The sequence below is a fragment of the Micrasema longulum genome, unplaced genomic scaffold (genome assembly GCF_059751315.1).
Source record: "Micrasema longulum isolate JH-2025_06_02 unplaced genomic scaffold, ASM5975131v1 h1tg002862l, whole genome shotgun sequence".
In the NCBI taxonomy this organism is placed as follows: Eukaryota; Metazoa; Arthropoda; class Insecta; order Trichoptera; family Brachycentridae; genus Micrasema; species Micrasema longulum.
Genome location: NW_028279984.1, coordinates 4,512 through 67,419, shown reverse-complemented (window position 1 = coordinate 67,419; position 62,908 = coordinate 4,512). Strand labels below are relative to the sequence as shown.

Below are 62,908 nucleotides of genomic sequence, written 5' to 3'. Positions count from 1 at the left end.
TTCAAAGAATAGGCTCCATGCATATGTGAGAAAATATAAAAGTAATTCATGATTCTGGAAGAAAATTAAAAGTTTTTTATTAATTTCTTCTTCGTTTTTTTTATGACCTTTTCACCTCTCAACTAGAGTGTTCTGGCCAGTGAGGAGTTTTTTTTTTTTTTTTACATATTTACACATGTTTTAGTAATATAATATATACATAAAATAATATGACATATTTACAGCTTAACTCCATTTATGACTAGATATTTACATAGAATTTTAAATACATATTCATTGGGTGGGGACAGGAGAGTTAGAAAGGAAATATCAATATCAGAGAGGTCGGATAGGAAATCAGGATAACAATCATTTATGGGGCATCCAAAAAAAACATGGTTTAAATCTTCCTCTGATAAGCTTGATAGCTGACATTTGACTGACTGACAAGTGAGGCGTTTTATATCTTCTGCCGCCACCGTGCAGGATTCCCCATTGTGTGAGGAGCCACACTTGTAACAGCGCACAAAGGATCTACAGACAGTCTTCGTATGTCCGTACTTTCAGCATTTAAAACACTGAATAGTCGGAAACACGTAGAGTTCTACGGAGAGGGACACATTGAAGATGGAAATGTGGGAAGGTAGAGATTATGAGTCGAAGGTCAAAACCTCCATGCGGGAGGGTTTTCATTAGACTACGTCACCATTACTCGATCTGTAATTCAGTCGTCGAGCCTTGATTACTTTTCCGAATCCATGAGATACCTCGGCATTTTCCACAATGTCCTGTGGTAACACCTTGTTTAGTTACTAGGAAAGTCGGAATGAAAACGTTATAATTATCTTTTTTAGCTATTTCTGAAATTACAAACGCATTGGCTTCGTTTGCCGTCTTAAACTCCACAGAAATACGGTTACGACCGACGGACTTGATTCAGTTCGAGGCAGTCCGAATATTGTTTCTATGAAGAAATAAACCAAAGTCAATATAGTACAAGTTGGTTCGGGTGACGCCGTCTACTTGTACTTTTATTACACGTACGATAATTGGAGCGCGATCCATTCCATTGTACATGCGGGATTGGACTTTGGTGGATGTGGTGGTGGGCGATAAAGTGTTTGCGACCTGTGAGTACCTGGGTTTGCAGGGGCAGAGGGTCGGGGGCTAGGTGTTTTGTGTAGGAGGGGGCGGTCTGACTCAGAACTCGATTTTCTCTACGAATTTATCAGATTGAGATTTTCTGATTTTGGCTTTATAGTTACAAATTCTGCGGGATCTGGGGAACAGTGTCCATTGTACCGCACGACGAGTTTGATTGAGATCCATCCGGTGGATCCGGAGGTTTCTCTTTATCGTTCATTTAAAAACAAAAGAAAAGTACGAAATAAGGTATAAAAACCAAAAATAAATTTTGGCTACACATATGAAAAAATAATTGTTACCTTGATTGTTGTTTCGAGACAGAGAACGAAAACAAACACAAACTACTGAAAACACTCAATAATAGATAAAATAATATGTACACTGCTGTTTTTTTAACCAAATTAATGAGTTATTTTGACTTTTTAATGAAAAAACACAATAATTATTATCTAAGACAAACAAAAACGTCCGCCACCACTGTTAGTCATAGACAATGCGTTTTAAATATTGATTTCTGGCAAACGGTTTTTGAACGCTTCGTGATTGGTTGTCGTGTTTATGACGTCATTTATCTTGTTCGACAACGCTGTCATTTATTCCCGCCTAATTTTCGTTAGTATTTGAATCTAACGAAATTATGGAAGATAATTTTATTAAAGGACAATCGGATAATATTCCTCATGTAAATGAATCCATGCTCATGTTGTTTTTTGCCGAAAATACGAACTTTTTTAGTGCCGAAGTAAGGGGAGCGAAAATTGACAGGTGAGTTTCAAAAATGTTTTATTATAATATATTATTTTCTCTTGTTGTAAGTAAAACTGTCACCTTTCTTTGATATTAAGTTTTTAGCTCGTTAAAGTCATATTTAATATACAGCAGTGATACAACTTATCACCCGAAATGGCATAAATATACTTAGATACTAATTTTGCCATACATAACCTCCTTTGTTCTGTTATCAGTATTTTAAAGAACTATGTTTTTAGTTTTCAATAAACACTTTTGAAATAGAGTACTAACTGTTTTATTACTGATAATTTATTGTCTTTAAAACTATAACTAAGCACGGTAAGTAAAAAATTGTAAATCCACTATTCATTTGCTGGTCTTCCAGAGCCGAATATGCAGACAAAGCTATTGGATATGTCCATACAAGCAAGTAATCTAATTGAACGGTATATTGATCGCTACAAGCTTTACTGTCTTCCTGAAGACTCTGCTTACAGTTGTTTCTGACGATCCAAATTGCATTTGATTTATCCAATCTGATTTTTTAAAAAGTTATTAAAATATAAAGGCGCGAGTCACACACTTTTTTTCACAGAAGTGTTAAAATATATGTCATGTCATCTGGTAAGCCAAAACAAAGTCGATAATTTATTCATTTTTGTACAAAAATCTCGGTTTTTCTCGGTAATCGGGGCCCAGGTAACATGCATTCATTCTCCATTATTGGATCCATTGACATTCGGATCGTTTTCTTCGCAGTCTCAATCCTGGGGATCGGTTTGCAGCAAAGTCCCGCATCTCATCCTCTATTATGTTATGCAGGAGACCCCCACGGCACATAATGTGGCCGATCCATCGGGCTTACTTCTCTGAGATGGTTTTGATTGGGTGCTTCCCTTCTTCGATTCTGCTGAGAACCTCGTCATTAGCGATGCGGTCTCTCCAGGAAATCCTTAATATTCTTCTGTAGCACCACATCTTAAAGGCCTCTAGTCTTTTGTTATCTCTTTCGGCAAGACACCATATCTCACAGCCGTACATCAATATGCTCCATACATACGTCTTGGCAAGCTGCCAGCGAGTTTTAGCTTTATATTTTTGGACTTGAAACGCAAGCCTCGCTCGATGTATGCGGCAGTAGAGTTCTCTTTTTGTTCTACCATCCCAGGTGATCCTGCTTCCAAGGTACACAAATTAAGATCGTAAATCTTATGAATAGTCTTTCGTCATCCATTCATTCTATTGATTTCAACCGCATGTACTCCGCTATCATCCTTCCTCTATGTTTCACTTCCATGCATAAGTGTCGGGGCTAAAATTTATTTTAGAATGAATATGTTTCTTTTTTGAGTAAACTGGGTGTTTTGGATTTGTTCCGACGTTTCGGCTACCATTGCAGGAGCCATCTTCAGGGTAAACTGTGTAAATGAAGATGGCTCCTGCAATGGGCCGTCCAATCCTGTAGCCGACGTCGGAACAAATCCAACACACACTTCACCCAAAAAATAAACATATTGATTAACAATGACCGTGAAAACCTTCGCATCTATTTTAGAATGGTTAATAAAACGCAAGTAATTATGTAACAACATATTTATTCAGTTTTAAAAGTCTCTTAAAAACTAAACATCACAAATGTATTAAAATAACCTTAAAAATAATAACAGACGGGATAATCACAGCACAGTAAATACATCTGTGGATTATTTACAATGAACAGATTCTTGAAAAAGAGAAGAAAATAATAGATGCTCCTGCAAAACAGCAGCAAGTACTGAAAATAGAACATTGTGATCACAAAACAATTTGATGTTGCAAGTGCTTTTAGTTATTTTATGTTTTTCTACTATTTTTCGACAGAATCTACAAACGGCTAAGTATTCCAACCTAGAACTTTCTTACGGTGGTTTTGTCAAAGGAAACCAATCTCTTTAGCCGACGAAACAATGAATAGATGCAGTTTTAACAATATTTTGAATATGTCCAAATGTTTGTAGACAAGACTGGATCTCACATCCTTTTCGGAGAAGGGGATTAATTTGTTTTATATAAAGAGCATAAATTTAATATAATACATACAAAACATATATTACATATAAACATACAAAATGCAAAAGATAACAAAAAAAAAAAATTGTATAACCATACAAGCGAGTAATCAAATTTTTTAAAGCCGTGATATAGACCGAAAGTACCGCTGTGCCAAATCCATCAATTCTATCATTTCTTTTATAAAAATAATTATTGTGAACGCGTCTCTCTTTAAAAAATACCGTTCGATTTATTAGTCAGCAACAAGGACCCGAATTGCGCCTTTCGCAAGGGTTGTTGAAGCTATGTAATAAAAGTCCGTCCGCTCAGGCAATCGGGAGCCTATTGTTCTTGCCGAGAAGGTACCCTCAAGAACCGGCCACATGTCAATATTTGTGAAGCTCAGGACACTTTTAAAAAACGCAAATAATAATAGTTTAAAATCCATGAAATCCAAATCACTTTATTTCCATGAACAACATATTTATATTTTACAATTGTTATGAAAATTATAACGGCAACCAGGACACCGTTTCCCCGTAAAAGTAGGCAGAGAGGATGGAACGCCACGTCACTCTATCTCTGCATATAGATTTCGCGCTTCCTCTACCTTCACACATATTCTCGTGCACGCTCGCCGATTATTCCGATTGTTATCATAAGTTAAGATAAGACTAGGTTAATTTTATATTTAAGTTTAGTAGAATAAGTTAGATTTTAAGAACATCATTTGGCGGGAAAGAAGGAATTTGGCGGGAAAGAAAGACCACCCCAACCGAAGCGTGCGCCCGCCAATCAGAGCGACGAGACCAACCGGTAAGGGGGGACGTCTAAAAGATGATAAAAACCGTGACGCCCGCTTCTCTGACTCTCTTCTACGGGATCTCTCTCTCCTCCGGACCCGCTTCCCGAGGACTCACTCTCTTCGCCGAACTGTATCTCCGGACTCTCTTCTCCTGCCTCAGTTGTCTTCGAGGGTCACGGGCGGGTGCCTTGCCATCCCCGTGGCCCAGTCAGCAGCCCAGGAGAGAAGCCACCGCGCTGGCTAACCAGCCCTGACGCCGCAGCCCCAACGCTGCCGCCTACAACGCAACCCACGCGCTCACGTCGCCGCACCACGGTGACATAGCCCACGCGCCTACGCCGCTGCCCTCATGACGAACCGCCGACGTCGTGCGTCCCTCCACACACCCGACGTCACTTCTCATGCCCCGCCATGGGACAAGAAGCCACGCCGCCGCTCATGACGAGCCGTCCTCGCGGCACACCTCACCGCAGCTGGACGCCGCCGTCCCAGCTACCCCTGTCGCCGCAGCCAGATGCTGCCTCCCCCTACGATGCACCACGCCGCCGCCCCCATCGCGTCCTGTGCCCACGCCGCACGCCAAGGACCCACGCCGCCTTCGCGTCACCACGCCGCGCGCCGCTTCAGGGCGTAAGGTTAATTTTAAGTTTATTGTTTAAGTAGGTTAAGGCTAATTCTAAGGTAGGTTAGGTACTGTTTATAATTTATTTTGAATACATTTTATTTCCGCACTTATCTTTATTCTCCTCTTACCCCTCCACATTGATATAATTAAATTGAATGCAACTTAATCTAATTGTTATTCTGTACGAATAACTGGCGCCCGACAAAACCAAACATCTCTCACTCTCTTACTTAATGATGTTTTTTTTAACTCTAATTTTTATTTAATTTTATATATTTTTAATTTTAATTACTTTTTCGAGGTTGTCAACCGTTTTTATCAGATCAAGTATTATTTTTATATGACCTGCCGAAGTGACTTTAGACTCGAGTCATGCAATCAGATCAATTAAATAAACTTTGGTAATTTGCTATCCTCAAAATGCCAATTATAATTATAAAAGGCATATAATTAATAATAAGGATTTTTGAGGGCATTTAGAGAAAGAATGTGAAAAAAAATTCTCGCTGGTTATGCAGCACAGTCGTGATTACGATGGCATTCTTACTTTAAAACTCATACATTTGTGGGGAGCATCGAACTCTGGTCAACGACACGCCACAGCACGTGTAAGTGAAATCGATACACGCAACACTAGCCTCGATCCAGGCGGGTAGCACTGACCTGAGTGCCGATAACGCAAATTCGATTGTTCGTCAGTCCATCGCCCTGGAGGACATTACCTTCCCTCCGTCGTAGTGGGAGGCCAGGGAACAAAGGAATCCAGCCTATAAAAGGAGCACCCGTTTCATGAACCACTACAAATCTCTTCAGTACTCTCTTACGGACATTACTATGTCTGGTTGCAATCTTGCTATAAAATGGCACGATAAACAGAGGCAAAGAGGACTGGAAAACAAAGACCCCAAAATTAAAACCGTCATGCGTGATAAATTATAATTAGCATATGGGTTTAGTTTAGTTTAGGGATTGATCCAATATGCTTATCACATTCAATAATGCGTGCGAAAAACCATAAAATGGTATAAAAAAAAAAAGCATTTTGGACAGTCGATGTGAAGGTTTTAAATGTGCATGGAATGTACGCAAAAAGTATTGCAAATTTTGAATTTCCGCAGGTTACTTATATTCATTTTTTTTGTGGCGTTATGTTAGCACTCGTGTCTCTAACTTATACCGACAAGTTCGGCCACTTTGAATGTTCAGTTAATTTTTGACAGCCGCTTTGCTCGCACGTGTTTTGGTATGTCTTCTATTTTTGCCTATTCCAAAAAATGGATCAAAGAATCTGTATCAAATTTTGTGTGAAAAACGAAATTGAGCGCGCGGACACATTCCGACTGTTGACTGCGGCATATGGTGAAGCTACCTTGGCCCGAAGCAACGTTTATCGGTGGTACAAAATGTTCTCAGAGGGCCGAGAAGATGTGAACAACGAAGAGCGTGCCCGACGCCCGAGCACGTCAACAACAGACGAAAAAATTGAAGTGAAGATAATAGTATTGGCCAATCGTTGGATCACCATTAGAGAAGTTGCTGAGGTCCTAAACATATCGATTGGCTCGTGCCATTCGATTTTTACCAACGATTTGGGCATGAGACGGGTCGCCGCGAAATTCGTACCAAAATTACTTAATTTTTACCAAAAACAGCATCGCAAAAATTTTTGGCCAAAAACAACACACTAATAACGCCGCAGCCACCGTACTCCCAAGATCTGGCCCCTCGTGACTTTTTCTTGTTCCCTAAACTGCAACAAGAGGATCTAAAAATATAAAAAAAAAAAAAATATATATATAAAAAAAAAATATATAAAATATAAGACTGGAAAAAAAATCAAAAGCAATGTCCCAGAACTGCCTTATGTACAAGGGAATAAAACTATTTGAAGAAATGACAGAAAGCATAAAAAATGAAATTAATGTAAATATATTTAAAATTAAATGTAAAAAGTATATATGTGAAAAATATTAGGTAGTAAATAGTGTAAATAGTGAATATAATTAATGAAAATGTACATATGAAACAGTTAATATTATAAATTAGGATACTAAGTGTATATTAGTGATAAATAATGTTAGAATAAGTATAGATGTAAATATTGTGTTGTAAATATATATTAGACTATGTAAATACATAGAACTAAATAAATAATAAAAAAAAAAATTAAAAAAAACTGAAGAGGCCCATGAAAGGACAACGCTACGATTGAGGAGATAATTTTTCTGTCATTTGTCTATGGAAAAACTTTTTATCTAAGCTCGAAAGAGCTGTCAGAGCAGCAGTTGACAGAAATGTCAAATACGAACGGTGCGCATTCGCATTGAATGAAAAAATACATCAAATGCAAATAGTCGACATATGTCGATAACTTATATAGCGCCATTTTCATAATATAATACCTCAAGGGCGCTTTACAAAATGATTATATAAATTTAATTTAAACTTTTTAATTTAAGAAAAATAATGTACTTTGTCACCTCATGCTAAGGATTTATTCAAATTCAAAGGTTTTAAGTTTTATCCGAAACATCACTTCACTCTTACAGTTTTGCACCTCTGCTGGGAGAGCATTCCATGCTGTAGGGTCTGCGACCACAAATTGAAACTGCGCGTTCGCCGAATTTATAATAACTTTTCCTTTCGACATAGATGTAGCTGATTTAAGCGTAAGACGTCTGTCAGCTAGTTCATCTGTAATGCAGAATTCCCTTAGATATTCCGGAGCAGAGTTGTGCCGTGACTTATACATAAGCCAACAGAGTTTGTATTCCACCCTCTGTGGAATAATTAAAATTCCCGAAATAGTGGACCTCATCTCTCCTTAAACATGGAAACAAGAGTTTTACAGTTTACGGACGATCTTTGCCCGAGAAAAGGCTTTGCGCTTTCTTCATAGACTAGGTAACTTCGTTTCTTTCATTTACTAGGGCTGCAAAAACTATTAAAAACGGCATCCGGGCCAAGCCAGGTTTTTCAGAATTTTAACACGCAGGGCTAAAAAGGTTACATCAGCGATGAGTGTGGAATCCAGCCGGTGTCTACAAACATTTAGGTATACTAAAATATTGTTGAAATGTATAAAATTAAATACTGTATTATAATAATATCATATTGATAGTTAACAGGGAAAAAGCACAAGAATTTTTTTTACAATTTTAAAATATCAAGTCTATGAAACACTGTCGAGTAAAAAAAAATTTTTTTTGGTAGTTATTAGTAGCATAAAAAGTATTTTTGAATTGATAATTTTTAATTCCTGCAAAAACGGTCCATTGCATCGGCCATGCCTTTAATATGTCACGATTCTGTTAAATTTTTAATTTTGTTATTGGATTCGTTCCGACATTTCAACTACTTTTGCAGGAGCCATCTTCACAGTTTACATCAACACAGTCTACCATTGCAGGAGCCACAATCAGAGCCATCATCAGTGACTGAAAAAACCAACACACCTATTAAATAGAACATCGTCGTGAAGCTTGATGTCAAAACGAGGAACTTCAGCCCTACGGGAAATTGGATACAAAAAATGTTTTCTTACGCGGGGTAAAAATTAGAGCATTAAATTATAACGAAAAGTTTCTTGAAAATGTACAGAAAAAATAATAAAAAATATTTTGATAAAAACGCACTACTTTAAATGACGTCACTGATTCATGTGAATCAACCTATGATCTGAGAGCTATGGAAGATTTCCGGTCTGCTTGTCGCTTCTGGACCAATGGGAAGAACTGAATGAGAAAGAAGCGGAAATGAACCTCTGACGTCACACGTGGAGTTATTTCAGAAATACAAAACTTTAAAAAATCGTAGCGCCGATAATACGATATGTAAAAATTAAAAAAAAAAAAAAATTTACTTAGTTTAACAGTCTATTAACAAATAAAAAAATTGAAAAAAACCACTGAACTTCCTCATTGTCATGGCCGAACATGTCGCGTTTTGTTTGAGACATATTTTTTAACAATTCGATTTTAAAAGTTATGTATGAAAACATTTCTCCACAATATCCATATTGATTTCGAAAATGCGATTAATTTTTTTTAATTTCTCATATATATTTTTATTGGATTTAACTCTCTGGGGAGCTATTTATATCAACATATAACAACAGAGATGAAGAACATTTTAGAGAAGGTAATATAGAAGTCTAGGCATCTACAGGGCTTATGACCCTGTCATCGGCTGGTTTAAGTGGCCACTTTACACACTGTGTAACATTCACCATTCTGCCCATATTTGAACATCTATATTCCTTAAATTCTTTCGTCTGTTGATATTTGTGAAGTTAAAGAGCTGAAACTTTATTTATGCGGGTGAGATTCATCTAATTGAATTATTTCACCTACATACTAGAGAATGTCTGAAAAATTTAAACCAGCCACTTAAACCAGCCAATGACAGGTCATAAGTCCTGTAGATGCCTAGACTTTTATATTACCTTCTCTAAAATGTTCTTCATCTCTGTTGTAATATGTTAATCTATATATATAAATGTAAAAATCAGTAAATGCAGGTACGTGTAAGATACAAATATGTGTTTTTTGTAGGCAGCTAAAAAATGCTGATTATCAAGTTACCTATAATCTTTAAAATATAACTCGATAAAAATGACAGCTGCCAAACTAATGTCACTAGTGATGGGAAATTACTGATCACTGATCATGTATCAGTTTTTTCATGCAAACATGAAACTCTGTTTCTGAAAATTAATATAAAAACAAGCCTATTATAGTATGTTTAAGACAATTTTTCACCAAAAAATAAGACCTTTATACTTTTTTTATGAACAATTATATTTTTATTCGATCGATTTACATTGATCAATTTGTCCCATCTCTAACATTTTTGCAAAATGATGTAACCTTGTAAGAACGTCGTTAATAATTAGGTTTGGTTAACTCTTTTTTTAGTTTTAAAACTGATTTTATATAATTATGTTGATTTATATGTCAAGCATTGTATTAAAAAAATAAATTAACATGCCAGATTCTTGATTTTTTGTGTGTCAATATATATCACAACTTAGATGTCACTACAAAGTTATATCATCACTTTTGCTGACAACTGTTATTCTAATCAAGCTTTATATTAAGGACTAGTTGTGATATTTACCCCACAGTAGGAGCCCATTGCGGGTGAAGTGAATCAACTGACAAAATGCTCAAACTTTTGTATTCAAAGTTTCAACTCCGGGAGCTTATACAATTTTTTTTTTACTGATCTGTTTTGATAATTCAAGTTTTTGAATTATACTGATCAGAATAGTAATATAAGCAATAATTTTACTTCACCTTCAAAATATCTGTTGGATGACTTCACCAGCAATGGGCGCTAATATTGTCAATTGGAGTTGGCTGCTATTGCAATCTACCGACGTTTCAAAATCTGTTTGTTTGAGCCATTTCACAGGAAGTTAACAAACTACCTGTCGACAGATTTAAGATCTAGTACGAACGATCACAATCCATTTTGGGGGGATCAATGCGTCTCGTGTCCTCACCGCTAGAGCGTCATGTCGGAGGCCTTGCCGCCTGAGTTGTGGACCATCTGCAGTTCGGGCGCAGTGATGTTCCACTCGTACCACACGGAGCGAGAGTTGCAGCAGCGCCAGAAGTTGGCTTCGATCTCGTCTCCGGGCTTAATGTCTATCGGATTCTGGGAAACAGAAAACAAACCAGGTATTTTTATATTCGATAATGCTAACATCCTCAAAAATATAAATTATTCAATACACAAAAACGCTGTACTAAAAAAAACATTACTCTGCAAACGGTTCTGTCGACCAACCTTACTTGGCAGTTTGGTGAGAGCGCTAGTATAGGATGGACAATGTTGTCAGGTGTAGAAATAATTGCTTGAGGAATGTTTTTATTTATTTAATTTTCTCAGCAAAAATATTTAACAGTGACAATTTTAATGTGAATATTAAATAAGCAAGGTCAATTCATAATCAAATTCAAGAAATATTTTAATCTGTTTTTTTAAAAATTTGATTATGCCACGTCTTTCTCGCTTTCTGCATCCATCAATATTAACATTGTAAATCCTTTTAGCCGTTCTCTCACCATCCATTCGTTCCACATGTCTAAAACTACTACTTTTTTTTTTTTAATTCCCGTTCACTATTATAGTGTTATTATATAGCAGAATGCAAGGCTGAGTTAAGCATTATCGACAAAATTAAGAAAGGTCTTTTGCGATGGTTCGGTCATGTGGAGCGAATGAATGATGAAAGAACGGCTAAAAAGATTTATGATGCGAATGTGTCTGGTTGTAGAAGTCGAGGAAGGCCGAGAAAGACATGGCATGATCAAGTACAACAAATTCTTGAAAGTGGTCATGTGAAAAGTCGGAATAATCGACGTGCGTGCATGAGAAGATGTATGAATGTGAAGGAAGCAAAGGAAGTGTGCCAGGACAGAGTGGTGTGGCGTTCTATCCTCTCTGCCTACCCCTCTGGGGAAATGGCGTGATGGTTAGTTAGTTAGTTAGTTAGTTATATACCAAAGTAGTTTATTAATAAATATTAATTGAATTACAAAGACAAGTTGTACGATCAAACAATGTACTGCTATTAAAAAAAGTACATTGTATGTACTAGATAAAGTTTAAACATTAAAAAAATAATATAATAAAAGTGTTAAAACCTGACAAAACAACAATATGAAGTTATAAAAACTAACCAAATAGAAAAATATTATTTTTTTAATAAAACACACAGAAATACAACGTAAAACTTGCTTTAAAAAATATAAAAATAGTTACATACCTAATTTAATAGAAACTGAACAATCTTTTTTTAAAAATGAAATAAAACAAAAAATGGTAAAGGCAGATATAAATATTTTTTCGAAAAAAGTCACTAAAAAGGGTTATTTAAAATAACTATCCTGGTAGCACTCAGTTAAATAATCAAATAATAAAGCTGTCATGGCGACAGCTCGTTTTATCGAATTTTCAAAGGCCCTTTCTGCAACTTTTCTGCTTCACAATATTTTAAAACTGCGTAAGCAATTGTTCTAACATCGCGGCATATTATTTATCGAGTAATAGGAAGTAAATATAGAAATCGCGGACAATGTTTCACCCCGAACAACTGCTTGCAACTAAGTTGCAAGGTGCGGGGAGCGGCAGGGTGGGGGTTGTAGGAGATTTTAGTTATAAAATTAGTCAACTGCCACGTAAGGCTGGTCGACCTCCAACACTTTGTTACATTAACCTTTTCAGCCTGCATGTTCATTAAAATATTCACGTATTTTAAATTTGTTTTACTTTTGTTCAAAATTCAAAAGCGATAAGTTTATTTTTTTATTATAAGAAGTATGTCTATTTTTTTTGCATACACATTACACAAAAAAGTTTGTTTTTAACTTGACAGCTGGCTTCTAGCTGGTATGTTTACTTTGGAACGAAATCAATCCTGTCATCATTATAAATTAATATGTAAGACAAGTTTGAAACATATTTCAGTAAAATCAAATTCAAAGAATCAAATTCAATGTTGCCAATGAAATAAACAAAATTATTAAAGGAATAGTTCCGAGATATTTTCAAAATAAACTAAAAAATAATCAGTTCTTTCATAACTATGCAACAAGAGGATCTAAAAATATAAGACTGGAAAAGAAATCAAAAGCAATGTCCCAGAACTGCCTTATGTACAAGGTAATACAACTATTTGAGGAAATGCCAGAAAGCATAAAAAATTAAATTAATGTAAATATATTTAAAATTAAATGTAAAAAGTATATATGTGAAAAATATTAGGTAGTATATAGTGTAAATAGTGAATATAATTAATGAAAATGTACATATGAAACAGTTAATATTATAAATTAGGATATTAAGTGTATAATAGTGATAAATAATGTTAGAATAAGTATAGATGTAAATATTGTGTTGTAAATATATATTAGACTATGTTAATCATAGAACTAAATAAATAAAATATAATTAATTTGATTGAATAAACATACATTGTAAGATAACACATCTCAAATCAATTTTATCGGTTGATTATCAATTTGAGACCCAATGTTTAAAAAAAAAACATGTTAAATAATTTCTGAAGTTCAAAACGGAAAAAAAACCATAAAAATAACAAAAACATTTCTTGGTAAAAACAGTTTTTTTTTTATATCCACGGGAATTAATTTGGGTCTGAAATACAGGTATTTAAAAACAATACACATTTATATAAATATATATTGTGAACATACGAGGAAGCCTTTTTGTTAGCAATTTTGAGATTTTTTCATAAAGTTTTAATGCTGGATGTTATCTTTTACTATTAAAAAAAAACACCACTTTTTCTTCACTCAAAGTTTTTTTACAAAATTACTATATCATCGGTTTTTGGCAAAAGTTCGTTTACCAGTTGAGATATTGCACTTTTAAAGTTAAAAGCTCATCCCAAATCAACAATTCGATAAAACTGGAAGCTGAATATTATAAAATAAAGATTATTTGATGCCATTTATGAAGACATGTTTTTCGATATATCGATCAAATAATTATATATGGATCAAGTTAGTGTATCAACATCTGCTATGGGAAATATTGTCAGAATAAAAACACTTCTAAACTAAACACAATACATTGCTAATCCTTTGTCTATGTATAGCAAAAGAAACGTAAAATCAAAACTGTACTAAATAGCAAAACTATTAGTTTGTGATTACGTGAAAACTTCAATCTGGATTTGCTAACAAACGAGACTTGGCCGGTTTTCTTTGTATGCTCACGGCACACACTGTTTAATAACTTATTTTCTATAATTTGGATAAATAATCATATAATTTAGACCTGTTTTATCAAAACATGACATCATTATTTAAATAAATAAGAGAATAGATATTATAGAATAGGTATTGTGTTCTAGGTAGACTCATGTGACATCACAGCCACACAAGGGTAAAACACAAGCAGCAGAACGTTGAGGGAAATATTATGAATAAAGTTATCGCTAGATTTTTAGTACATATTTTACATATTTTTTTTTTGCACCACAACAGGCAAGGAGGCCTAATTACAGTGGTGAATTACATCACAGAGCACCCAGGCTTGAGAAAAATCACATTTTAATTTTTGTGTTCTCACTGGGAATCGAACCCGGAACCTTCCGTGCGTGAGTCAAGCGTCTTGACCACTACACCACGGAGGCCGCCAAGTACATGATGCGTGTCTCTCGGCGTGATTACCCATCACAGCTCTAGAGGGTTAAATCCGGTGATTGTCCGCAATAATTGTGCAGCTCACCTTGATGGGTATGAAGACGGGGAACCAGGAGATCATGCCGGGCGAGTGGGTGGCGGGCACGATGCTGAGCGTGTGCTGGGCGTACAGCACGCAGCTGAAGTAGCCGCAGAAGCCGTGCATTGTGCACGAGCGCCGCGCGAGGAACCTGCGCTGCTCCCAGCGCCGCCGGTCCGCCTGCTCGCCTACCGGGTGCGGGTGGTGGAACGTGAACAGGGGCTGGAACAATACACAAAACGCCTGAGTGTCGGCTGCAACTCGGCTGAATACCCGCTACAACTTGGCCAAATGCCGGCAACAATCTGTCTCAATTCTCACTACAACTTGGCTGAATCCTGCCACAAATTGGCTAAATGTCCGCTACAACTCGGTTGAATGTCCGCTACAGTTTGCCTGATTGCCTACTATAATTTGGATTGGCTAAATGCCAGTGGCGAATGGTGATTCTATTTACGGGTAAGCTATAAAAAAATATAAATTTACATAATATGATGCGAGTGATATAAACTAGAAATTGCTATTTTTCGGTGGTACTTTGTGATACAAAAACTCTCACCTATGAAATGAACTCAAACGACGTAACTTCGGGATATATCAAATATTTTAGCTATATTATTCATAAATTTAATACTTAACTTATTTAAAAGTTTATGAAAAAAAGCACAATGAATTCAGTCAGGTGTTCTCATTACGATTGAAATGTCAACTGGCCAATTTCTTCTAGAAATTAATAATGCCAAAAACGGCCGCGTTGAGCGCCACATGTGTTGCGAGTCATATATCAAAAGTATCTTCTCAAAGAAAAATAGTCCTTGAGAAAAAAATATTGAAATACTGTTTTCCAAATCGATAATCTTCAAAGAATTTGTGTAATCTGCATGTAAACTCTAGAAGAAAAATCCCATAAAGCTAGGGTTTCCTAGGACAGCGGTGCCCGTATCTTAACGGCCGTAGTGAACGGTGATGCTGTGGACAGCCGTCGTAGTGGTGCCTAGAGAGTGGTTTTAGTTTTTAACGGTGTTATCAACACCATTTTTATAGGAAACCACTCTCTAGTCACCGTTACGACGGCTGTCAACCGCATTAATGTTCACTACGGCCGTTAAAATACGGGCACCGCTGTCCTAGGAAACTCGAGCTTTACTGGGTTAATGATGTTCAAAATATAGTACACTTATTTGTATGAAGAAATAGGCTGGAGTTAGCTCTTTGGCTCTTTGCTGGCGCTGGGCGCGCTTTATTAATATTTTTATTTATATTTGGAGAAAAATACAAATAGTGTCAATGATTTATAAGAAAGAGTAATTATTTGTTTGTTTTTCTGTAAATAAAGTTACCGTACAACATCATTATGGATAGTCATCAAATATAATGTTAAGCTGCGCATAATTGCTTCTATACACGGTTCACCCCTGATAGATGTCCGCTGCAACTTATCTAAATTTTCACTAAAACTTGTGTGAATGTTGCCAAAATTTGCCACTACAACTTAAATTAAAATATTAACAGCTTCCCATTCCAAATCTGGCGATAGTTTTATGATGGGTGGGGCTGTTACCTGCGGCTCGGCGATGTCGTACTTGTTCTGCAGGTACACGACCCACAGGGTCTCCATGTGGTGCTGCGCGGGGCGGGAGGTCGCGGCGTCGCGCTCGCTGTCCCTCACGTGCCCCCACAGGCGGCCCGACATGACGGGGCACACGTAGGACGTGTAGGAGGACGGGATGCTCAGCCCGTCGGGCCGCAGCAGGTGCCGCGCCCCGTCCAGGCACTCGGGAGACAGCTCGTTGTCGCCAAACGAACCTAAACACGGCTTTGTGAGTATATGCGTGTTCGGCACCAGTTAAATTTGCATGATTGCGATTCAATTTACAGAGGGACAAATAAACAAAATTTTGATTTTAGAGTTCAAGAACTTTTTAAAGTGCCTAAATAATCATAATAATTCAAAATTCGCAAACCATCTGAATCAATACAGTAAAACATTAAAATTAGACAACTTTTTTTTTAAATACAGGGAGTATTCTTGATACTCCCGTGAGATCTTCATTTTGTGAATGCGAAATTACATATCGAGCCATAATCGGCAGAACAACGTAAGCGACAAATAGTGAATTGTGCAGGAGAAGGTTTTTTTAATTTTTGTTCCATATATATTTTTTTTAATAATTCGGTAAATAGGATTTATAATGGTTGGTTACTGGGCGTTACTGCCAATACTGAAATGACTGCCAAATTGTTTAAATACCTTCCGCTTTTAAGATAGTGGCGGTAACGCTGTTTTGCTTATAACTCTGACAGTGGTGCGAGCTAGCGTAACCGCCTTCATTAATAATAATAATAATAATAATAATAATATTTGGCTGATTTATATAGCGCCATTTTTGTAAAAAATCACCTCAAGGGCGCTTTACAATTGTATATCTAAACTTACATTCTAACTAAACTTAAATGATACATTATATTTCCAGATTAAAAATTGAGGGTATGATAGTTTAAAGAAGTGGGATTTTAGTTGGGATCTGAACTGACTGGGACTGTCGATGATTTGTAAGTTTGAAGGCAATTGGTTCCAGGCAGAGGGGCCGGCGGCGGCAAAAGCGCGATCTCCAAATCTAGTGTTTGGGGAGCGCCGGATTTCAACAAGTTTTCCTCTTCCTGAATCAAATGCTGACCTAAGAGTAGATTTTCTTTGACGTGTATTTTCCCTAATACAAAGGTCCGATAGGTATTTTGGAGCCATTTCATGAAGGGATTTGAATACTGTCCAGCACAGCTTGTATTTTATTCTCTCTGGGCTTTTTAACCAGTGCAAATCTCGAAGATGTTGTGAGATGTGAGAATATTTTTTTACTCCCGTAATAAGCCTTGCTGCTGCATTGAAAACAGATTGAAGTTTATTAGTTTGATATTTTGGGAGATTCATTCATTGCAGTTTTTGTCAAGTAAAGTAAGTTGTATATTAGTTTTGTGACTTTATTGTGTTGTCTTTGTATCCTTGTTATGTCTGTCTTATTATTGGTTCCCAGAAAGCGGTACGCTTCAGGTACGCCAACCTAGAGACAATCCATCATTATCATTCCTATATTGGCACCTAAAGGTTCATAGGGCACTCCAATGGCGGTGTATCAATGATGCCGAATTGTAGAATGATAGTGATGACTCATTTCATTCAGATTAAGATTGGGAGAAGTTATAATTACCGAGTAATTCGGATACGATGATGTCGGCGAGCTGCGGAGGCTTGAATTCTCTCATGTCACTGGCTACCACGGTTACTGTAGAGCCCCACACTTCTCTCTGTTGGGCGAACAGCGCCAGTAGAGCAGTCGGATTCTTCTCCACAGCATAAACCTGGTAACCGGAAATATTTATAGTTTTCATATACCAATATGAGGCAGATACAAAAATGTACAATTTTTTCCATGAGGAACTTCAGCCCTACGGGAAATTGGATACAATAAATGTTTTCTTGCGCGCGGTAAAAATTAGAGCATAAAATTGCACAGCAAAGTTAACTGAAAATGTACAAAAAAAAACATTTTGATAAAAAGTAACTATTTTGAACAACGTTACTGGTTCATATGAATCAACCTATTTCTGTAAAAATAAATAAGAAAATTATGGAATTTTTCCCAGTTTGCTTGCAGTGAATGTGATAATACGATATATAAAAATTAAAAAAAAAATTTATGCATAGTTAACATTAACAAATAAAACTAAAAAAAAACCACTGAACTTCCTAATTATAATACTGAATTTTTTTGAATTTCATGCTCAAAATTTTAAGGAATGGTTGTTATTGCAGCAATAAAAATTAAATAATACCTTTAATTCGACATTGGTGATGACGCTGGCATTGATAACGGCTCTAACTAGTGGGCCCCTCCCGGCCCCGAGAACCATCACAACAGCCTGGTGTCGACAGCCGCAACTGCCGTCCGAATTCGCCTGCGGACAGTCGACAGCCGGATCATCTTTAGCCGGGTCTTTGGCGTCACCGTCGCCATTGCACAACCTAGCGTCCCTGTCCTCCTCTCCTACGACGTCGACCCTCATCTGCGCGTTCTGTTGGGAGGCCGTCGTGCCGTCGACGTTGATCTGGACACTGCTGACGCCGCTGCTGGCGAGGTTGGTGAGGGCCTCCCTGTTGTCTCTCTTCTGCGGCCTCAGCCGGGCCCGGCAGGTGGGAGGGGAGGCGTATCGGTCCGACAGTGCCGCGACTATCGCGTTTTGGTATGTGTTGTACTTTACGGGGTCCTTCTCGAACACGTTGTACGTGTGCGAGTCCAAATTGTCGGAGAGCGGTTGCAAGGGTGTCTGGAGATAGTCTTCCCAGCTGAAATTTAAACAAAACACCAAAATAAATATATATGTTATATTGTAAAAGGCACTTGTGGCGTATAATAAATAAATAAAATGTAAGACTAAATAATCCGCAACACTAGCCATGGGCCCACAACATTGCGGTTCTCTATTTTTATCAATGATATTAAAAAGTTGTAGTCAATTCGCATTTTTTATTATTCGCGGATGACTTGAAGCTATTTTTGAAAGTTAAAACTTTGGATGATTTTCGTACTCTCCAGGCTGATATAATAAACGTATCTGAATGGGGAAGACGAAATTAATTTTTATTCAATATTTCAAAATGCTCAGTTATGTCTTTCACCAGGGCCCACAAAACCCTTTTTTTCCGCTATAGAATAAAAGACCAGAATTTTATGCGGACTTCGAAGGTTAAAGATCTAGGCATCACTTTTGTGAGTTCCCTGACATTTCATGATCAGATCGAAACAGTTTGTAGTAGTTCGTTGAAGATGTTAGGATTCGTCTTGCGTTATGCGCAAATTAAAAAAAACATTAATAAATTAAAAATAATTTTGAACTAACATTAAAATTAGACAACTTTAATAATCTTGAAAATTAAAAAAGCGATAAATAATAACAAAAAAATAGCAATATTTCCTTTTGTCCACGGCTGCGGCTCTTTAATTTTAGAAGCACAAGTGATCAAATTTAAACCCCCCCCCCCATCCTCCAATAGTAACCCACCGAAGATTCAGTTTCGGTTTCGCTCAAAAATAGGCTGAAACTTCGGCTCAGCCGATACCTGTGGTCGGGATGTGTTGGATTACGTTCGGACCAACTGATTTCGTGATTTGTTGACTATAGTAAGAAGTTCTAAGATTTTTCATGTTAATATTTTTGTTCCTATAGCGTACGTTGACGATGTTAGGATTCGTCTTTTTTGCTTAAACTGCCAGGGTTTTTGGTAATACACGAGTACTGAAAATTCTTTATAACCCCTTGGTGCGAAGTAGACTCGAGAGTGGCTCGATGATTTGGGGACCGCGTGAGTTGAAGTGCTCTCTTTTATGGTGGAGAGGGTTCAGAAGAAATTTATTCGGTTTCTCTACATGGGTGAGTGCGGATATTATCCATGGCCTTATCCCACTGAGTTCCTCCAGGGTATGCTCAGTTACAGCAGTTTGAAGACCAGAATGAATGTGTATTTAAGAACGCACTTATTTCGATTGTGGCGCGGTATTATTGACAACCCCGAAATTATGCGGAGCATTAGCTTATATGTTCCGAATGTCCTTAGACAGCGTCAGCATAGACTGTTTCACATTTCAAGATACAGGAACAACCAGCCAATGGTTATGCCTGTTGGAAGGGCTGTCTCTATGTTGAACAATATTACTTTGGACATTGACATATTTCATGTCTCTAAGGGAGTTTTTCGTTACAAGATTCTCTTACTTTTTTAACATATTATTCTCTGGATATTATGTATACTCACGTGTTATTTTTATATATACCTAATTTTATGTTTTTATTTGCATTATTTCTTTATGTATGAATTAAGATATTCCATTTTGTAATGCACATTTATATTAATAAATAAATAGAAAATGAAAAAATCGAAAACTGAGTTAACTGATAACAAACAATTTTTCAAAAGAGAAATCAAATCTGGCTAAAGAAAATTACTATAGAAAAAAAAAAAAAATTGAATGTGGAGTCAAAATTCAATTAAAATCGCGATTTATGAAATGAAACATTTTAAAAGAGCAACTCGTTTTTTGACAGTAAAAACATTGTTCTTTGTATGAAACCGATAGAAAGGCTCAGGGGCTTTAAAACGGTTTCGGGTACGTAGAAGGAAGCACTTCCACTGTTGATTTTAGAGAAGTTAAAGAGGTGAAACTTTTATTGTTGCGAAGAGAATCATCTGATTAAATTATTTCACATACATTAAATACGTGTTATCTTAATGATTTATCACAAACTTCTATAAGAGAAGGTTTTTAAAGCTAAATTGTATTTGGGTGTTTTATGTTAGTGACGTGTATAATTTACCCCTTGGCGAATGACGTGAGCACATCTTGTACGCTAGTCGTGCGACAATTCCAGAAGTGGGCCAAGTACTGCAGGTAGTGGCTGTAGTCCGCGTGCCGCAAGGCCCCTGTCACCACTAGGTGGACATCGCGCTCCATGAGGCTCCGCAGGAAAAGCTGGTGCGCCTTGCTCAGGATAGGGAACCTGCCAACACAAACCCACTATTAGAAAGATACTGAATGATTGTTACGAGTGCCCCCTGCACGAGATCTATCAATTAAATCTCTACACCAATTTACGGGGTCATAACACTGTGCGGCATCCATTTTAAAGCCTCTCATAATTCCACAGAAATTATTATTGAGGATAATATTCCGGCGCCCTCCGACATACCAGTCAGAACAGTTGTTCCAATACATGAAGGTGTTGGATATGAGACAACTGTACCTAAAAGAAGCACTTACACACTTCTGGTCGAACAATAAGGAGAGGTCTCAGCAAAATGTCCGTACGAGATTTTCCCAGAGCATGAGTTATGTCATACCCAAAACCCGTATTACTTTTGCTCAGAGACATCTCTCGTTTATCGCACTGAGTGTTCAATATTTTGGAAGAGCGTATTAAGCTCTCAAGGACAAAAACTATTTTCAAGAAAAGAGTTAAGGACTGGATTTTCCTTAGTGGGAGGGATTTGAGTAGAAAACTCCTTGATGATTTTCCGAATGTTTGAGTTTACTGTTTACCATATTGATGTGTCATATACATGTTTTTTTTATAAATTATTTTTTATATTTCTGATCCTATATTTGTGGTGATATACTCGTGCGTCTGTGTCAACTAATTGCTCGTCCCATCTCAACACGGGACTTTTAGTTACATGGAGTAGGGAATTATGTCTCAAATAATGTACAATAAACTTATGTATGTAAATAAATAACTGGGAGCTCCGTCATCCCCAAAGCCACCCTGATCCTGAGAAAAGTTTCTTTCCAGCAGAAGGCTTAAGACTTGAATAAATTGCCAAGCCCAGATGTGCATTTCATTTCGGTCACCCAGTTCAGAGCCGTTTGGATACTTTTTGAAGGAAGAAAAATGCAGACAAAAATAAGTACAAGAGATATGCATCCGCTTTACAATTTTTTTTTAATAATATTAGTATTTAACCACTTACTGACTTTTTATGTCTGCCGGTTTTGAAACGTACCCGTCTCTTCGTCAGAACACTCACTACACCAGCATGCAAATCCTAAAATACACTTACACCTTTACCATCATTGTAGTATACATAGTATTTACGAAAAAATACATTAATTACACCCAGAGTTAAAGGGGGTGAAAACACCACCATGTCCGAACATGTGTTAAAATTGGGTAAATAATTACAGAATATGTGGGAGTCGGAAGGGGAGGGGCTAAGAGGTTGAACGTTACACGATTGGTGAATTTTTTAATCAAAAAGTGGGCTATGTTGAAAAGATATTTGATTATTAATGAGCATTTTACATCCAAATAATAAAAAAGGACATAAATCAAACAACACGAAGGTGTTTCACATTAAAAAAGCTTAAAAAAATTATATTCCCATTAGTAAATAATCAAATATCTTTTCAATATAGCACACTGGCGATAAGATCAATCCAATCTGAACGGATCATGCTTGTCTCGCTCACCCCTTCCTGTTAGTGATGAACACGCTGGTTGGCAGCAGCAGGCACTTGACGGGCTCGCCCAGCCAGCGCTCCAGCACGCCCTGCTCCGGGAGGTCCGCGGGCAGGCGCAGCGCCACGCCCACGCGGCGCTCCCAGCCCAGCAGGCGGCTCAGGTCGCGCCACCAGCCCCAGGGGCCGGCCTCGCCCTCGGCCCCCGCGCGCCCCCAGGCGGCCGGGCGCGGGTCCACCATGGGCAGCTGCACCCAGGTCAGCGCGTTGCTCGGGCTGCAAGCGGCGCAAATCAATTCGGGGCCTCAGAATAAGGATGATATAGTAAAAATTCTTACTTATAAACCTCGCACAAAGTTATACTCGATATAGAGCTGCGATTATTTATTTATTATAATATCTTTTTTATTTTAGAGGCTTGTCAGCAGATGAGAAAGAGGGGATATATTAGAAGGCTATGAAAATACATCATAGCACCCCCAACAAATGAGAATAATTTTTTAAAATCTTTCTCGGATATTTATTATTGTCAATCAAACAATCAATAATCAAACTTGCGACACCAGTTTCACAGTTGGCCGTCCAACCAACTGCGCCACGGCGCCTGTTCCACGCTTATCGGGTCCGTGATTAAACGCTGGAATAAATCCACGATCTGCCATCTGACACATTTTCAGTAGTAAACGGAGTTTTAGTTACATTTATCTTGAGTTTCAACAATTTGGATAACACGCTATCTTTTCAGAGATTTTAAAGCAAAATACTGAATTACATCCGGATTCATTTTATTTAGCAGATGTTTTAATAATGATCCTTGTTACATTTTGCAGTATTTATGCATAAAATATAATATTTTGCTTATTTATTTATACATATTCTTCTTTATGTAACACTGATTGAAAACATTGTTAATATCTTTTTTGTAATTTATTTATGTTATTTTAAAAATACTATTGATTAAAATAAAATAAACTATTGTTAGACGTCACTCCCCATTATGTACACAAGAATTGTTTATTTCTTTTACGTAATGGGAAACGTTAATGTAAATATGTGTATTTGATTATTGTAAAAAAATTGTATTTAGTTGTAATATATTATTTTAATTTGTTTATTAATAAATAAAAAAAATATAAAGATACATATTAAGAAAAAAAAGAACATATCCCTAACTTTATGAGGCCAAGAGCCCTGTGTTGAGTTGGGATACGAATACGGATAAGAATACTAAAAAAAACATTTATTTTTTTTAAAGGAAAAAGAGAAGTTCTTATTTTTTTTTTATTTATACATCAAAGGTTCAAAGAACCTTTTACAAAAAAGTAATAATTTACAGAAATAATCACAGCAGTGCACAATAATCACGTAGTACATAGTATGAAATAATAGAATAATTAAAACTAAACAATTTAGTAAACATATAATACAAAAAGTTAAAAAGAAACATAACATTTCTAAATAAATATAGCAATAACCATGAGAAAATCTTACATACTAAATATGAATATAACACAGCAAAGTTGAGAATAACTAGATATAAAAAATTAATACAACATTAGTACTTAAAAAATAAAAGTTATTTCAGCAATAAAACAAAAATAAAAAAAGTTAAATTACATGTTTTGTTTTTTGTTTGTTGTTGTATGTTGATGTTTTTACACGATAATATTTCATGGTCCCTGGACTGGTATCTGAAGCGTAAGACTTATCATCTTACCTTCATGTAGCAAAATGATCAAGATACGCTGCGATTGATGTAGCAATGCAGTGCTCTGTGCACCATCAGGTGCGGAAAGGGAATGATGATGATGAAAGGCAATAGAAAAAACGCGTTGCAAAAACTCACTTTGTTGTGTACAAGTTGTGGATGATCCGCGCTAAATTGTTATTATTTGGGCCCCTCAGAGTCACCATCACAGCTGATAGTCCGAGACATCTAGAATGGTTCAACTCTTCTACTAGACAGTCCTCGTGCTGCTGCCTGATGCTGGGAATCGGGCAATCCACGTCCAGGTACGGGGACATCTTTCCGACCACCTTCACGTTCCAGTCCATGGGGCATAACAGCATGTCTGTCCTAGAAAACATGGTCTGCGCCGCCTTCCCGGCCTTAAACCCGCGCCTTAGGCGCGGATGAACAACGGGCATACACGTGAAGTGATACTTTAAATTCGCGGCCGTGTCTAGGCCCTCTCGCAAATCCCTCACATGGCTGTAGTCCAAACCGCAAGAAAAATGCGCCGGCATCTTGTCTGCGGATAAGAAGTCACGAAAATGAAAAGGATTTACAATTCTAGGTTCCTACGATGAGAAAGACAGTGAGCGAAGAAAGAACGTTAAAGGAAGAAAACGCGGCAACCGGCACCGAAGAAGCGAGGATTTTTCTCTTTTTCAACAAACCAAACATGTATCTTTCGGGATTTACCACTTAAATCTATGGAAAACTGGAAAATAATGTGGCCAATGTAAATATTTTTTTTTTAAATTTCAATTGATGAACGCGCTTTTATATATTATTTTTTAATTTCACATATTATTATGCTAATAAAACAACATAATTTTTCAAATATTTAAGTTACCAAAAATACAAATTTTATTTTTAAAACATATTTCTTAATCTCTTATTATTATTAATATGGATAACTTTTATAGCGTCAAACAACATAGCTCAATAAGCGTTTTAGAAGAAAAAAAATTCATTCATCACTTATGTCAAACAATTTACTTTATAATCATATATAACGGAATTATTTTAATGATTTATAGAACAAGTGTGTTTGAAGTCTCTTCCAAAACATTACCTAGGCTTACTCCATGCCATACGGTCTGTAGGAATTATGAATATTTTTATGTTTCCTCGGTAATAAAAGATAAATATCAGCTTTTTTATCTGTAAGTTTGTATAAAAAACATTAATCTGTAATAAACTACCCACATAATATTATTGTAATAAAAGATGACGAAGTAGTTATCGTATTTATAATATATTTGTTGAATATATTATCATATTCACCAATTTCTGATTGTGAGATATTTACAACTGGTTGAAATTCCCCCCAAAATTAAAATATTTGGGCGTTTCGTAAAAACACAAATATATATTTTTCTAAAAAAAAGGAAATATTATTGATCAGTGCTGCCATGAACAATACACACGTGTTTTCTGGATTTAAAAATGTGTCTATGCCGAGTTCTGTCAAACTAAAATCATTATCAAACGTCAAATTCGCACGTTTCTGGTATTAAAAAAAATAATATTTTTCAATTTATATACATTTTTTTGTAGAAATAACACTATTTAAAACTCATTTCACAAAATGGTCAGAAAACTCAAGTTTCACGAGCAAAAGCTTTTGAAGAAAGTTGACTTTATATCATGGAAGGTTGATAATAATATACATGAAGTAAAAATTATGAGAAAATTTTGCATACAGAAACGCGAGGATTATACAAAGTAGGTCAATTAGCGTTATATTCTGTATTTGTTTACAAATATTGTGTACAAAAAATAGTTTTACTGCCTAAAAAGCACCAATAAAATAATAAATAAGTTTATTTTCATTTATTTATTATAAGTTTATTTTCATTTATTTATTATAAGTTTATTTTCATTTATTTATTATTTTACAATATATGTATTGTTTTTTTACATTAAATATAATTTTTCCTCACTAGGGTGCCCTGTGCCGAGGGAAACATTTAATATAACTTTGAAATATGCCTATTTAAACATAAAAATCATAATTTATTATAGAAACAAAAGAGGAGTTATACTTTAATCCACAAATTTGGAATATCCAGTCACCGGTTTCATCGCTTTCGCGACATCTTCGATACTGGTAGCTTTACTGAGAAATTCAATGGGAAACCTGTTCTGAGGAGGACTGTACAGTGTTAAATACTTTTTTTTATACATATTTCACTTGTCATTTATTAAATTTTATTTGGGATTTTTACAGCTATTACATAAACAAAATAAGTAGAAAAATCTTAACAATGCTAAAGCCAATTAAAAAAATGATGCCATTTTGTGCTTTCATAATTCGTTTAAGATGTGCAGCTGCAGCAGATCCCCATCCACACAGTATTTAGAATTTCTTCATTATAATTATTAACATATAAACAAAGAATATTTTACAATACAATGATATTTGTTCATAAAATTATAAACTCTAATAAAAAAACAGAGTTTTGGAAAAAAGTTGATCGGAACCAGCATGAACACGATCACAATACTAGAGAAAAGAACAAAATTAGACTTCCATTTAGGAAAAAGGCAAAGTCACAAAATTCAATTTTATTTAAAGCAATTAAAAAGTATTACGAAATGGAAAAAAATATTTATGAAGAAAAAAACATATCAAAATTTAAAATAATGGTCAAGACATATGTGATAAACAATTTATAAATTAAATATATTTTCAATGTTATTATTAGAACACACATAACAATATGTATGATATGTGTGCCCTACTTTAAGATTTAAATAAAAAAAATAAAAAAATAAAAAATAATTAAAGCTCTGAATAGTTTTTAGAAGGGCGGATTACATTTTGTTTTATTACTCTTTTAGGTACAATAAATTATCGAGAGAGATTCGCGAGTTGGCTAGGAAAATTAAGGATATCGACGCAAAGCACCCTTTTAGGACACAGTGCAGTGCACAGCTATTGGAAAAACTCTATGTCATGGGAGTTATATCGACTCGGTGGGATTTGAGCCTCGCTGATGGAGTGACAGCAACATCATTCTGCAGAAGAAGACTGCCCGTAATTATGTACAAAAGTAATGATGGCCAATAGAATTTATTTATTTTATTTCACAAACATAAAGGCAAATCTGCCTTTTACAAAAATTTGTAATATTAACATATTTGGCTTAGATTTAAAAAAAAAAACATAAATTTCCTTTTACCCAAGGTTATTAAAAAAATAAAACCTAAAAATCATTCAACATATTCACTAGAAAGTTTAAACAATTTAAGAAGAAATGTAAAAATCAAGTTAAATAATAAAACATTTTAAAGTAATATAACAAGAAAATCGTAAAGTACTTTTTATACAGCTGGGCAAAGTCAAAAAAAAAATGTACATATGACGAAATGTATAAATAAATAAATATTCACCATTCACCATCTTTAAAAAAGTTCAAAAGGTTTGTTCTATAAGAACAATACCCTACACTAAATATATCCGGTACGTGGGAATAACTATTGCCGAGTTCATGAAGTCTGTTCAATACGGCATTACAAGTATACACTGTCCGTGAATTTTTGCTACAAAATGGTGGCACCTGTCTAGTCATTCTTCCAGGCAATTTTTAAAATATATCTTTTTTGGGTGATCCCGTGTAAGTTGGATTCTTTACAATGTTTCGGCTACCATTGCAGGAGCCATCTTCAGGGTAAACTGTAAAACTTTTAATAGAAAAAATATGTGTCGCAGTCGGCAGTGGGTACATTCCATGTTATTTTTGTAGTGTGTAGTGCCGGAAACCATGTTAAGGCTTTAAAATATATAAAAAAAAATATTTAAAAAAAAACCACCTACAAGACCCAAAAAGCGACTTCTTCTTACTGGGTCTATTTTATCCCACATCCCCGTTATTTTTTTGATCATCGGGCTTTATGAGTGAATAATTAAATAAATTTAAGCAATAGTTCTATTTTGAATATGTTCCCTCTCCTTAAATCTACACATCAACCTCCAGTTTTAACCCCCTCTCTTCTCCCTTAGCCACACCCATTCCACCCTTCTCTTCTTCTTCTTTTCCACATCCGCTCCTAAGTGGAGCATGTGGACATTACCAGTTGCCTCCAGGAGACCCTATCGCCAGCCAACACTCTCGCTTCTTCCCATGTCAATCCAGCGTCCCTTATTTCGGCGAATTAAGTCTAAAGATCATCATTGACGTTCTTCCAGGACGGCGTGATCCCGTAGGTTTAAAGAAGAGGCAACTTGGGTTAAGGTTCTCCTGAGCTATAAAATCGAACCACCTTTTACCTAATATTCTTCTCAAGCACTTACTCTCAAAACTCAGAAGTTTGGTGTTTTGAGCTTTGGTAAGGTGCCAAGATTCGCACCCATATAGGAGAACTGGCATTATACAAGAGTTGAATAATCGGAATTTAGTTTTGACCGAGTGTAGACTAGAGTTCCAGACAACACGCATCATGTTAAAAGTCGCTCCAGCAATTCCTAGGCGGGTTGCGAGCTCTTTATGCATGCTTCCATCCTCAGTTATGTGTACTCCCAAGTATTTAAAGCTGTCAACTTTCTCAATCCTCTGTCCATTATTATAGAGAGGCTGATCAGGGTCAGGACAGGATTTGTTGCACATAATCTGAGTCTTTTTTGTATTAATATTAAGACCCATACGAGTTGAGTTTTCCTGCAGTGTCAACAATTTCCTGAAAATCACCAACAGACCTTTCAAAAGGGAAAATTCTTTCATTCCACCCTTACTGTGTCAGTTTTATATATATTATGTTAGTCTGTAATTAACCCTGAAGAATGCATAGTGTTTTGCCGAAACTAGTCTGTCATTAAATTATTAAAAAATGACGTGCTACATATAAAAAAACAAAGTTATTTTATTGGAATATATTAAATAAAAAATAAGTGGTTAAAAATCTAGTGTTTTTATTTTAATTTTTAAATAGGTTATTTATCATCTGTTGAAATTATATTTGTAAATACTCGTTTTTATGTTTCAGATAAAATGTCTGAGTCGGTGAAGGGTGCTACAAAGCTGATCCAGCAAGGGCATGTTCGAGTAGGGCCTGAGCTAGTGAAGGACCCCGCGTTTCTGGTCACCCGGTCGCTGGAGGACTTTGTCACTTGGGTGGACACCTCAGCCGTCAAGAGACACATCATGGAGTACAATGATGCCGTGAGTTGTGCTAAATATTAATGATTTTTATCTTTAACTTAGTTCAGAACTGAGAGAGTGACATAAACAGCTGTGTATTGCTGTTTGTGGTCATAAGTCAACTATTGGTATAGCACTTTTTTGTTTTGCAAAATATTGGTTTTTTATTTGCAAGTTAATGGGTAAATAGGTACGAAGGTTTTCACGGTCACTGTTATCAATTTGTTTGTTTTTTTGGGTGATACCGTGTGTGTTGGATTTGTTCCGATGTTTCGGCTACCATTGCAGGAGCCATCTTCAGGGTAAACTGAGTGTTTTGTAGAAAAAAGTATGTGTTTAAGTACTAGTAATTTGTACCGTGTCGCAGTCGGCAGTAGGAACATTTCTATTCATTTTTGTAGTATGTAGTGCTGAGAACCATGTTGAGTTTAATTTCAGCCCGTCGTGTTTGTTTATGTTATTTTGGTGTCTGTGTATTTCAATTGCCTCTTTTATTATTCGTGCACTGTAATTACTGGGTTTATTCAAAAATTTTGGTTTCTCTGTTTATAAACTAAATTATCAAGAATGTGATAAGGTGTATGTAGGACAAACAGGGCGCACAGCAAAGAAAAGGATTGACAAACACAAAAGAGTGTGTAAACTTGGGCATCCTGACAAATCTGCAATAGCAGAACACTTTATAGACACCGGACATTTTTTCGCCTTTGAACCGAAAATTTTGCATAAACCCAACAAAAACATCGGAACAAATCCAACACACCGCGGTATCACCCAAAAAAGAAACAAATTGAAGTTAATGGGTCATTAACTTTGTGGCTTGACATTCCTAATGGAGTCAAACTGATTGAGATATACAGAGCGGTTTTATGAATGGAAGAGGAAGTATGGATCAAATATTTGCTTTTGAAACGGTGTATGGTTTGTTTGTTTATTTGCTAGTTTATGTAATTGTTTTATGTGCTTGTCATTAACCTTGTGTTTTTTTTCATTTTTTGCAGAGAGATGATTTCGACATAATGTAAAGATCTGAAGTTTGCCGAGTACAATATAATTGAATGCCTTAACATATTAATAAATATACTTTTTAAGAATTGTTTGTTATTTTTTATTTTCAACAATATTTTGAGTTTGTCTAAATTTTTGTAGACAAGGACTGGATTCAACTCCTTGGGGAGCTGTCATATTAACATATTACAACAGAGATGAAGAAAATTTTAGAGAAAGTAATAAAGAAGTCTAGGCATCTACTGGGCTTATGACTATGAAATTATGTAGAACTGTTGGTTTTCCAAATAAAATAAATTAATAAAAGGGTTTAAAAATATAAACATTTATTAAAAATTAAGATGCATTTTATGGAGCAATATATTAAATATTTTTCTTTGGAGCTTTTTATACATATTTTGTACAATCTTTGATTTTTAATGAGATACATATTTTAATTTACCTACAGTAAAAAAAGTTCACAATTATTTCCATTGCTATAATATTTTTTTTGTCAGAAACATTTTTTAAAATAAATTTTGTTTTTCAAATATAATGGTACATAAATATATAGCACTTTTTATAGTGTACAAGAAGGTAAAATGACGTTTTATAAAAAAATAAAATATATAAAGACTGTTGACTTAATGCATTCTGTCAGATATAGTTGCAAGATGTTGATTTCAAATTGTATGCTATGTCTAGAATAAAGATTACTCTTTTAAAGCTTTGAAAAAAATTAAAATAAAAGAAAATTGTGTCAGAAATAATGCGTTGAAATAATTAAAAAGCTTTAAAGGCGATTATCCCGGAACTTGTTTTAATGACTTAATGCATTCTGTCAGTATAGCCTCAATATGTTGTATTGGATTCTATAGAAAATGCTGACTTAGTTCATCGGTCGTCGCACTCTAATTTCAGGTGAAATTATTTAGCATGTGTGTGTGTGTCATCGATCAATGGTAATTCTGGAGGTAAATATGCAGCATTAGCTGGTATGTATTTAGAGAATTCCGCAAGTTTGATTTATCTGTAAGCAATTTATATTTAAAAATATTGCCAAATAAACTATTTTCGTGATGTTACATCGTGAAATGCTTTTTCATTAACAGCCAATAATGGAATAAATTGTGCAACCAACTTTATATAATGTTTAAGAATGTCGTCATTAATAATTCAATGAGTGAATTCATTAAAGTATTTTCATCTCTAAGAATAAATCGATGTTCCCTATGTATACAATCGAATCAATCTGGTTAGCGGCTGGAGAAGGCACAAAATCTTCCAGGGCAGGCTCTGTCTGCCTTGTCGTACCCCTGGCTACGGCCCTGTACCATTCTCTCTGTTTTTTTTTCTTAATCTGTCAACAAAATCTATAATAAACTACAGTTTAAAACCAATAATTTATATACATTTAGAATATTTGACCCGTGTTTCCAATAACAATTACTATCACTTATATAAATATATTATTATTTTACATAAATTATGAGAGAAATCTTAAGTAAATTGGTAACAAAATTCTATAAGCTAACATACATAAAAAAATAAAGGAGGGAGGCAAATGGTCTAAACTATTCCAACTGAATTGGGTAACTAAAAATGTATAAAGTAATATAAGTTAAATTAGACAATGTTTGATTATGTCCAAATGCTTGAAGACTGGCTGGATTTCATCCCTAGGGAGTTGTTCATATTTAAATTTATTTCAACAGAGAGGGAAAAAGTTTTCGAGAAGGGAATATGGAAGTCTAGGCATTTACAGGGCTTATGACCTGTCATTGGCTGGTTTAAGTGGCCACTTTACACACTGTGTAACATTCACCATTCTGCCCATGTTTGAACATCCACATTTCCTCAACTCTTCCATCTGTTGACTTTTGTGAAGTAAAAGAACTTCCATATTCCCTTCTCAAAAACTTTTTCCCTCTCTGTTGAAATAAATTTGAATAAGTTAAATTAGTTTTAGATTGGGTAATATAATGCCTTGATGGATGTTCATTGTAATTTTAAAACAATAATAGATGACGGAGAATCTTTTAAATATGGAAATCTACGCATTTACAGGAGTTAATACCTCATTAATCGTCATTGGTTAGTTTGCTTCATTATTTTACACACTGTTTGATCAATACCCCCTCTACAGAGGCCTGGGCACTGACAGCGCCCCTAGCGGCGGAATTTGTGAGCCAAACTGTCATACTTCAGGGAACATATTCTGCAGATCAAACCGCCGCTCTCTTTAGTTTTTTGCTTTAAAAATGGTAAATTGCTCTAAAATTAACTTTCAGTTAGAGTAAAAACTATTCCGGAGTACTGCAATACAGATTCTATTTTGATTTTATTATTATCACACTTTTGAGTTTCCCAATGACTCGATTTTATATTTAAATTTAACCTAAGTCAAACATTGTCCACTAATACTCCTGTGCAGTAAAAATATACATTTTAACCATATTATATTGATGATCAACAATTTATTTATTTATTTATTAACGGACATTGTCCATGTATACAATTTATAGGCTTTAAATATTACAATAAAAGAATAGTTTAAAACATTTTTAAAAAAGAAAAGAAGCATTGACAAACATAAGGGACATCGAGACAAGATCTGGACTATTTATTTAGTGCTCGTTTAAATCGTTGTAAACTTAAACCAAAAAAGTCCAGATCTTGTCTTGAGTTAACAATACGACAAAGACGGGTCATTGGAGAATTAAGGCCATAGTTTGTTCTATGCTGATCGATGAACAGTACTTCATTGTTTCTCAATCTACGAGTCGGAATATTGAATTTTACTTGTTCCAGTAATGATGGAACATCGAATATACCATTTAGTATGCCGAACATATATATGGAATCAATGTTAGTTCTACGTTTTTGTAGACTAGAAATATTTGACATTATCATATAATTGACTCTATATCAGCATAAGAATAATTACCTCTCTAGTCCAAGCATCAACGCTATTTTTCGAAGCAAGCGATGTTGGACTGATTCAATGTGATTTATGCGATTGACATAGAATGGAGACCAGACCACGGAGGCATATTCTAGAAGAGGGCGAACAGTTGAGCAATAAAGAGTTTTGATTGTACGGACAAGTAATTTCAGTGATTTATTTACTGTATTATCTATATGCTCGTTGTATATCAGTTTATAGTCCAAAACAACTCCTAAATCTCTGATGGACTTAACTACATCAATGAATAGTAATCTCGTTAATTTCATTATGCTTCAGGTTTTCATATAGTTACTTGATGTTTGTTGTGATTTGCGCATACTTTTTAAAAATTTATTGCTCTATTTTATTTTTAATGTTTGTGATCTTTGATGTTACGCAACAAATAATCCTCAAAATACAATATAAAATACATTAGCCGTTCATAAACATGAACATTTTTAAAGACAGGCATTTTTTTCCAGTGCCCGGGGAACATATTCGCTAATATCTGACGCGTTATCCATTTATGATGGTTCGGAATCCACCGGGAGTGGCTTCATGAATAGCAGACATGTCGGGTGGAGATACCTGATGCATTATTCTCCCCAGGAATAACTGAAATAAACCAAATTCTCATACAAGATATTTATGGCGTAGCTGAGATACAATGAGAATGAGAATGTTTATGTTGAGTGGCGTTAGTAGACGCTACTCAGGGGCGATTTTGTGGCGTTATGAAATTGAACAGCGCTAAGTAATAAGAAGCGCCGGAGTGATTCCAAAACATCTCGAACGGGAGACATATTTCCAAGTGATACCAAATGTATATCACTAATAAATAACATGTCGGGTATTTACAAATATGTGCCCAGGCTTTTAGTCTAGATAATGTTGGTATAACAATCGTAGTCTACATTTTAATTTCCTCCATATTTCCTTCTCCAAAAGATCTCTATCACATTTTAATAACAATTTTTATTTGGTGACTTTTAACACAGGTAAATACATAAATAAGTTCTTTAGTAAATTAAATATTTAACTAAATATAGGCAGTCATTGGCTTTTGTATATTCCACATTCGATACAGGCCGATACTGTATCTTTGTAATCAATTGGAAGAATTTATCTTTATATCGTCATTGTGAAGATATGAATTCTGTATTTTTCGATTGTTATCACCCCCGGGAACCATTTATATACAAAAACCGAGGACTGCCATAATGGCTTCTCGACTAGATCATTGTACACTTCGGAACTTTGACAATAAATCTATATAAGACAGGATTATATAGAATTTGAACATGGTCCAAGCTTTGGCTGTTTTTAAATACGCCGATTGGAAGATCGATTTTGCCTCCTTAATTTTCTGATTGTAAACCGAGACAAGGCAACACTTTGTCATGACGGTGAATCCGCACATCATGTCACTGGTCTGTAGGGAATGCTCGATTGCTCGAATGTGATCGTTGGTCTTGAGAATTAGCAGAGCTTGGCGGTCGATACTCTGCAAACACAGTGCTACCTGGTCCAATACTTCTGGAAGTTGGTTTTTTATGGTATCTCGCTAGAAAAAAACAATTAAAGAGTAAATAAAAACGTTAAAATGTGATAAATAATTTGCATGATTTTGGTTTATAGATAATTAACAAACAAACAAATAAACCATCACGCCGCGCCGTTTATCCATAGGGGTAGGCAGAGGTAATAAAATGCCATATTACTCTGCCTTTACAAACCTTGCAACATCTACATTCATATATCTTCTCATGCATGCACATTTGCAAATATATAAATACAAATTTCAAAATTTTGTTACTTTCATATAAATTCTAATTCTATATATGTATGCTTGATTCCCGTCACGAGTGAAAGTGAATAAATTTAAAGTTAAATTATTGTTACCAAGTATTTTTATTTTTAAAAAAATATTTAAAAATACAAATAATTTCAACTCACTTCTGTTTCACCGGGTTTGACATCTCCAATTCCTTGGATGATGGAAGACCACAGTCTTCCCGAGACTATGCATGCCAATGCAGCGTACATGTCTCCTGTGATGCCCAACCTTTCCGCATGATACTTCATTCCCGGCTGGTTCTTATTGATAATCGCGAGCCAAAACTCCGAATAATGATAGCGGAAGTGATCAGTTAGTGTCTGGAAAAAAATTTACATTTTTAAAACATATTTTTCAGATACCTAAATTATTATGTTTCTTTCCCTGACTAGCTAAGAATTCCCTGCGTTAAATCAATGTATTTTTTTCTGCACATATATTGAAAGCCGTGTTCAGGCGAGACGGGCGAAGAATATAATTCTACGTGTTAAAAAAAATTGAATCCTGAACGAGTGTTTCCACTCAACGGGTTATTTCAGGTAAAAATCCTAAAATGGATTAAAACAATAAAAACTTTAAAAGCGAAAGCTTTTAAAGTTTCTATTATTTATTATTTTCGTAGATTGATTGTAAAGAAATATTAAATTTTCACTAAATCAGTTTTAATAATAATTTTGTTAGAAAATATGTGGAATTGAAGAAAGACACTAGCCTTTGAGAACAGTTTTGGGAAAGAGGTGAGCGCCTTCATTGTTTACTTGACTACAGTTATCATCGGATTTTATTTTTTTATTTTATTTTAAAAATTTTGTTGTTTTACAATAAACATAATAATAAAACAGAGTATTAAAAAAATAAAGCATAATTACATAGCAATGAAATACATATTAATAGAAAAATAGTAAACAAAAAATATCCCACAAAGGCATAGGCAAGTTCGTGGGTATACAAGAAAATGATAATGAATTTTTGCTCCTATAATAAATAATAGACAGTTATAATATTTTTGTGTAACATAAGAAAGAAAAAATAAAATATTCTGTAAAAAAAAAAAATGTTTTTTTTTATAGTAACTAAAAAAGGAAATAAAAAATAAGGAATTTAAAAAAACACAAAAATATTCCTTATTATTAAAAGGCAACAAAATAAATCATAGAAAAAAAGAGTTCATATCTTTAGTTTGAATCTAGGATAGTGCATGTTTTTTAAAAGAAGGAAAATTTTGAAAGTTTGGAATCAATGAAATATTATCAGTAAAAAAAAAATTTTTGGGCCTATAAAATATGCATGTCTCTGTGCGAGCCTCATTTTACAATGTGGTATTTCTAACACACGATTCCTTTTTTGACTTGAACTATTTGAATTACTTGTAAATAAATTTTGGTTCTTAAATGTATATTTTAAACATTAAAAACAATATATTTGTCTTAGATCTAAAAGTTTAGCTTCTTGGAACAATTGGAAAGAGGGGAAAGCGCAATTTTTGTGAAGCATTATTTTTAATATATATTTTTGAACAGTTTCTAATTTGATAAAGATATTTGTTTTATGACAAACTCGGTAAGAAAACAATATGAATACTCTCTCAGATAACTAACCGCATACAAACCGTGATCAAGCAGGTAAACTGTCATGCCCCTATCGGCTGTATTTTTCTTCACTAGTATATTCCCAGGGTGAGGGTCGCTGTGCACAAATCCATTGACAAATATCATGTTGGAATACAAGTCACCGAGCTTCCTGCACAAGTCATACGGGTCAATCTTGTTCGCCTGCAAACAGACAGGTGGGTTGGTAAGATGATATTATATCACTTCGGTCATTGAACGAAAGATCTCTCTGCATCCCACGTCATCACGCTTATTTTTTTTTCAAATTCGTTCACTATTCAGGCTTCAAGACTATGAAACAGAGAACAAGAACAGAAAAAGGAGAGATTTTTTATGATACTCTCTCAGCTTTTGCGAATAATCTCTTAGGAATAAATCTTATTCAATAAGTACACACATGCAACTTATTTTTTATTGCATTGTATCCTGTATAAAAAAAAAATATTAAAAAATATGTATTACAACTTAATATATAAATCTATTTTGTGTAATTTTATAATTTAAGATATATATGCATGTAAAATTGTATCGACGAATGCTTTCAAATTGTATGTTTTCTAGTATGTATCTTTGTTGAATTACCTAATAAAATAAAAATAAAAATTCCTTTTCTAATAAAATAAATAAAACAACTTTGTTTTTAACCACTAATTTTTTATTATTATTATTTTTTCCACCGACCGGTTTCAAAGCAAACAAGCTTCTGGTTGGTTATTAATTATTTACCAAATAAACAATATTTCTTTTAGTCCTCTCTTGTCTAGCTTCGAAAATATTGATATCAAATTACCACCCTTGTAAGAAAAAAGACTTGATTTATTGGGTCCACATATAGTATTTAGTGAACATGATAAAAAGAAAATAGGAATTAATTCATTAGTTACGTAAACCTTGACAAAGAAGCTTGTTTGCTTTGAAACCGGTCAGTGGAATTTTTTATTTTTTTAAAATTATTGGTTAAAAACAAAGTTGTTTTATTTATTTTATTATAATGAATAACCACAAAGTTAGTGCTTCAAATATAAACTTTAAATTCCTTTTCTATTCAAAGTGCAGACTTTGGAATGGGCTACCTCTTCATATGAAAAATACACCTTCCTTGGACACTTTCAAGAAATGCCTGAAACATTATTATGCAACCTTAGAATCCTAACCTTGCTTTTTTATTACTTTTCTTTTCTGGGTGCTCTTCCTGTCTTCTTCCAAACTAATTATTTGATCCCATATTCCTCATCATATAATGTATAATCATATTATAAATAAAAATGAAGGGAAGTAAGAATTCTGTGGATATATAATAATGTTTCGGGTGTTTCTTAAAAGTTTCCAAGGAAGGTGCATTTTTTATATGAAGTAGCTCATTTCAAAGTCTGACACCTTGAACATAAAAATTATTGCTGAAAAATGATGCGCTATGTCCCTCTCACTCCCGAGAAGAGCGAAGTGATAGGCCATGATCAGAAAGGTAAATTAAGTTCTCGGCAAGATATTTTGGTGTGAAAAGGTTGTAAAGAAGTGTGAGAGATTGAAAGTTTAAGCACTAATTAAAACAAAGCCAATTGAGTTCTTCTATTTCACTTGAATTTATCTATTTTCAATAAACTTAAATAATTATTTTCTAAAAGTGGAGACGTTTCTAGCTTCCCTGAGACTTTCTGGCAACTCATTGAAAACGTTGAAGCCTTTATGAGGTGAGTTGTTTTAAATTCTGGTCTGACTCACCTTAGGAAATCTGTTTTTTTTTTTTTAATTGCCTCTGCTCTCATAGTAATAGTTGTTAAATTGAGGGAAATCTACTCTAAACGATTGTTTTATACATACAATATGTTCATATAATATATACTATTTACTTTCTCCATTCAAGCGGTTCAGGTAGGTAGGAAGAAATTGCCTCAAACACCGCACTCAATACCCGCCTTATATATGTATTTATTTTAAAGAAACAAAGTCGGCAATGATATAATAAAATTAAAGAAAATATGGTTTAAAGACAGACCAGCAAAGTTTCTAAATAAGGATCATACATATTATTAAATTATGTTACAACAAAAGGATGTGTTTATGTGTATTTGTATGAGAGTAAGTGTAGATGTGTGTTTATGTGTATTAGTGTGGGAGTAAGTGTTCAGGTGAGTGTAAGTATAAGCATCATAAAATAGTAAGTGGGATCGTATCGCAGACAGAAATAATAAGTCTTAATTTATTTTAAAATAAATTAAGGGGCATATAAATATTTCAATAGATGAAAAAAAGCATTATAGTTAGAGCAAGAACGATAGAGGAAAGAATGTTGTGCATAGTTAGTGCTACAGACTGGCAGATGGAATAAATGCTTATTTCTTGTCACGCGAAAGGGGACATTGAGATTAATTTTGGAGAGTAGGTTAAAAGAGTCTACTTTATTATTTAATAATTTATGTAAATAGCATAATTCAGATACAGTGCGTCTATTTTCAAGGGTAAAAAATCCATTTTGTTTGGCAGATTGTCTGTAAGCTAATACTCAATACTTGACATTATGTATACAGTATGTTGGAATAAATAAAAAAATAGAATAAATCTGTACCTCAGAGGCAGACGGATGCAAATCCAGAATTTGATGAAATGATAGTATCCAGTTTATGATCATGTCCATTGATTTTGAAGAAATGTAAGTCTTATGTATTAAGATACTAAAAATACAAATGAATGCTATAAATTATTAGAAATCACTTAGAGAACGTAGATTCTTTAGGCTTTAGTTGAACATTTGACATTTGGATTTGCATCCGTCTTCCTCTGAGGTACAGAAATGATGTATACAAAAATGAGAGTTTACCTTCATATAACTCAAATCGTTGACCTGTCCACCATTGATATGCTCCATCACCAGAACTCGGTCAGTGCTATATTCCCAGAAAATTTTGGGGATTTTCAACCAGGGGTAATCTTTAAACATAGCAGCAATCTTTTCCGAGTTCCTTCCTTCCTCGAGGAAGTCCAACTCGTGGAATATGTTGTATTTGGTCTCGTTGACTAGCCACTGCATGCTGAAGTCCGTGAATGCCCAGGACATGAGTTTTACGAGAATTTCCATGGAACGTATGTCGGCTTTGGTGTTTTTCTTAACGTAATGGTGTTGAACTTTTACAGCTACGGTGGTTCCATCTTTAAGCTTGGCTTTGTGAACTTGGGCTAAGGATGCGGTGCCAAGCGGAGTCGGATCAAACTCCATAAATAGATCTTTAGGCTGAAAAAATAATTGTAAGAAATGAATGTTTGGCGTACTAATATTTTGAATAATTACTATACACCCGTGTCTGCGTGGGTTGAAGGATATGCTTCTTTGTATAAAATTGAACGAGTACAATCCCTGGCAGAAGATATTTTTTTTAAATAATACAACTACATATTTACTGTGTAAAATCACCAAAATAAATTGAATGTGCCGACCGGTTTCAGAACATGACTATTCCTTTGTCAAGGCTTAAAAATAAACTGACACTAATTTTTAACTTTACTAAAATTTTTTTAATATTCAATTTGATCTTACTACCCATCCCTTATTCATTTTCTGAGAGTTTGTGGCCAGGACGAAAAACATAAAACATTGAACAAATGTTAGCGGGTGATGTAAATTATATATATTTCAGTGCATAAAATATGTTTACTTGATTAGAGAATTGTTCAGTAATAATTTAAATCGTATTAGTAATAGATCCGATTGTGTACTGTCAGTTCCAGGATGCAGAACTAAGTTGGCACAGAGGCACTCCTCACATGTTGGTCCAAGATCCTTCAATTTTCTAACCAAGGAACTACAAAACATCAAATCACTGGTACATTTTAAAGTAGGTTTGAGGTCTTGGATCAGCATGGAAGGAACAGATACACATTCTTAAAAAAAATAATTAAAATTGAAAATAAATACATTCTGCAAATAAATCATGTATTCGTAATATCAGCATATCCTAATGCTCTCCCAGCAGAGGTGCGAGGCTGTGAGAGTGAAGTGATGTTTCGGAAAAAACTTAAAACCCACTTGTTCTCTAAATCATTTGAATGAATCCGTAGCATATGTCAACAAAATAAATTGTTTTAATTAAATTACAAATTTAAAAGATTCAATAAAAAAAAATTAACTATAGAATTACTATGTAAAGCGCCCTTGAGGTATTATATTATGAAAACGGCGCTATATAAGTTATCCATATTAATAATAATAATAAGGCCCAAAGGATACACACGAGTAAATTCAAGCAAATATGCACATTTAAATAAAATATTTAAGAAAAGTGGCACAAATTGAGATGGAAAGATTAAGATGGTTAAATACAAAGATTTTTCAACGACAGAATGAGAGCAAATAAATTATAACCAAAATAATAAATACTAGGGTAATTGTTAGCTAACCTTAAACTCTGGATAAAGAAGAGTTAAAACCGTAACTAGTTCTGTGAACTTCTGAGTGAAAAACCTGAGTCTGTCTCAGGTTTCTGGAAGGTATGTTTAACCCTTTCCCATCGTTGAAAATTTATGTATTTTATTTATTTATTAGTTTAAACACTTATTTTTTTTATGACCATGAGTATATAGACTGTATACTTAATGAATACTTAATCTACAAATAACAAATTACAACAGGGATGAAGAATACCTTCAAGAAGGAAATATGGAAGTCTAGGCATTTACAGGGCTTATGACATGTCATTTGCTGGTTTAAGTGGCCACTTTACACACTGTATATTATTCATAAAGTCAACACATGGAAAAATCGAAGAAATACGGATGTTCAAACATAGGTAAAATGGTGAATGTTACACAGTGTGTAAAGTGGCTACTTAAACCAGCCAGTGACAGATCATAAGCCCTGTAAATGCCTAGACTTCCATATTCCCTCCTTGAAGGTATTCTCCATCCCTGTTGTAATTTGTTCATCTTAATGACTCCCGAGGGAGTGAAATCCAGTCTTTTGTCTACAAACATTTGGACAAACTCAAATATTGTAATCTATGACTCTTTATGATAGTGAATTACTCGCGTTCGTTGTGAGTACTGTGTAGTAGTGCTGCCATAGTCGCTCACAGACGTATGTGAACACCGCGGCAAATGAGTTAAAAATATGGAGCCAAGTAGTTCAGGAGAATCAAATAATGAATTTTGAACAGGAAAAAATGCATCATAATTTGAATTTGTGTGAATATATACGTACATCTTGTTTTAGATCTTCCTTAATGACCTTGTAAAGTTGGTCTAAGGAGTTGGATGGTGCATCCTTGTGAAGAACTCTCATTGTTTCTACATATTCTGAAGGTAGCAAGTAATCCAAGCAGCCGATGTGTTGTCCGACCTTTATATAAACTCCTCCATTCGTCTTTACGAGCTTGAGAAGTTTCTCGGCGGCGATTTTGTGGACTTTGCTTCTGAGTTTGTAGTAATCGTCACACGTGCGGTCGAAATCCTGGCTGTAAAGCTGAGTTTTATAGCAATATCCTATATCGAATACCGTGGCTGTCGCCCTGGCTATTCTGACGAGGGCTATTGCGTTTAACTCATAGTCGTTTCGGTGAAGACTTACGGCTGCACCGACGGCGGAAGCGCCCGCAACACCATAAAGGAGCACTTTTCGTAACATTGTCGAATAAATAGACGTTATTTTAGCTACTTATTGGCCACGACGAACTTTGCCCCCAAATATTCGAGTCCTTAAAACTTCCGATACGTTTCAAAAAGTTACATCATATATATTTTGAATGTGACAGCTAAACTGTCAATACACGAGGTGTCCAATGTTACAATTGTATTGCACAAAATGTGGCTAGTGTAAATATCCCTTGGTTACCTACCTAAAAATTATTTCAATCTCACAAAATTTTTCAATTTTATAATTTCCCAGGGTAATTACCACAACTAGGTAACTTCAAAATCAGCATTTGTGAGTTACCCACCAAAAACACATTTTTTTATCCTCCTCCGTGAATGATACAAATAGACAAGTCATACATTCAAATCATCATAACAATATTATTGTAACGAATCACCACTTGCCTACTTGTAGCATTCATGGAGGTAGATACAAATATGTGTTTTGGTGGGTAACTAGAAAATTCTGATTTTGAAGTTACCCAGTTGTAGTAATTACCCCACGATTTTATCTAAATAATAAATAAGCTCTAAATTATGAACCGTTTTTTGGAAGAGGGGGATTCAAACTTCAAATATAGGGAATGCGATGTCTAATTACGTAATGACCGCATCCTTAGAGGCCATATCATAGGGAAAATTGAGTTTAAATTTGTCTGAAACCTGATCTAAATTTAGGGCATCTAGCCAATTTTACCTATTTACATCATCCGGTTTATTTTTCTGTTATGACATTAGTTTGTGGGCATACACAATAAGCAACACGCAATCTCTAAATGTGGGGGTACCTCTTTGGTGATGATATATTGTGGGATTGCGGCGCAATCCAGGACGACAGCTATCTACTGACATGCCTGCTCATGGGAGAAGGCTGCACTCCCGGGAACCTACATAAATGTGGCAAATGACAAGGCGATATCCGTCGCCGCATATTGGAGTGGCAGGATGTGATCCAACCAGACACGTTAAGTAAATAAGTATACGCAATGTATGTGTTATCGTTAAAATAATTTTTGACACCTTTAAAAGGTTTTTGCATAGTTTTATTTGTATACACCCGCAGAATCTGTGTAAAAATTAGATCAACATTATTTGGGTGTTGTCAATTTTTTTTCATTTAAATCCGAGATTTTAACCAATTTATATATTTGACAACATAATATTTTCAAAGTTAAAATCAGTTCAGTTTTTTGATTGCATAATAAGGATCTAAAAGTAAGGACTACTCCTGAAACGGGGCCACAACTTTAACCATGAATATTTTTTGGGTATTTATCAACCCTAATCCAATATGGATTTTAAAATCGTTTATCGCTGGGTCTTGACGTTTGGAGCGAGATAGTAGTATTTGCAGTAAAATGTTTGGTCTTTGATTAAAATATTCTTTATTCGTATTTAATATATTTTTTTGCGCCACAAAAGGCCAGGAAGCCCGATTACAGTGGTGAATTCAACACAGAACACCCAGGCTTAAGATAAATCACTTTCAGTTTTTGTGTTTTCATTCTGTGCGTGAGTCATGTATCTTAGCCATTACACCACGGAGGCCGCCAATTATATAATTGACTGTCTATTAAATTTCCATCTTACATTTATTATGTATTATTAAATTGTCAAGTTACATATTATGATTTATTTATTTAGTGTAAAAATGATAATATTAAAAAAATACATTTATAATTTTAGAAAACCCATTAGGGTCAGATTTTTTTTTACATAGATTCATTAAGATTCATGAACGTAATGTGTATCATGAGTTTTATTACTTTTTTAACATGTTATACAATTTGTGCAGATTGGCCACGGCCGTTAATAAATAAGGCTAATTCATATTGTATCTCGTCGGGTTACTGTAAAAAATAGAAGGTATAAAAATAACATTTGAAAAAAAATAGACCAAACACAATTTTTTGTTATAGTATATGATGGATACAAAAGGAGAAAAACAAAATATCATTATGAAATACCCTTAACCCTTTATAGGACACCTAAAACAAAGTGGTATTTATATTATGGTACCAGATTTAATAAGTGTTGTCACAAGAGTATCAACATGGTAGATCAGTCTACCACTCGTGCGTGGCCACGGTGGCGAGCGCTTGCGGCGCGGCGCGTCGTGCGGACGAGGTGCAGGCCAGGCCATTTATTTATTCATTTAGATATTTTTTAAACCCGTTAGGGTTATACAAGAAATATCATAAGGTCTATCCATGTTACGTCTCATCTGGTTATTTACCACGCGGTTTACGAGAAGTCATACCACTTTTAAAAAAGACAACAAAAAGTTTTGTTTAGCTGAGAGTTGCATTTATTATTTACCTTGTCTAAGTCTTTATTTCATCTTTGAGTGTTGGGATCAGGCGGGATATTCTATACTCGTAGTGGTCCAATCAGGAAATCCACTCAAAACCTGAGCCTGTAGAAAAAGCAGTATTGCAGCAAAGAAAAATAAAATAAATATTATACTGTTCCCCACCTGACCCTACCTTTATTTTTTATTAAAATCATTTTTAGCTATTCGTCAATGCACTTTGTAGCTGCAAGATGTTTATTAATTTAGCTTCCGTGTAAATGTTATTATCAATAATAAATTTATTTAATACTTAAATTTCGCAAATAGGGTCTAAAATTGCAACTGACGCACGACGTGTTGTAATCAAAACAAATAGTATTTTTTTTAATGAAATTAAATTATAATGAGAGTTCGTGCGCTCTGTAGCTGCAATACGTGTTAGGATACTTATTGTTAAATTCTATTGAGATGATTTTCACAAAAATGCCGCTATGTAAATCATCCTTTATAGTAATAATTTTCAGAATGGATGGCCTAAAAAATTCAATACAAATTTTCCATTGGGAAATTCGAGTTTACTTCCATGGTTTACCAAAAAAAAATATCAGTAGTATTTATTTTATTTATTGGTCAAAACTGTTTTATAAAATAAAAATCATAGGTTATATATATAAATCATGTATACACAATTAATAATAACGTTTCAATCTCTCTAATATAATAAAAACTCATGTTTAGGAAGGGAGTTCGTTTTACATTTTCTAAACAAGTTCCTTAAAATTATATATTATATTTTAAAAGTACCTGACATAATTTTCTTCTGTACGGTGAGTCCCGCGTGCTTTCGTGTTTTGTATTGATTTCAAGATTTCTGAAACATTATTAATGTCAGCCTCAATGACTCAACAGTTTGAATATTTTTTGGAGAATTAATTATTTCTGTTGAAATATCTAAATAAGTGTTCTAACTCTTTTTACCATATCATTTATTTGTGATTTACATCTCATATTAATATCTAGGATAATACAAAGGTAGGTACTTTATATAATTAGAATTCTTTATTGTAGTAAATGTTTGGGGGGAGTATGAGTTTTTTAAAGTAACGATCTCGATTTTCTAATAAAGGTTTTGAAAGATTGTAAATCAGGGGTCCAAGCAATAGCTGATCGAAATTCAGCCAACCCAATTATTATGGACATTCATACAGATACACAAAAACTAAAATCCAGATCACAGAATGTGTACATCGGATGGATAAGAAGCCACTGCGGAATCCAAGGCAGTGAAAAAGCAGATGAAAAGTCTCGAGAAGCTACTCTTAAAGAAAACAGCTCCTGATTTTGCCGAATTTTATGAACAAGAAAATAAAAAGCAGAACTCTAAAGCTCTGAATGACCGACCGGTATTTAAGTGAAACTACTGGACAGTTAACTAAATCTTTTCCAAAAATTTTTCGTTTCTTTGATTTCAGGAAAACGCAGCAAGTTGGCTACGAACTGATTCAAATCCTCACTGGCCACGGTGGTTTTATGAGCTATCTTAACCAATTTAAGCTCTCGGAAATCAATAGCTGTCCACGTGATAGTGAGACACCCCAAGATGTCCCTCATTTGTTGAAGCATTGTCCCATTATTAGTTTAGAGCGAATGCGGCTAGAGGCGCGATGTAGAAATCTGAGTGAGTCGTTGGAACAATAGGCATAATCCCCCAGTAACTACACACGTGCGTTTCCAGAAATTATCGAGCAGCCAGTAGGCCACATGGTGACGGTATCTACCTACTGTATACAAAATCTTCTCTTCCGACATCTATCTCCCTTTGTTAACCATGGAGTTGAAACAGTGTTTGATTTATTTAGTTTTTTATTGCTTATTTCTTGGCATGAACACTTGACCAATTTACTGCTATGCTCTATTTTTTATAAATTTATTGATATCATTTTAACTTTGCTGGAATTCCACTCGTCCATGCGCTTTGTAGCTGCACGATGATTGGTTATCTAGCTTTCATATATCAACATTAAAATAATTAAATTTTGTAAATGGGGTCTAGAATTCCAATCGTCTATGCGCTAAGTAGCTGCAAGACGTGTTGTAATCTTACTCCTTTTTATTATTCATATAATTATTTTTTTTATCATTAATACACTAAATTTATTTGTCAATTTTTAAAATGTGTAAATGGGGTCTAAATTTCTAACTGTATATGCGCTCTGTAGCTGCAAGACATCCTGTAATTTAGCTCCTATCTGTTATGGGAGATTTTCACAAAAATGGCGCTATATAAATTATCCAACTAGGATATATCGTAACAGTAATAAGTCATAAGGACTTATCACGTGAAATAATATTAAACATGGTAAAAATAGTAAAGGTAATCGGTGAAATAAATATAAATAAGATGCAAACCGAACGCTCTCAAAGTGGAACGAAAGGTCTGTTGATGTCTGTCAGTAGTCCTGCTTCTCTTGAATGAGTTTTCTGTGGTTTCCACTTCTAAAAGCAACTTTGGAGATGTTCCTTAACAAGGCCACAGCCGATTATTCCATCAGATCCTCACAGTCAGAGAAATAAGAAGGAACATCCTACCTTTTGCAGTAAATATAAGCACAACCGATTTAAATTCAATTATGCCGTATTGTGTCGTTTGTAAGTGTCAAAAGACTGCTGGGATTAAAAGGAAATAGGGTGGGTCACATTTTATGTGTAAGTAGCGAATTCCCAAATAATATTATTTCAGAATTCGATGATTTTACCCTCTGTCAGATTGTTAAGTAAAACAAGGTCGACGTTTTATTGGTATTGCCAGGGTAGTCGATTTTACCACCTGGCTTTCTACTAAAAAACCTTGACATTAACTAACAAATGATTATTTTTAAAAAAATACGGTTGCCCAGTAAAAGTACTCATTCTTTTTTATAGTCCAGTCAGTACAATATTTTTTGGGATAAAACATAACATAACATTACACAAAATAATCTTATATTGTGTGATGATAATACATTATTCGCGGTCTGGTAACATTACGCGGCCTTTTCCACGCATGCGCGCAGGCGGAAGTCAGACTTTTGGACACAGTGCTAAGTATGCAAACAGGATTCTACGCGCCTTCTGGTATATTATTATAAGGTAATTCTATATCTTGCACACGATAAACTGAACAAAAAATAAGCAACTTTCATTAAAAAGAGCTCATTTAAATATATATATATATATATATATATATATTATCATAAAACAATTTATTTCCTACCTACCCCACCATACACATAATAATATTTAGTAAGATTTGTTGTAATTATAAATTAATATTATTGTTAAAAAATCATCAGTGCCTTCAAACTGGTTGTCAATACTATAACATGTAGATATTATATTATTTTTGAACACGTTTTACCTGCCGCCTTTTGCTCACGGCATTCCTGATCAAAGGTAAAAATTTCAAACCATTAAAAAAATCTAGCAGCAGCAGGTTACTTAGAAAAATCGCTCGGTATTTCTATAGTCCGATGTCGGAATAATGATTGCCGTCGACTGAGTGCCATGCAAACTTTTATATATTTGTTAAGTGGAGAGAGACCAGATCTAACAGAAATAATGCCGCGGGAATTTCGTTGCCTCGCTTGGATTAGTATTTAATTTAGTATTCCACGAGTAGTTCTCGAGAGTGGTTATGTCGATCTTCGTTTCGGCATACAATTTAAAACGATCTTTATCTCGATAATTATTAAAAATCGATGCGCGAAAAATACTTACCTCTGAGTATTGTTTTTGGTGTCTTCGCTAGTTAAAAAGTTATTCGAAAGTTCGCCTGCTATTCAAATTTGACAGTTAATCAAATCGCTCGTGCGCGCGGCTGCGCGTTCGTAAGTTCATGGCGTTTACCGCGCGCATATTTTGTTTACATCGCGTTGAAATATAATATTTACGCTATTGTTATCTCTCGCGTTTAATTTGCAATTAAAATAACATGAAATATTTCCAACTTACGCACGAATAAAGTACACGAGGCAAAGCGAGTGAGTGTATCTGTGATCTTTTGTGAATATTGTCATTTTGTGAATGGTTTTGTGATATTTTTTGTGCCCCAATCCTGAGGATGTTTTAATGGATTTAAAATGGCTGGAAACCTGTTGATGGTGAGAACCGCTGTTCATTACATATTTAATAACTGCTTATTTCTTCTGGGAAATGAAAATATGAATTTTCCGTCCTTTTAAACTGTGCCACGTGCATAGATTTAACATTTTTAAAACCACCGCGAAGTGAGTACATACCTACAATCACAGAATTAAAAATAATTCAGAAACCGCATACGCACATCAAACAGAAGGCGACTAAACTACTCATAAATGAGTAGGTTTACGTTTCGACCCATTAGTTTCTTTGTAGATGTCGCTTAGTACGCAATCCTGATTTGAATTCAACTATGCCGTGTTGTGTCCCTTTAAAGTGTAAAAATACTGCTAGGATCTTAACTTTTTTTACCCTACTTTGCTCATCTAATGAAAGAACTAATGAAAATTAGACATCGGATTAAACAAATCTATCGTGGAAATTTGACCGACATTATCTTTAAAACATCAAATATTATTTAACATGATATAAAAATATCCTTTTCATGTAAAATAAATTTTGTTTTATATTTTAAGTTTAAAGTTCATTAATTCAATTACTCTTATTAAATGACCCTTTCCTTATCTACTCTGTTGTGCCATAAAATATTTCCGCGTGCATAATAAAATTTTAGAGAAATTAAAGAGATTGCTTATTTTTAACCTTACATTTGTGTTATACGTATATTTTTTCCAATCGTGCAATATTACGCGGTGGCATCACGAATGCGCGCGGCGAAAGTGAGGCATAGTGGGGGAATTATTGGACACAGTCCGATGTATTCAAATATGATTCTACGCTCTTTCTGGACTATTCTTAATTCTATGCCTACAACAAACTAATGTAAACGAGTATTTTCTTTCGAATGAGGTTAAAAAATTAATTCAGTGAGTAAAATATACACGTGGGAACCTTATTTAACAAATTAAATATTTTAATTTATTACGAAATAGTGACTCAAGGGCATTTTGAGTGTCTTAAAGTAATTACATTACTATCTTTCTTAATTATTATGATTTATTTTTATATCTAATTACCCATCTACAATGAAATACACACCTACTTAAAATTATTTATTAACACAATTAATACAGCAATATATTGTGGAAATTAATACTGAGCATACTTAAGTAGCGGTTATTTAATCTGACGACAATATTTTCAAGATTTAAAAAATATACAAAATACGCATGTATTTATAAATATGTAGGTAGTATACATTTGCATAATATATCAACCATAGAATTAAGAATAGTCTAGAAACCGCATACGCGCAATAAACAGAGACGACTATCTTACATTCCGAGAACCCGATGACAAACTATTATAAAGCACCAGTAAATGACCACCCCCCAGTAAATGACCATTGGTTAATAAAACACAATGTAATACGAATTGCTACATGTGTCCAGTCAAAAAACTTTTAACACTAGAAACTATGACAAAAGCAGTAGGCGGACACATCTTTTGGTAAGAAACAAATCTATCAGTTTTAAACTTAGTTGCCAAAAGGTAATAGTGCGTCTCCCGTTTTTATAAGGAAAGGTGTGGTAAGTGTTTTATTTGATGCTATTTCTTATGCAATTTATTTATTTATTTATTTATTTATTTATTTATTTATTTATTAACATACACGGCATAATTGCCTTTTACAAATTTATAATATAAACATATAAGGTTTTATATTTTTTAAACTACATATTAGCACTCAAAACTTAGGAACAATAATCAAGCCTAAAAATTATATAACATAATATTAAAAAAAAAAAAAAAAGTTTAAATAAAACAAAAGTTTGAAATAAAAAGTATACGAGAACTTTAAAAATTAATATAAAAAGTAAATCAAATTTTAAACATAATAAGGTTTATAATAAAAATATATATAAAAAAAAAAAAAAAAAAAACAGAAAATCATATATGAAGTAACTATATTAAATATGATTACTGCTCATCTTTGAAAAAGTTTATAAGGTTTGTTCTATAAGAACAATACCCCACATTAAATATATCCGATATGTGGGAACAACTATTGCCGAGTTCATGAAGTCGGCTCAATACGGCATTACAATCATACACTGTGCGTGAGTTACTACTGCAAAACGGTGGCACCCGCCTAGTTATCCTTCCAGGCACCCTGAAGTTGACGAGTGACAAAAGTTCTGGGCAATCCCATATAGAATGCACAATTTTATACAAATTTAACAGGTCTATAATTTTTCTTCTATCGTTAAGTTTAAGCAAATTTAATGTTTTTAATAAAAAATCGTAATTTAAAAATTCATGACTAATTCCAAGTTTAAAATTTATGTATCTTAAGAATTTTTTTTGGACCCTTTCCAGAGAATTTTGATGACAATTGTAGTAAGGAGTCCAAATTGTCGAGTTGTACTCTAACTGACTTCTCACTAAAGAAGTATACATCAACTTCAAAGTGCCTATGTTTTTGAATTCATTAGTCACACGTAACACGAATCCCAACATTTTCAGAGATTTACTAGTTATGTTGTTAATGTGACTAATGAAGGATAATTTTTGGTCGAAAATGACGCCTAAGTCGCGCACGCTAATTCTTTGAATATATCCATATTCTAATGTGTTAGGGTGTTTTATAATGTTATGATGTAATTAAATCTGAGTATTATTTTTACTGAGGTAGTAGTGGTCATTCACTGGTGATTCTGCTATTTTTAGAGTAATATTAATTATAATTGTAATACTCGTATTTCAATAAAAAAGTTAAAGTACTCGGGAAAATTAATGTGTTTTTTGTTGTTTTCTTTTATTTTGTACGCTTAAAAAATGAAATTTATACCTTTAATGTGGATTTCACTACAATTTGAACCTTAAACGGTCATTCATTGGTGCTTTGACCTTAGTTTATCGGGACAAAATATATTTTAATATTTGAAAAAAAGTATATTATTAAGTGTCCTCGGCACGGGTAACCCCAGTGAGGTCACATTATTTTTATTATTAATTATAGTTTGTGAGACAAAAAATATGAATAAATAATACTTTGTTTTTTTTTATTTTTATAATGTATAAATGTTGTAATCGTGTGTGTATTTTATTGAATAAAGACTCTACATTAAAAAAAAGTTACTTGCAAATGTCTTTAACCAAAGCGATTAAATTCTTTATTGACACGAATGTCGATTGCTGTAAAATCGATATTAAAAAAAACTTTACTGGCATCCCTAATAGGCTTTTTTCATTATTTTTAGTTTGAAGTTTGAATCTAAAATATCTCTTTTTAGTCTTATTATTAATTATTTGTTCATTACTCTAATCTCCAACATCGTGAACATCCGTGTGCCGATTTAAAATAAAAATAAATATAGGACACCCGTATTTTAAAATGGAAGTAGTGATGTACTTAATAATTTATTTAAGAAAGTGCATTAAAGTTATCGCTATCGACCAAACACAATTTTATGTTATATTTGATGGATACAAAAGGAGAAAAAACAAAATATCATTATGAAATACCCTTAACCCTTTATAGGACACCTAAAACAAAGTGGTATATGTATTATGGTACCAGATTTAATAAGTGTTGTCACAAGAGTAACATGTAGATCAGTCTACCACTCGTGCGTGGCCACGGTGGCGAGCGCTTGCGGCGCGGCGCAGTGTGCGGGACGCGGTGCAGGCCAGGCTATTTATTTATTAATTTATATATTTTTAAAACCCGTTAGGGTTATGTAAGAAATATCATAGGGTCTATCCATGTTACGTCTCATCTGGTTATTTACCACGCGGTTTGCGAGAAGTCAAACCACTTTGAAAAAAGACAAAAAAAAGTTTTGTTTAGCTGAGAGTTGCATTTATTATTTACCTTGTCTAAGTCTTTATTTCATCTTTGAGTGTTGGGATCAGGCGGGATATTCTATACTCGTAGTGGGCCAATCGGGAAATCCACTCAAAACCTGAGTTATCGCCGATACGCTGCGATTGGAATGCCGGCGCCGTGCCCTATGCACCAGCAGGTGCGGATATAGGGTTGATGACGATGACGATGTAACCCAGACCTGTGTTTGTCAATACTCCTATTATAATACAATGCGCTCAAGATTCGGTCCACAGGTTCGTACGCGGCGACGCGACGTGAGGTGAAAGCTAACAAATGCACCGTTGAACTGAGTATAATCTCGCAGATTATTCTGTCAACTATACAAAGCCGTTGGAGTTTTGCAAGGAGAGCGTCAAAATACGGTTATTTTTATTTAGTATTCGTCACATACAAGCAAATACCGTAAAAATCGGTTAGTACATCGATTGTGCCTTTAAATTTAGCTATTTTTGGGTAATTATAAAATAAACATTGACATATTAATTTATAAACGCGTCCTATATTAGTGTAAAGTATTAAAAAGTAGTAACACGAAAACTTAACTGCAGTTATCGTCATATCAATAATTTGAATCAATCCGTAGCGTGTGATAACAAAATAAGTTTAAATTTATATGAACTGAGAGGGAAAACATTGTTGAGAAGGGAATATGGAAGTCTAGGCATTTACAGGGCTTATGACCTGTCACTGGCTGGTTTAAATGGCCGCTTTACACACTGTGTAACATTCACCATTCTGCCCATGTTTAAACATCCACATTTCCTCAACTCTTCCATCTGTTGACTTTTGTGAAGTAAAGGAGCTGAAACCTTTATTATGTGGGTGAGATTCATCCGGCTGAACCAAATCACCTACTAGGCAACGCCTGAAAACAATTTTCATATTTTTATACTTCTTCTTTTACCAGGTAGTTAATTCAACAATGTTTGCGTTTGTCCAAATGCTTGCAGACTGGCTGGATTTCCTCCCTAGGGAGTTATTCATATTTAAATTTATTTCAACAGAGAGTGAAAACATTGTTGAGAAGGGAATATGGAAGTCTAGGCATTTACAGGGCTTATGACCTGTCATTGGCTGGTTTAAGTGGCCACTTTACACACTGTGTAACATTCACCATTCTGCCCATGTTTAAACATCCACATTTCCACAACTCCTCCATCTGTTGACTTTTGTGATGGCCACTTAAACCAGCCAATGACAGGTCATAAGCCCTGTAAATGCCTAGACTTCCATATTCCCGTCTCATAAATGTTTTCCCTCTGTTGAAATAAATTTAAATATGAATAACTCCCTAGGGAGGAAATCCAGCCAGTTTGCAAGCATTTGGACACACTCAAACATTGTTGACTTTAAAATATGTATGTATTTCAAGTAATTTATAATATGTATAGTACGAGTATATTAATATATCACATTCGATTTTTTTAAATTTTTATACACATGTACGTAAATGGTAGAAATGCCATAAATAAATAAATAAATAAATAAACATTTAAAATATATGTTTGAAATTGAAATACCTTAAAAACGTCTTCTATGCTGCATGGAAACTGGCTATATGTAAAAAAATAGAAACTCCTTTCGAAATAATGTGCAGTACAAAAGTAAGTGCGATATAAGTGACTTGTTTAGCAACCTTTATCTGTGGGAAAATAATTTATTTTACCATACTGAAATAATTTTAGTAAGCATGTCTGACATGACATTAAATTAAAGTGGATGTTGTTTATGGGAAAAAATGTACAGACGCTTATTTGTTTCGTCAGTAGTTTCTCACATATGAAGACATAATTTTATGAATGACAAACAGTAAAAAGTAATCTTTCGTGGGTTAAATTCTGTGGGTACGGTCCTCATTTTTGTTTTGTTGTCGATTTTAGAATTTGTGCGATGCTCATTTTTTACGTACGCGGGCAGTATTGCTTCGAACTGTCTAACGCTCTGTCGGTAATTTTAAGATTGTTTATCGTATTTAGTGCTAATTACGTAAAAATTCATTATGCCGACTTGTGCCATGGAAGGATGTTCAAATAGAACTGGAAAGGGGAGAAAACGCTTCAGTTATCACATGTATTATCAAATATTATAAATTTTCACATTAATACGTTTTTTGGTAGTTTTCAACATAAATGCACCACAACTTTTTTACTATCATTTGAGCAATTATTATAGCATTTGTTTCTGTGTAATTCAAATACCCTAATTTTTTTCAATCGTTTAAATCCAATTCAAATAAAGTCATTTATAATGTTTATTGTTGCTTACTTTTATTTATAAAAAATGTTTTTAGTAAACTTGTTTCTAAATTAAAATAAACGTTTTTATTGTACTCCCTACGAATCTCTGTAAAAATTCACCGAGAGTCGTGCATTTGTGACAACCCTGTTTTATAAACATCTGGAAACGAAAAACGTCTTCACTAAACAAATGACAACGCCCCCTTTTCAAAAATTCTTACAAACTTTGGAATAGTATGGACTCTAAGATGTATATCGGTTGTCAGATGGCAGAAGGGACCATCTGTAATTTTCAAAAATGTTCAGGAGAGCTGAAATACGACTCAATTTCAAGACTTTAATCCACAAACTAAAATATTTTAGTGTTGCATTTTAATAATAAATTACCATTCTAAATGACGCTGATTTGAAAAAAAAAAATTCTGCGTGCATTTACTGAAATATTAATTAAAACTTTTGAAAACTAAAATACAGATGGTCCCTTCTGCCATCTGACTACCGATATACTCTAAGATTAGTCTCGACTGTCCTTGTCTTGTTTTAGGAAGTTGTATGAGTGTATGATATTTTTCTGATATTCTCGTATTATGTCCATTTTTACTACAAACATGTTTTTTTATTTTTTTTTATTAATAAAACATACAATACAAAAATTACATATTATACTCCCAGGAGTTATTAGAAACTCATTTGGGACCGTACATAAGAAAAAACATTTTTTTGACAATACATAATATCATACAAATTAATACATCCGAAATAAAAAGAAAACATTATTGTATAAGAAACATAAAACACCATCTTATATAAACTACATTAATAATTATCACTATCAAAAATATTTAAGAAATATTTTTTAATTAGCTTAGCTCATCAGGCAGTTTATTATATTCGGAATGGCCAATATTTTCAAAGGACCTACTGCCAAACTTTGTTGAGTGAAACTTAGACACACGAAGATTCCCTGAGTAACGCGTATTGTAATTATGAATATTATGACCAAATGTGTATTTTAAATTTGAGTGAGCAGAAAAGTTGATGATATTTAAAATAGTATTGGTTATGTCATGCGGTGGCATTACCTTGAAAGGAAGTATTTTTGTTTGTCGGTAGATATCCTTGACACGGGAATCCGTTTAAGTCCAAGAATGTTTCTTAGAGCTCTGTTCTGAAGAACTTGTATTTCTGAGATCTGATTTTTGCTGGCAAAACCCCATATGCATGGAATGGATAGGTGGGAATGAATCAAAGCGCAGTAGACGGCAAACAAAACGGAATGAGCAAGCAAGCCTCGAAATCTACGCAATACGCCAGTTACGGGTGCTATTTTTGATTTTACATGCTCAAATTGGTAGCTCCATGAAAGTTTGAAAGTATTTAGTTACATTGGTCTTTTACACACAAGTCTATTAACAATTTTTAAACCACTTAACTTTCTCATCAATCAGCTGCCTCGTTACCATCGATGTTTTAATGTCCAGATATGCGTGAAAAAACAGTAACTTAAAATACTTAATAATTCATAGACCACGGATACTAAATTATGGTTCCATTGCCTACTTGTTTTCTTTATGTAAAAATTGATTGTTTTCTATCAAAATATACTAGCGTATTGTACTATAAAATGATAATAAAACTCATTGCTTAAAAATCACCCAAGCAACGATTTTAGAACACTTTCTATAATAATATATACTTCCATAGTAAAATTTCTTTAATCTTTAGGAGAAAATATTCGATTTCGCTTTTCATGTTTAATTGCCCTAAAAGTTTATTTGAATAAAATAATATAAATTATACCTATGAATTATTGATTATATATTTTACGACATTCCATCGCATAAAACACGCCAATAAATAAAAGGAAAAAAGGACCCTAAACACGTATGGAGATAGGACTATGCCGTATCTTTATATATATATATATCATTCTGCTGTACGTGTGACGTCACTGAACTCCTCCTAAACGGCTTCTTACTTTTTTTGAAAATGCAATATATTTTATTATTTTTTATAGTAAACGCCGATTTTTCGCCAGTGAACTGTATTTATTTACGAGGAAAACAAAAAACAAACCGACACGAGCGTTATACGCTATACTCGTCCCGATCATAACTAGCTCCCTCGGTATATTTGAAAATCTTAATGCAAAATCTATAAACAACTTTATGTAAAAGCTTTGTTACTATACGCACGTCAAAATTATTATCGACCTTCCGTTACAAATACAAGAGTTACTACTCACCCCGATGCTGCAAAAAATAAATACAACCCTCGGTCAAAGAGGATTGGCTTACTACTCGGTGTACAATCTACTTCCATTATCCATAAGGACAATTAGTAAGTTCTCACAATATAAAATTGCTATTAAGAAATGGATAGTGGAGGTGGGTTGCGCACGGATCGATTAGTGGATCAAGCCAAATAGGTAAAATGTGTGTACTGTTTATAAAATTTGTTCTATTGGTCTGTATAAATTAGTTATGTTTTTTTTTATGATTATTTTAGTTTTGTATCGTTTATTATGTTAATGATAATTAGGTTAATTGGATTAAATACGTTTTTTTTATTGTTATTATTATGTTAACTTTGTTAAATAGCTAATCCTATGCATGTTTCACATTTTGTAAAATGTTTCCCTCGGCACGGGACACCTCAGTGAGGTAATATTATTCTGTATAAAAAAGAATACAAACGATGTAAAAGTATAAATTAATAAAAAAATGCGCCGATGAAGATAGCCGTTCATGATCGCGGCCCATGAATGTAAAAGTCAATATGTGACCCACGAAGTTGAATATTTATGTGTGTTTTAGATAGTTTTCCCATTAAATTCTCATCGGTGTCAAGCCGCTGGCATTTCCTCTTATCGTATTTAAGAATTAGGCTAAAAATACACTTAATGTAAACATAATTACCTTGTATTACGATAGTAACCTCGGGTCACGGGAAGAATGTGTTTCTAATGGCCGAAAAAGATTTATTTTCGTATCTAGTTGTATATTTAGCTTCGCTTCATTATGTAGTATAGACGTAGACGAAAATTTTTTAATCTAATACAATGGTACTTTCATACCGGAAGTTTAATTGTAAACAAAATATTTAAGTTTGTAAGTGAAAATTCTTGATGGAAGTTCATTGTAATATTTTATAGAAAATAGAAGACGAGTGATACTTTAATCCACAAATTTGGAATATCCAGTGACCGGTTTCATCGCTTTCGCGACATCTTCGAGACTGGTATCTTTATTAAGAAATTCAATGTATTTATACAAAAAAGACGATAGGATTAAAAATTCAAAATTATATGAGAGTAAATTAAATTAAATTGTTTTCGTCTTAAGGATCATTTACAAAGTGTTTCAGGTTAACTAATGAGTTGATATAATGATTTAATATATTAAAATAAAATCACTTTGTTTTTATGTATCACTTATATTTTTATAATTTGACAACCAACTAGTTTTGGCAATACTATGCCTTCTTCTATATTACCACTCCTTCCATATGCTACTCTACCCTCACTGTGAAAATTTTATATAGGTTATGTCAGTTTGTAATTAACCCAGAAGAAGCCATAGTGTTGCCGAAACTAGTTAGTTGTCAAATTATAAAAATATAAGTTGTCCATAAAAACAAAGTGATTTTAATATATTAAATAATAATAATCCACAAAGTAAGTGCTTCAAACGTCAAAAATATTATAAAATGATATTTCTAATTAGTTTAATATTTATATTTGGATAATTTATATAGCGCCGTTTTTGTGAAAATCACCTCAAGGGCGCTGTACAATAAATAAATATCCCAGCACGTCTTGCAGCTACAGAGCGCATGGACGGTTAGGATTCTTGTTTCTCGTCTCCAGTTATGATATATAGGAGCTAGATTACACGTCTTGCAGCCACAGAGCGTATGGACAATAAGAAATCTAGCCCCTATTTACATTTCTATTTTTTTATTTGACAATGGAGTTTACAGTTTTAGTGATATTTTAAAAAAATAAATAAAAAACAAATTTATAAAAATGGAAGTTAGATAACAACAAGTCTTGCAGCTACTGAGCGCATGGACGGTTGGAATTCTAGACCTCATTTACTAAATTTGGATATTTGATAGTTGATAACATTTACCTGTTGAAGCTAGATTACTAATCGTCTTGCAGCTACAAAGTGCACGGACGAGTGAAATTCTGGCAACTTAAAATTATCAAAAAATTTACAATAACAAACATTGAGCATAATAGTAAATTTGTAAAGTGTTCGTGCTAAAAAGTAAACAATAAAAAACTAAACAGATAAAGCACTTCAACAGTATGGATAGCATAACAGATAAAAATATCCGAAGGGTAGCTTTCATAGATGTTCGGTAGTCACTAGTCACTGTCGCAGTGTCGCACATGTGCAAACACATGTTGTTTGCTAAATTCCTAGAAGATGGTCCGGTCCACGTGTAGTTGCCGGAGGGGGGAAAAAAGCCTATTGTTCCAACGACATTGTATCCATTTTAGTCTGTATTTTGAGTATGAAATTCCCGCTCAATTTTATTAATTTTTGACATTATTATTAGACAAACGTGTGTATGAGAGTGGTTTATGGATTGACGCATCATTTTGTATGTACGAGTATATTAGAAAGTATATTCTAAATCTATTGAGTATGTATCAATAAGTTCACTTTTAGTAGCACTGTTGTAATTTATCGTGGGAGGTAGTATTCCAGATAATTAAGTCTTGGTACGTCCGCATCACAAATTAATACATTCTTAAACGATTTAATGGGTTCAAATACTTTTTTATGATTTTAAAGTAGGCGCACTGTTGTTTGAAAGTTTCCTTTATTCACTACTTGTCACATATTTTAGTAAGAATAAAGCGCAAAATAATGCTTTAAAATGAATAGTCTTCTTTTTCCACTTTTTGTCTACACATCGACCACTTATAAACATTAATACAATGTTTGTTTAACAGTTAACAATTTAATTTCGAATTTTAAGCTACTATTGGAGAGAGAAACTATAATTCACGCCCAGCCGGTACGGAGGCTGAGCGCGAAAAAAAAAAAACAAGTTTAAGTATTGTTTATATATCATTTTTAATTGTCCCATCCTTCGTGAGTGTGATTTCTGTCAATTATGATTTCTTAAAAACAAAGGGTAAAAAGTCATTAGTAAAATTGAAAGCGATGAAACCGGTCACTAGATATTCCGAATTTGTGGATTAAAGTATTACTCGTCTTTTATTTTCTATAATAAATGTAAACAAAATGTCTATTTTCACGTGTTTTAATTTATATTTGGTCCCTATTATTATTATTATTATTATTACTATTTTTATGGATAACTTATACAGCGCCATTTTCATTATATCTCAAGAGCGCTTTATAAAGTGATTATATAAATAAATAAATATAATTTTTACTTTCACTTTCTAAATTTGTAATTTTTAACAATTTTTGTTATCACTTGCTACGGATTTATTAAAATGATTAAGAGAACAAGTGGGTTTTAAGTTTTTTCCGAAACATCTTTTCACTCTCACAGTTTCGCACTTCTTATGGGAGAGCATTCCATGCCAAAGGGCCTGCGACCGCAAACGCGCGTTCACCGAATTTAGTGCGCTATTTGCGTAGGAATGATGTAAATTTTAATTACGTACGTAATGAGGAAGTTCTCATTAATAGACTATTAAACTAAGCAAAAAAAATAAATTGTATCGCGTTTATCAGCGCTATGATTTTTTTAAAGTTCTGTAGTTTTTAAATTACTTCCCGTGTGACGTCTCAAGTTCTCTCCCAATTCTTTTCGACGAGTTCTGCTGATTCGTCAGTTGACTTACCGTAAACCGAAAACCTGTCACAGCTCTCTTATCATTGGTTGATTCGGAAGAACTAGTGGCGTCATGCAAAGCAGTTCATTTTTATTATTTTTTTATACATTTTCAAGAAACATCGCTTTACCATTGAATACTCTAATTTTTATTGCGCGTAAGATCACATTTTTTTAATTTTAATAATTTTAATTTCAATTTCTAGTAGATCTGATTTGTATTTTATTGAATTTAGTATAAAATATCAATGACGTGTCATGACCTCTACTGAATTATTGTGAATTATTTAAACGATACATGATAATATAACCTTCTACGACCTTAGGCTAAAATTAATAATTAATATTAAGTCGCGTTCAAAACAGAAAGACGATAAAAAATCATTTTAAAAGGGTAATTAGATGGCTGATTTCAGTTTCACTTTCAGTGCTGCAGAGCATTCAGAGCGTTTATTTAATAATTAAAAAATACATATAAGAATTTGTTACCCACTAAGTCTAAAGACTTTTCGGTGGGACACATTTTTTTATATTTTTATGACAGGTTTATATTACATTCATATTATTTATATTTTACAAATGTATTTATAAACAGGCACTATAAAGTATCTAGAAGATATTTCTTCAGTTCTTTTTTTTTCATTTGAAGATCTTTCATGTTGATGATGATTTGTGGGAGATCATTGAACAATCTTGAAACAACGCAATTTAATTTTCGCTCTTCGAAGTAATTTGCAATTCGGGGAACTAACGGGGAGCCCTTAGTTTTTAATCTAGTGTTGTGAGTGTGGGAAACTCTTTTTTTATATTCCGGATCAACAAAGTGATCTACAATCAATTTGTAGTCACAAAGTTGTTTTACCGGCAGGACATTACAGAATTAAAAATATACACCTTCTTAAATTTCTTCTTTTGATTTCCATTATTGCCGCTATTCTGAACGCTTTTGCGGCCGTAAAAAAACGCTTTATTTTTATTTAAATCTTAAAGTAGGGCACACATATCGTGTGTGTTCTAATAATAACATTGCAAATATATTTAATTTATAAATTGTTTATCACATATGTCTTGACCATTATTTTAAATTTTGATATGTTTTTTCTTCATAAATATTTTTTAATTGCTTTAAATAAAATTGAATTTTGTGACTTTGCCTTTTTCCTAAATGGAAGTCTAATTTTGTTCTTTTCTCTAGTATTGTGATCGTGTTCATGCTGGTTCCGATCAATTTTTTTCCAAAATTCTGTTTTTTTATTAGAGTTTATAATTTTATGAACAAATATCATTGTATTGTAAAATATTCTTTGTTTATATGTTAATGATTTCATTTCATTTACCATCGACTTTACCCTTTATAGCGCGTAGTAATGGGTTAATCACGCGCATTATAAGCGTTCCCGTTCTCAAAATAAGTTGGGTATGGATGATTCGTAAAGGGTGGTGGTAAAAATTGGTTTGATCATATAAAACGAATATATATTAGAAGCAAACTCCGAAATCTCCACAAAAAACAGGAAATTAGTTATTGATGCCAAAATAAACTCTACTTTAAAATAAAACACTTTGTAAATTTAGCACACAAGAGTTTAATACATTAAAACACGACTAGTTTCGGGTAATCAGTATTACCCATGGACTTTCTAGCAATAGTTTTTCTGAATTCGCAAACCATATTATGGATACAAACCATTCGTTTCATTCACACAAAATTAAACTTTTGCATACGGTCATAAGTAAAGGAATCATAATGAACAATTTAGAAAATACTGAAATACAAAAAAATCAAATTCAGAGAAAACTTTAATTTAACTCTCACTGCCTCCACTTTCCATGGAATCATTTCTCTACAATACCGCAGAGTGTGTGCGGACCAACTACTGCTTTACACAATTATGACAGGAATGGTTGACTGTACAGAGCTGCTTGGTTAAATAACAATACATGTGCCAGCCAGGATTTGTAGACGGTACCACCTGTTTCATGTACCAATAAGTAAAACATCGTATGTTAAAAATGCTTTTTTTCGTAGGACTTTTTCAATGTGCAATACAAAATTTTAAAATGTAGATTACACAAACATCACTCTGTCAGATTTAAAATTTACACTAAAAATGTATTATGTAACTTA

At 33.9% G+C, this 62,908-nt stretch overlaps 3 protein-coding genes across 4 annotated transcripts; 1 reads left to right on the top strand and 2 right to left on the bottom strand.

Moving 5' to 3' along the window:
- Positions 1 to 10,318: 10,318 nt before the first annotated feature.
- csul (protein arginine N-methyltransferase 5) lies at positions 10,319 to 24,969 on the bottom strand. The gene is made up of 8 exons (XM_088241363.1): positions 24,429 to 24,969; positions 22,595 to 22,858; positions 20,946 to 21,128; positions 18,408 to 18,918; positions 17,783 to 17,933; positions 16,138 to 16,382; positions 14,583 to 14,798; positions 10,319 to 10,979 (listed from the first exon to the last, which is right to left on the bottom strand). Exons 1-8 carry the CDS (start codon positions 24,827 to 24,829, stop codon positions 10,827 to 10,829), a joined length of 2,124 nt encoding a protein of 707 aa, XP_088097489.1. The 5' UTR covers positions 24,830 to 24,969; the 3' UTR covers positions 10,319 to 10,826.
- A 794-nt stretch (positions 24,970 to 25,763) lies between these two features.
- Positions 25,764 to 30,546, top strand: LOC148271451 (U3 small nucleolar ribonucleoprotein IMP3). The gene is made up of 4 exons (XM_088241365.1): positions 25,764 to 26,036; positions 27,156 to 27,367; positions 29,298 to 29,473; positions 30,454 to 30,546. The coding sequence occupies exons 1-4, from the start codon at positions 25,900 to 25,902 to the stop codon at positions 30,475 to 30,477; spliced, it is 549 nt and encodes a 182-aa protein (XP_088097491.1). The 5' UTR covers positions 25,764 to 25,899; the 3' UTR covers positions 30,478 to 30,546.
- A 2,232-nt stretch (positions 30,547 to 32,778) lies between these two features.
- Positions 32,779 to 42,584, bottom strand: LOC148271450 (aarF domain-containing kinase 1-like). 2 transcript variants are annotated; one of them, XM_088241364.1, is made up of 5 exons: positions 42,025 to 42,584; positions 39,652 to 40,062; positions 36,822 to 36,995; positions 35,343 to 35,543; positions 32,779 to 34,950 (listed from the first exon to the last, which is right to left on the bottom strand). In XM_088241364.1, the coding sequence occupies exons 1-5, from the start codon at positions 42,445 to 42,447 to the stop codon at positions 34,624 to 34,626; spliced, it is 1,536 nt and encodes a 511-aa protein (XP_088097490.1). In that variant the 5' UTR covers positions 42,448 to 42,584; the 3' UTR covers positions 32,779 to 34,623. The 2 variants fall into 2 exon arrangements, 1 of the variants encoding a protein (XP_088097490.1); XR_015825089.1 differs by having other exon boundaries at positions 34,342 to 34,950; positions 36,833 to 36,995; positions 42,025 to 42,574.
- Positions 42,585 to 62,908: the final 20,324 nt, after the last annotated feature.

Bases quoted from the DNA above. Each gene is read 5' to 3' on its own strand.
- LOC148271450 (XM_088241364.1), bottom strand. From the start codon at position 42,447: ATGTTACGAAAAGTGCTCCTTTATGGTGTTGCGGGCGCTTCCGCCGTC. The intron at 36,996-39,651 runs GTAAACTCTCAT...GTCTGTTTGCAG, and splicing joins ACGATTTGAGTTATATGAAG to GCGAACAAGATTGACCCGTA. The intron at 35,544-36,821 runs GTTAGTTATCTG...ATTTTTTTCCAG, and splicing joins TTGATCACGGTTTGTATGCG to ACACTAACTGATCACTTCCG.
- csul (XM_088241363.1), bottom strand. From the start codon at position 24,829: ATGCCGGCGCATTTTTCTTGCGGTTTGGACTACAGCCATGTGAGGGAT. The intron at 17,934-18,407 runs GTATTATTTAAT...TCCGGTTACCAG, and splicing joins TCACCAATGTCGAATTAAAG to GTTTATGCTGTGGAGAAGAA. The intron at 14,799-16,137 runs GTAACAGCCCCA...GTATTGTTCCAG, and splicing joins ACGACATCGCCGAGCCGCAG to CCCCTGTTCACGTTCCACCA.
- LOC148271451 (XM_088241365.1), top strand. From the start codon at position 25,900: ATGGTCAGAAAACTCAAGTTTCACGAGCAAAAGCTTTTGAAGAAAGTT. The intron at 27,368-29,297 runs GTAATGATGGCC...TTTATGTTTCAG, and splicing joins GCCCGTAATTATGTACAAAA to ATAAAATGTCTGAGTCGGTG. The intron at 29,474-30,453 runs GTGAGTTGTGCT...CATTTTTTGCAG, and splicing joins TCATGGAGTACAATGATGCC to AGAGATGATTTCGACATAAT.